General features: G+C 34.8%; 2 protein-coding genes across 3 annotated transcripts; one reads left to right on the top strand and one right to left on the bottom strand.

Annotated features, from left to right (window-relative positions):
- Positions 1-27,576: 27,576 nt before the first annotated feature.
- Positions 27,577-59,918, top strand: HEN2 (RNA helicase, ATP-dependent, SK12/DOB1 protein). 2 transcript variants are annotated; one of them, XM_082920877.1, is made up of 17 exons: positions 27,577-27,681; positions 27,810-28,803; positions 29,119-29,433; positions 29,629-29,733; positions 29,826-29,894; positions 30,242-30,409; positions 30,492-30,563; positions 30,643-30,759; positions 31,206-31,430; positions 31,572-31,730; positions 38,178-38,267; positions 38,383-38,475; positions 52,080-52,233; positions 52,865-53,013; positions 53,095-53,190; positions 56,958-57,050; positions 59,436-59,918. In XM_082920877.1, exons 2-17 carry the CDS (start codon positions 27,823-27,825, stop codon positions 59,544-59,546), a joined length of 2,997 nt encoding a protein of 998 aa, XP_082777003.1. In that variant the 5' UTR covers positions 27,577-27,681; positions 27,810-27,822; the 3' UTR covers positions 59,547-59,918. The 2 variants fall into 2 exon arrangements, with proteins under 2 accessions (XP_082777003.1, XP_082777004.1); XM_082920878.1 differs by having other exon boundaries at positions 27,602-27,667.
- On the bottom strand, positions 32,529-35,376 carry LOC145820820 (uncharacterized). Its single transcript, XM_082917364.1, has 4 exons — positions 34,416-35,376; positions 33,493-34,305; positions 33,277-33,395; positions 32,529-33,185 (listed from the first exon to the last, which is right to left on the bottom strand). Exons 1-4 carry the CDS (start codon positions 35,374-35,376, stop codon positions 32,721-32,723), a joined length of 2,358 nt encoding a protein of 785 aa, XP_082773490.1. The 3' UTR covers positions 32,529-32,720.
- Positions 59,919-72,089: the final 12,171 nt, after the last annotated feature.

The raw sequence follows: 72,089 nt of genomic DNA, 5'->3' as shown, positions 1-72,089 counted from the left end.
GAAATGAGAAATGAGAATTTTGATCACAATTGGAATATTGTGTGGAAGTATTTAAAGTGAAAGAAATATTGCATTGTATTATTAATCATTGCATTGGCTTATCAATTCATTTGATAATGATGAGTTTTGAAATTTGATTTGAAAACTTTGTATTGAGAAGGGAATGTTGGGAAACAAGTTTTCATGAAATGATTTTGGGGTATATACGGTGGTAAGTCTTGAAAGGTGGTGTAGATGATATGTGTCGATCCTTCCAGTTAATACTGGTAAAAATGACAGATTACAGGTGTCGAGCCTTTCAGTTAATACTGGTAAAAATGACAAATTGGTAATACTTGTATAGTCTACTTCCAGACACCAGCCTAGGGATTACCTGAGTCGTATTTACCATCTTGGAATTTTATTGAAATTGTTGGATTAATGTGTTTTTCAAAATGGCATTGTGCGTAAGATTTTCAAAAGATGAGAAAAATATTTTGAGCATGGCATGGCATATACATTCATCTCATAAGACCGTATAAAATGGATTTGATGAATTGTTTAATTATTTGATTCAATTGATAATGAGATAATTGAATGAATTGAAAAGGATGTCCTATTGCTATTGAAATATGTTTATTTATTTAAGTTAACTTATTGTGGTTAATTAAATAAATTGGATTTAAGAGATTATGCAATAAAATCATATGGTTTTGACATGATATGATTTCACATATTTGTATGAGTATTTTGGTACTCGCATATCTTCTAATGTTTTAATATGAGATTGCTTGATGAGCTAGTGATTGCTCACCCCCTGTCTGTACATGTGCACAGGGAATACTTTTCGGATTTGAAGATCAAACAATGGGTTTTACCATTTCATAAGTGTAATGTAGTGATGGATTGTACTACTTCATTTGTTGTTTGGCTGAGTGCCATTTTCTTTATAAAGAGTAATGTCCTCTCTTTTATTGTAAGCCTCAGGGCATTTCTTTTATTTGTATGTAAATGTCATTGTTGTATAACGAGAGGAAATATGTATATTTAATTATTCATCATTTCATCCAAGGATGAAATGTTATTGTAAATGGACTTAATTAACGAATATTGGTAATGTTATCCGAGTAATGAAAAATTGGGGCGTGAAGCAACTAAGCGATGATATGAGATACGAGGAATGGCCAGTATGGATCCTTGATCGGCAAGTGCAGCAACTAAGGAACAAATCTATCCCAATGGTGAAAGTAGAATGGAGGGAACATTACGGGAAAGAGGCTACATAGGAAAAAGAAGAAGAAATGCAACAACGATACTTATATCTTTTTTCGAATAGAGGTAACTTAAGTTTGGAGAACCAAACTTCTTAAGGGGGAAAAACTGTAACGACCCTGACCTTCGTACTATTTTTCTTTAATATTTTATTAAGCATATATACATGGTTATGTGTTTATTTGATGTTTATCTGTTTGTTGGTGAAATATCTGTTTAAATGTTAACGTGGAATGCGAAATTGCAAGCCTAAACAAGAGACACAGAAATTGATTAATTCAATAGACTAGTTGGAATTTTTAGAACCACATGGTAAGTTTAATTAAAATTTGATTCGGATCAGAATAATTAGAATAAATTAATTGTGTAATTGTTTAGAAGTAAGTTCAATTGATTAGTCTTAATCAAGATTAATTCCCTAAGCCTAATCACCCTATATATAAATGTTAAACATGTTTAAGCTTCATATTTTGACATCAAATTGTGCTAAAAAATGAGAGTTAGATAGGGAATTCAACATTGTAGAGAGAGAAGAGAAGAATTCAAGACAAGCCAAGAGAGATTGTAGAGAATAAGCTTAGTCAAGGGCAAATTCAAGCTCTAGGTAAGATTCTTATCCTTAATTCAAGAAGTTAATCCACGTAGGAAGATGAATTCACTACTTTGTAGGGCCAATTGCATGTAATGAAAGATATGAGCATCAATCATCAAGAGTTTAATGAATTCAAGTGGAATGTGTATATGCATGCATAATCTTTCATCTTTTGAACTTGATTTTGTCAAATTCACACATGCATAAGCCTCACTCAAGTTATTTCTCAAGATACTTCATGTTTTTGCAATGAACATGTCATTTATACATGTTTTAGAAAGAAGCGGGTTGACTTTAATACATGCATGTTTCAAACAAGATGTTTTGAGCTTTGTTTTGAAGAATTGAAAGAATATTTGAGATCATGGTTCCATAATTTCCAACAATTCATGTTTTGTAATGAGTTTCTAAGCTTTTGAGACCAACCATGCAAGTCTTAGACATGAAAACATTGTTTTTGGACTTCAAACTCAAATCTAGAAAACCCAAAATTTACATAGTTCGTTTGAGTGAAGAACTATGGCTCGAGCAAACTTTGAAGGCATCCAGTACTTTTTCAGACATTTGGTAGTTGGCTTGAGCGACCCAATGTGTGCTCAAGTGAACCCACTTTTGCTCAATATTTGGCTCGAGCGAGCATCGAGCAATCGTCAAGTGTAAAAAACGAGCATTCAATACTTTTGCAGTCTTTACAGATGGCTCAAGCAACCAAGTGTGCACTCGAGAGAACCCTTTGCATACTATTGGACCGCTCAAGCAACCAAGTGTGTGCTTGAGTGAATACCCTATTTTCAACAAAATTTGCCTAACACTTTTAAACGCATAGTTGCATCCTCATGCTTATTTAGGCATTCTTAAACCTCATTTAAACATCCATAATCAAGGAACAACCTAGAAATACGCGTAAAGGAAATGAATTAAGACATGTTACGTGTTTTGGATGTGTACTTCAATGTGTACTTGTGCTATGTGTTTGTATAGGTGGTTAACCGAGGTCTAGCGTTAATACCCATCCACTATGAGTAGTACTTTTGTAAAGATATGTTATTAAAATGTTTTGGTTTATCGCAAGTTCATTATTTTGAAATGCTATTTTGTTACAATGAATGATTGTCTCTTTCAAAATGTAATTCTGGCATCCTTAGTGTAGCCAATGCCTGAGGGTACCAATACCATGGCCTACGGCCCTTGCCGAGGGGAAACAATACCATGGCCTACGGCCCTCACCCGAGGGAAACAATACCGTGGCCTACATCCCTTGCCTGGGGGTAACAATACCATGGCTTATGCTATATGGCCCTCGCCTGGGGAAAATAATACCGTGGCCCATTGTTATAGAGATCTCTAATGTAGACCCAAGGGGTCCTATGTTTAGACCTATATGGTCCCATCGTGTACTATTGGATGTACCACATATGAATATGCTTTGTGAACTACAACATGACAAGTAATCATTTATGATATGATTCGAATTCATGTGATATGATTTTGTACAATGATAGACATCATTTATTTAACCTCTTTATACTTGTATTACTCACTGGGCTTTAGCTCACCCATTTCCTGTATATATATATATATATATATATGTAGGTGGGCAAAAGGAGCGTTAATCATAAGGCAACCTCGGGAGTCCACCCTTTTGTCAGCTGTTTTGGAAGTACCTCCATGATGGGGCAATCTTGGTCTCATGCGGAGCCAAGTGTGTCAACCTTGTAACCATGTTATTTTGTCTTATTTCTTTTGGTCTTTTATTTAGTACTTTGTTTTGGAACTTGAAATGGATGGACAATATGTATAAGAGTTAGATGCTATGATGTATTTTTGTATCTATATCTATGAAGGAGTTGGAGTTTTAGATTTGTTTGATTTTCATGTATGCACTGCTCGACGGACACGTTATATTTCATTTTTGCTTCCGCAGTGTCCTTTTATTATTATATATCAGATTTGTCTATGAGGCCGGAGGTAATCAAGGATTACTAGCCAGTCAAGGCCTAGACCATTAGGGGCAGGTTCGGGGCATGACACTTTGAATGTTACCTAGTGCTCTACATCTCACCTAAAATTCTCATGATCTTTAAACTTCAACAAAGAAAAAAAGACTTTAGTTTTACCAATAGTATTAGTAATAAATCTTCTAAAAAATTGATTTGGCCAAGAAATTTTTGTAAATCTTTCTCACTAGTAAGTGGTTTAGCTTAAATTATGGCTTTGGTTTTGATCTGTCGATCTGGATTTCTCTTCGATGGACCATATAGTCCAGAAAGTCACCGGCAAATACTTTGAAAGCACATTTCAGAGGGTTGAGCTTGAGTTGGTAATGTCAAATTCTCTTTGAATAACACTTCCAAATGAGCCAAATGATCTTTGAAGGACTAAGATTTGACTATAATGTGTACCATCGCCGGGGGATACCTGTGCGCGTTAAATAATTTGGACTCTCGACTTCTTTGATCTAGTCTCACAAGTGCAATATGAAACACAGATGAAAGTCCAGATTTGGAAACTTTTATGGAAATTCCGTTTTAATACAATCTTTGCCAAAAATGGACTACATCACCAGATCTTGGAGTTGTCACCTAATATTTTGGAAAAAAATAGAAAACCTGTGACTCATGCCAAGGTCACTATCCGTTGTAACCAAAGATGCTTGGCTTGAAACCTTAGGTACAAGAGGGGGAGGTCATTAATTGGGAATCCCTGCTCATCCAATCAAAGATCGACTTCTACTAAACCATGATATGAGTTTTGTTTTCTTTAGATATTCATATTCCGGTTATTAAATAAATCCTGCAATTTTACTATGTGAAACATACAAGTATAGACTATGCCACCCACTTTGGAACAACTTGATTTCATGTAGTTTGAAATAGTTTTGAAGATGTACAACTCAAAGAAATTGAGTTTTCAAACATGAAAATCAACATCACTCCAAATTAAGCGACACAACCTCCATCTACCGGCATTCATACAGTTATATCAAGTAAGCAAGTAGCCTCATGGTACAATGAAAAACATAGTAAGAACACACACAAACGGGATACTAAAGCATAAAAACTTACGTGTTTACTGACGTCCCGTGAACAACTAGAAAAGAAAGTCAGTGAAATATGCACAGTCTTATATACAAAATCCTAATATAATTCACATATGAGATGCAACTAAAGATTCGGCCTCTAAGATATGACATGTGAATCATCTCAAGAACATGAAGTAGCACATATAATCACATAAGAATTGATTAAATCCATATATGCAAACTTATCCAAATCACGATGCATAAAACATAGATGCAAAGCATGGATATGACGAAAAACAAAATATGATGCAAAAAAGGAAAGCAAGTAAAAGAATAGGATAGGAAGAAGCGGGGCGGCAAATTATTACAACACTTGAATAAATAATTACAAACCAAATGATAGAGGGAGAAAAAAATATTACAACAAAATAAAAACCTCACAAAACACTCAAATAAATAAATAAACAAAATAAAAGTTTCATGTGTCTTGAGGATTGTCAAAAACTGGAAAACTACTCGGTTTCATTCTAAAAAAGCTAACCGGCCGGCCGTATAGGCCGACCGGCCAACTAGGCCTAGCAATACCTGTCTTGTTGTAACACAGATAAAATGAACAAACAAGAAATATGTAGGTGACTCAACTAACCACTTCTGGTTAGATTACAACAAAACTAATATAAAACTAAAGTAAGAAAACAAATTTAAGATAGAAAGTGCAAGAAAATGAAGAATTGAAAACTAATTACTTTCGGTTAGATAACAACAAAATAATATGAAATGAAAGCAAGAAAACGAATACAAGATAGAAAATACAAAGAAAATGAAAGAATTGAAAATTCACCTTCCAAAGAAAGATTGAGCTTCTTGATTTCCAAACTTCTTCTTGATCACCCTCAAGGTTATGAATTGTGTTCTTAATTCTCAATTCAAAAATTTGAAACGTGAGCTAGAACAGTGGTTTTAAACAAGTGTAGGAAATAAGTGCTCAGTTCTTCAACTTGGCAAAGACAACCCTCTCTTTGATCAAAACTCTAGAATTTAACTATAATAACATGACTTGTATGACTTTTGTAATAAGGAGATAAGATATGGTGTATAGCTTGAGAAAATGGAAGTACACAACTAACACTTAATTTTGGTTAACTCTTGAATTCAATGCTTAGACTCTATTGTTCTCTATCTCTAGCCTTCTCTAATCAATCTATCCTCTTCCTCTCAACAATCTAATATATACATATAGGCAATGCAAGTAGAGAAATGGTAGAAGACAAGAATGGAGCATTAATGAAGACAATGGAGCAAATGGAGCATTAATGGAGCTAATAGAAGACAAAGGTGGAGCATTACCTTCAATGGATTAAGTATTAGGCAATGAAGGATGAGGATACATGCATTCAATGCATAATGGGTCAGAAAAATGGGTTGTGAAGTGCCCCAGTTGAACCAACACAAAAACTAGTGCAATTTGCCTCTGGGCAGTCGACCAACTGGTTGACCAGCTGAACGACCGGGTGGTCTGCTAGCCAAAGAGGAAAAAAAACCATTTTGCTCCATTTAGCCCAGTTTCGCTCTAGTTTGGTCCAACTTCACTCCAAGTGTCCAATGGGGCTCAAAAACTTAATGAAAATAGGCTTAGAGTTAGGAATAAAGCTCAAATTTTATCTTTCTTACTGAAGATTGTGTAAGAAACACATTCTTATTTTCATTATTGAGTAATCAAAAGAACCACCCAAGTTTTAGGGCCAGTCAAAATGGGGTGTCTACAGTTGCCCCTCTCTGACAGAACTTGAAGTCATTTCATGACATGAGTGAATGTCAAAACCCGAAGACAACCTTTTTGACAAGGTCGTAAGACTTTGACAAACAAACAAGATGTAGATGTAGTTAGTTGAACCCGAAGGTTGCCTACGTATCCCTTTACAAGGAATCAAACCAACATAGTTCAAGGGCAGAATGCAAATGACATGCTCAAAATACAATTTGAAAGTTAGACGTATACGCTTCGCATAGCCAGTTTTTTTTTTTCTGAAAATTCATTTTTATGCAATGTAATGAAATGGAATGATGATAAAGATATGAAGATGGAAACATGAGAGGCAAGCCTCGTGCAAATGATATGAAGCATAACAAGAGGTGCATTGCATATAAATGTGCCATAACACAAACGATAAAATAGAGTGCATCGCATACAAATGTGCCACAACACATATAATAGAGAGAAAAGGTGAACTTGAAATTCAAACACGTCTCACACGAGATGAGAAATAGTGAACCTGAGATCCAAATATGTCTCATGCGAGAGGAGAAAGAGTGAACCCAAAATCCAAACATGTTTTACACGAGAGGAGAAATAGTGAACTCAAAATCCAAACGTCTCATAAGAGAGGAGAAATAGTGATATAACCAACAGGGGTACCTAACCGTATTTCATATAGAGAGGGAGAAGGTTTTAATCGGGTAGACTTCAAATCCTAACACATTTCTCGTGAATGGAGGAAAGGCGGTATAACCAATAGACATACCTTACCGTATCTCATATGGAGAGGGGAAAGGTTTTAATCGAATAAATTGCAAATCCTAACACATTTCACGTGAAAGGAGAAAAGGTGGTGTAAACAATAGATGTACCTAATTATATCTCATACGGAAAAGGAGAAGGTGTTAACTGAGCAATCTGAAATCTTAACACGTTTCATGCGAAAGGAGAAAAATTGGTGTAACCAATAGGCGTATATAACCATATCTTATACAGAAATGGGAAAGGTTTTAACCGAATGAACTACAAATCCTAACACATTGTGAAAGGAGAAAAGGTGATGTAACTAACAAGCGAGACCTAGACCGTACCTTAATACGAAATAGGGGATGCTTTTAACCGAGTAAACTTCAAATCCTAACACGTTTCACGTAAAAGGAGAAAAAGTGGTGTAACCGACAAGCGCACCTAACCGTATCTCATACGGAAAGAGGGAAGGTTTTAACCGTATAGTGATGCACAAATACATCAGTATACATACAACATACATCAGTATATATACAATATACATCAGTATACACACACATACATTATATATATAGACATATATATACATACCAAATATATTCATACACATACATATATATAGATGTACATATAATAATACATATACATATATATATATAGACAGACATATAGATCACATATACATACATACCTATATACATATACATAAGATATATACAATAAACGACATACATATATAAATACACAATATATACATACGGTATATGTGGACTCGCTTTTCTCCGTTCCTTCGCCTTTTGGAAAGGGTTTGAAAAGAAGGCTTCACAATTCAGACTCCACCTGCGGTTCTGAATCTAGTCTCACAAGTGCAATGTGAAACTGATAAACACCAAAGAGTCCAATCAGGCAAATCATTTTAGAAAATCGATCTTAAATCAAATAATGCCAAAATTGGACTGCTTTGCCAAATTACAGAGTCACCACCTAAATGTTTTATTTTGGGAAAATTTAGGAAACCCTAACTCATGCCAAAGGCCACATGTCCGTTATCACCAAAGTTGCCTCGGCTCGAGAACTTAGGTACGAAGGGGGAAGGTCATGAAATGAGCACCCCCGCTCGCCCGATCAAAGGTCGGCCTCTACTAATCATGATATGTTGTTTTATAAACCTCATGTGTTTTTATTCCGATTATTAGACTAGATTCACTATGTGATGCGCACGCATACAAGTATAGACTAAAATTGCAAGAATTGGAACAACTCAACTCATGTTTGCTATGCGAAAATTGGTTTGAATTTGCCACCCTCAAGTGGGCTTAGAAATGCAGATTTGCCACCTCAAGTGGGCTTAAAACATGATTTGCCACAACAAAGCGGGCTTTAAAACTCACATTTGTTGAATTAAACAACAAAGCCTTCATCCACAGGCATTCATGCAGTTTAGCAGATAAGCACATAGCCTCATGGAAAGCATGCAAAACATGGCAATATTGCAATCACACTCGTGCAAGTATGCTAAAGCATAAAACTTACCGAGTACTCCAAGCCAAAACAAAAACCAATTAGAAAAATGCATGATCCTAACGATGTTAAGTGTCTAATGCAACACATGCAATATGCAATTAAATAGGCTCGACTACTAATATGGCATATGAAGCAATTTGAACAACATGCGATTAAACACGAATTCAAAGAAGGTATTGAAACAACAATGCAGTTTGAATGATATGCCAAGCCTCAATGCATGCAAGACAAATGAATGAATGCAAGCATAAGGTATGCTAATTGAAAATGTCCCTAATCTAACCATCGAAAGCGATTAAATAAAAGGGAGAAAGACGTGGGGTTGGAAGACATACACACACGCACGCACACTTATTACAACATTATGCCCTCGCGATGGAGGATCCGAATGAATAAGCTAACTAGCTACGCTAATTAAGCAAACTATTACAAACCAAAACTAATTAACTATTCTAGTTAATTATTACAGCAATTAAAATAAATTAACTAACTATTCTAAGCTAGCTAAATATTACAAACCGAAATTGAAGAATTAGTTACACTAACTAATTAAGTACAACATTCGAGTTAACTAGCTATTCTAAGCTAACTAAAGCGATTAAATGACCTCGAGTGCGAGGGACACATGTATGCTTGGTTGCTCCTACCCGAAAATGCCACTGCCTTGCCATTGGATGCCTCTATTTGCACATGTTTGATCACTAAAAATTGTGCCAACTCCCAGAATGCCTCTACTCCAACTCAGGAGCACACTTGTGCAAAAATTCATTGGTGGCCGGTCGGCTACAAAAAGTGGCTGTCAGCTACTCTAACTAGCCGGTCGGCTACTGCTAGTGGCCATCGGCCACTACTTCTGGCCGGTCGGCTACCCCTGCCCTGAACTTCTTTTTTGCTACAACAGAGAGCAAACAAAGGCAAAGCAATGTATTCTCAAGGAGTGTATGTACTGCTACCCTCCTTATCATCACACAAGCTCAAAGGAATGTAGCTCTTGGCTCTCAAGCCATCAACCAAGAAATTTTCATGCATGATGGCCAAAGAACCAAGCTTGTACAAGCTTAATGAGTGCAAAACAAGACTCAAGAAAATCACAACCCTATCATGCATGATAAAGGGTGATGGTGACCAAGAAAAGTGGCACGTTTCATCACTTTGAGTATGAAACGTCCCATTTTTCTCATGTTCAAATTAATGTCTAATCCGAACACATGCAATGCAACATGAAAGATGCTTATCTTGCCTCTTTTACTTGTCATGCTTTATTTACCCATTTTAGCTTACCAATACAATTTTTCATTGATTAATCCAAAAGGTGAGTGTCTTCTAATGGAAAAAGGACTTAAACCACAAGTACCTTGAGCATGAAAGAGACCTCATGTCATTGGCTAGTAGAAACCCTCAAAAGAGGATTAAAACCATTAAACACAAGTGTCTCAATTTCACACTTAAGCCAACAAGGGGTTCAAAGCCCCTTTCAAAATAAATGAAAGAGTGAAGAATAGAAGGAGATTGTAAAGATTTCAGTACTAAAATGGAGTGCAAAATGACACTAAAACATGCAAGCAACTCATGCAATTCATGTTTAGAAGCCTAAAACATTAAGCTAGTGAAGGAGATTGCACTACAACCACACAATACAAGCCTCAAAGGACCAAACCAGCTCAAAACAGAGCTGAAACTAGTCAAATTAGTGGCAAAAACATGCTAAGATTAAGGTATAAAATGCTAGAAAAACATGCTCACATGTTAAGCTATCTAGGCATGCAAACAAGACATAAGAAGGGGAGGCTACCCCCTCCAATTTTGGACTTCAAAATGAGATTTTTGTCACTGAAAAACCTATGAGATTTAGTGGTTAAAAGGCCCCAAAAAAATGGTTTAGAGGTGGTGAAAGATGGCACAAAAAGCTATACAAGCTAAGGAACAAAAGGGAGAGACAACCCCCTAACTCAAAAGGGCCTCAAACCACCATTTTTAGGTCATAAAAACAGAGATTTTTTTAGTTCAAAACCACCCTAAAAACAATACAAAGAGATGGCAAAAACAAGTATGAAAAAACAAGCTTAAAGGGGAAAGGTTATACCTCTTGAAGCCAGGCTCACTTTAGGCACAAATGAGGCACCAAATCAAGCTAAAATCACCTTCTAAAGCTAAAAAAAAGTCCCAAGGAATCTCAGCCCAAAGATAAGCAACTTTGATCAAGGATGTTTAGGCAAAGGAGAAGTGTATCTCTACTTGTATGCACAAAAGGGCAAGAGAGAGAGAATTGTAGAGAGAGAGGCTCTCAAAATTTTCTAACCTTGAAATATGAGAGATATGGCCTCTATAAATAGAAAAAAGAGAGCCTTGGTCAAACATATCAATTCAGAAATATCTGGAGCAGTGTGGAACTGCTAGAGGGGAAATATCTGCAAAATATCTGAGTTTTGGACACCAGTGGCCAACCGGTCACTAATTATGGCCGAGAAACCTCACTTCTGGCCGACCAGCCACTACTGGTGGCTGACAGGCCACATTTGTGGCCGACCACAAAAATCTATTTTTCGAGCCCGACTTCAAACAGGCATAACTCCTTCGTCTAGACTTCTTTACAAGTCATTCTTGTACCTAAATTGAATCCCCAGAAGTATTCTTTCCAATGGTGGAAGCTTCACATCAAAATTCCAAGTGTGCAAAAAGATATGCCTCTTTTAGTGAAGACTGCTCAGTTTCGGTCCTAACCAGATTGATGCCCAACTTCAACCAACCATGTCTCCCTCATCTGGATTCGGCTTTTGGAGGTTCTTGAGTGAAAAATGAAGCCCCGAAAGTCCACTTTCCAATGGTGGTGGCCCCATAGCTAAAATCCAAGTGTACAAATGGATAGGCCTAATTTAGCAAGGGCTACTCGACTCTCTTTTAACAGTTCATGCCCAACTTTTTCCCCAACTTGGTTTCTTCCCTCTCCTCCAATTTTCTTCAACTCCAAACCTCTAAACAAGATGTTTTGGAAGATTTTTCAAAAATTTCACCTCTCTTTCATGCATTTCCACTTTTTCCTTACTCAGTTTATTGAAAAGCGCAACATTTAACGAAATGTGAGCCTCGGAACATTGTAGAAACTTTTTTTTTTTCCAAAATATTTTGAAAGAGAGGGTTTTAAGGTCTAAAATCTTTTTGGTCCAAAAATGGGGTGTAAGGTTGGGATTTGACGCTCTCCTTGCCAAAAAAATTGAACCTTTGCACTGCACACCTTTCATCACCAAGTAGCGATTACTGGCGCCCAAGTCTTAAGGGCAATCCAAAATGGGGTGTCTACAGTATACATATACATATACAATATACACATTTCTCTTTCCCTTGTTCTAGTTTCTCTCTTTCTAAGTTGTCTTCTTCGACTGTTGCTTCTGGTGCATGATTTCAACAATCATGGCGCTTAAACGACAAAGCTAGACCTACTCTGATCTTTAACGATTGCCCCAATCTTTCCATTGTATTGTTCTTCACTTTCATCTTCTTCTTAACCCCAGCTTGCAAGGGAGAGAGAGTAGAAGGCTACTAAACAAAACTCTCTCTGCCATTACTCTGCCACCTCTCCCTTTGGCATTACTCCCCTCTAACATGGCATCTTCCTGCCGTACTCTTTCTCTTTTCCCAGACCTTAATGAATCCCCCATAGAGATTATTGATGCCAACTCCTCTAATCCTCAATAGAGTGCCCCTGCCCCTGCTCATGTTTTCAATTTTCCTGTGTTGTCAGTCAAACAATTGATGGTAGTACAATCTGACACTGATGCCAACTCTTATACATTAAAATCCTGTGTGGAGACCGTAACCGCGATCTCTAATTTGTCCCGTTGGCTGCACAGCTGAAAGCACAACTTTTTGTTTTCCACAGTATGTTTCAAGATGCTCGAAAGAAGATTAACCAACTGAAAAAATGAAATACAGAGCTAAAACACTAGGCAACCTCCGCAGCTCGATTCGAAGCTCCTTGGTGCTCCTCATTTGATAGATAGCAGAGAGTCATCTCTTTTGGAATCTCTGCAAATGCTGAAGTAGTTTGAAGCCTCTAAAAAATTTATTTTCTTAAAAGCCCCCTTACTTTTGGAATATTGTAATGAAGACCATTGATTTCCTAAATAATTTCAACTTTAACCCTTGAAGCGAAAACTCGCAAACCCTAATCAATTTTGGTACCTTAGGAATCATTTTTAGTACCCTAATATTGATTAAACGACTCCCTAAATGTGGAATTACCACTTGAAACCCCAAATTTTTCTAATTTTCATCATGTTCGTCGATTGATAGCCTTTTTACTTGAAACAAGAAATCTAAACTGAAATAGATTCTCTAACCCTAATTTTGTTTAATTCTACACTTAAATAAATGTTCCAATTCATAAATTAAATCCAAAGCCCTCACATTTTTATTAAATTACTAATTGACCCCAAATTAGTACTATTATATATATGTATATATACATACATGTACCTTTAAACCTATTTAAATAAATTATACACTTTATTTTGAAATTTCTATCAATTGTACACAAGAACGAAAATAAAATAATCCCCTCAAATCCACCCATATGGGCGGCCACCCTAGGGAAAAGAAATGAATACAACATTTTCAAACATAATCCATGAATTCATGGAAAAGTTTCCTAGTACACCCAAAACATGGAACTTTGTTTCCACCTCAAGTTCCATCCTAACTAAAGCCTAACTAGATCATAATTAATTCCATGATTAAGGCCTCTAATCATCCACTATTCCATTAAGTTCAAAGTAAATCCAAAATATCCAATCCATTTCCAACCAATGGGCCATTTGGACCTTTTGCACCAATTTTTGTATAAATAATACCTTTTGCACAGAAGAACACACACATAAAAAAAAAAAAAAACCCTATTTGGCTGAGAGGAAGAGAAAGAGTGAGCTTGGTGGAGGAAAGGAGAGAAAGAGAAGATTTTGTTAGCAAATCAATCAAGTCTCAAGTAAGCCATATCACCATCTCTCCTTCTATTTCTTTTTTCAAATACATGTTATTAGAAGTTAAAATCATATTTTTAGATGTGTTGTAATGGTGTTCACATGTTCAGAGTTGATGAATTGAGCATTGATCCTTCTTCTACTCATATTTCCTCTTAATAGATGCAAAACTATATTTTTCTTCCCATATCTCACATTATTTCCAAAGGCACACCATCACTTTAAAAATGTGAGTTATTGATACATTATTTAGTATGTTTTCATCACAAAAGAAGTGAAAATTTCCCATAGTTGGCCTCTTTTCTCACCAATCTTCTTATTTTGAGTATTATGCATAAAAAACCAATTTTACAGCCAATTTTTGAAAATTCTAGAAAAATGTAGAAACATCTTCTAGACCTCGTTTTTATGTCAAAAACTTCCTTAAAGATTTAGCTTTCAAGGAAAATTGGTTTAATTGAAAAAAAGGGGAGCGGTTTGTAACAAAATCCAATTTTCATAACGGTCGACAGATTTGGACAGCGTTGGAGTGTTTATTAAATAACTAAAAATATAGAAAAGCTATTCCATTTCTAAAAAATGTTCTAAAAATTAGATAAAATTCTCTATGAACTATGAAGGCCAGGCTCGTGAAAAATCTGAAATGGTCATTTTGATTTTAAATCTTTAAATGGTACTGAATCTAAAAATTTAGTTTTGCATTGGTGTTTTATGATCTTGTCATTAGTATATGATCATGTCTTTGTATGGCATAACATATGTCATGGTTATATTCCTTTATTTTAGTCTTTCAATGATGCTCATACATATGCAGATTTATTATTGTTTTTATTTGCTTGTGCTAACTAACTTAAAACATTAATCTAAATGAAAAACTTAATGGGAGTGGCTAATGGGGTTTCGATCACATGAGTGTTGTTATGAGATAAGGTTATGTTTAAATTCAATTACTTAGTGGGACGTGTTCCCCTTTGAAAGTTAAAGTCTTACACAAGTGGTTGTTTCGGAACCCTTGAACAGAGCGGCTGTATTCAGACCCTAGGTGGTTTGGAGTGAGGAGGAAATGGGCAAGGCCCTATTTTACCGTCTCTTTTGAGGTCCTCGGTTGGCACTACAAGGTATGTAACCGTTGATAGGCATCCAATGTAAGGTTTGCAAAGCAGCAAAAGAGGGGGCATACAGAATAATTCGTGTCTGATTCTTGTGGTTGGGAAGATGAAATCTTTTTGGGGGATTTCTGGACTACTAACAACTAACCTTGTATAACTCTTGCTATTAACTTCAATATCATGTATATTTCCCCTATTGTTGAAATCGCTAGTGTGTATTAGATTGTGAAAAATAAACGGGATGTGTGTGTGTTTACTGGGCATTCAAAGCTCATGGCGTTTCATGCCAAGTACCGAAGAGGATTTTGCAGCAGAAAAATGACGAGTCAGAAACTTTCGAAGACTTTTGATTGTCATAGAGAAGCTATAAATATTTTGTTGTTTTGTAAAGTTCATCTAAAATTTTATTTTAGGGTGTAATATCAATTGAACTATCTTTTGTAACTAAGGATATTTTATATCTATTCTCTTATTATTGTATGCTTGTGTTTTTTTTTAAAACCAACATATTTCCCCACGTTGCTTATGAGACCTTGCGTCAATACCTTTTAAGATCTGTCAAAAGGGTAGCTTGCTACCTAAGAAAACTAGACTTAGAAGGGAGACTAAATTGACTCCTCTAGTGATTTGAGATCTTACTTGGTCATTCATAGAACTCGTTAGTGACTTTCCTTGGCTACAAACCTTAGTGTAGATTTTGGGGCATCATAAGCAAAGTCTTCAAGAGCTTTCAAGGAGCGCAGATGTGGTGAGGCAACTGACGGAGAATCGAGCAACGAAGCCATCTACAAATGACATTAGTTTGTAATCGCCAGGCTACTACCAATGATCCAAGAACATTCCTACAGCTTTATTGTTTTCTCTATTTTTTTCTTTTCTTTTTGTTATTCTTATTTTTTTTGCTTGTATTTTTGCTTTAGAGTGGGTACTTATAGCTTCAACTCTCTCTTTTGTTTGATCCCTGACATTTAATAAAAGAGTTTTTTTTTTTTTTTTTTTTGCAAATCCGAATGGCATAAATGACATAACACTGAGCATGAAAACCATTTTGTTTTGAATTTTGAAATTGAAATTGAAAATGGCTGTGCTTCAATGAATTCTGAACTAAATGTCAAGCCTATCATTGACCAAAACATAAAATATAACTCAAGGAAAGGAAAACAAAGCAAAAAGAAGCATCTCAAATGCACCCCTTTAGGCTTGCCAGAATAAAATAGACATGAAACGAAACATCACCGGTCGACCACCCGACTAAAGGACATCACCGAAGACAACTACTATGCATTTGAAAAAGTACAAGTTAATGTGACCTTGGTAACGAGGACTTGAGAGTGGGGAAAAGACAGAAAACTTGACTTGAATGTGCCCTTAGTTCATCACTTTGACTTTTTCCCTTTTGGTTTTCTACTAAAAAGATTTTGATCAACATCAGAGTTTAATTACCATGTTTGTTCCACTTATCCATTTTTAAATCATGTGCGTCAGGCTGTGAGCACTGAAAATTTTCCTTTTTGGGTCCAATGAATGGTCTGGTTTTGCAAAAATAGAATAATTTTTGAGAAAATTAGTCAATTTCATTAAATGTCCTTAACATCTGTTTCCACAAATGGCCACTACTCGACCAACATGAAATCAACCCTAAAGATGCACAACTGAATCTGTCATGCAACTAAACCCGTCATGAAGGAGAAATAGGGCAACTGAATTGAACAAGACGAGCCAATCAAACATAGATAGGATAGCCGAGTCGAATAAAGATACACCAATCAAACATGGACAAGATGATTGAGTTCATAAATGATTAGGGTCGAACTTCAAAATGAGGCTGCCTACGTAGCCCAAAGATAAAAATCAGGCCATACGTAGTTTCGGCTAAGGTTCACTCAGGTATTAACACTCTCCTTTTGTGCTCTAAATTTTGCCAAAGCTGCCTTTCCGCGTTTTCGACCTTGTGAGCTCTTCTTTTGTTTTTTTCATTTTTATGCTCTAACTTTTTCTTGGGGCTGCCCTTTCGGGTTTCTAACTCAGTGAGCCTCTTAAGGATAGTACTTTTTCAGCTTGTTTATGTTGATTGGTTGAGAAACTCTAAACCATCCAAATCCATAAGAATGACTGCTCCTCCTGACTAGGATTAAACTTACCCCAAGGTCGTAAATAGAAGCTTGATTGTCCTTCATCACTATGTCCCCTTTCCTAAAATTCCTAGATCTGACATTTTTGTTGAATGCTCTGGCAATCTTATGTTAATACCCTTGAACGTGGTATAATGCCTTCAGTCTTTGCTCATCAAACAACATCAGCTCCTCAAATTGATTTTGTTGCCAATCAGCTTCTGCTATCTGACATTCAGCCATAATCCTCAACGAAGGCACTTCTATCTCAATCAGTAAAACAACCTTTATTCTATATACCACAAAGTATGGGTTGCCCCTGTTGACGTTCGGATTAATGTCCTATATCCCCAAAGTGCAAAAGATAGTTTGTCTGGCCAATCTCTGTAGGTTTCCACCATCTTACGCAGAATGGTCTTGATGTTCTTATTTGCAACTTCAACGGCTCTATTGGTTTATGGCCTGTAAGTTAATGACTTGTGAAAAGCCACGTTATATTTCTCAAGTAGAACTGCCACTTCTCATCTAAAGTGTGAGCCATTGGTTGAAATTACTTCATTTAGCACCCCATATATGCAAATGATGTTATTCTTGATGAATTTGGCCACGTGCAATACTTTTAACACTGAAAACAACTGTGTTTCAACCCACTTGGTAAAATAATCAATGACAATCAAGATAAACTGACACCCATTTGAACCCTTTGATGTGACTGCCCCGATAACATCTATGCCCCAGACTAAGAAAAGCCAAGGTGAAATCATGTTGTAGAGCTTTGATGGCAGGATATTCATGCGATTAGTGTAGATTTGACATTTGTGGTATCTCCTAACGAAGTCGATACAATCACCCTTCATGATTAACCAATAGTATCCCTATTTTAGGATCTTTCTAGCCAGCATTATACCATTCATATGGGCTCCACACTCTCCTCTATAGATGGCTTCCATGATACATTTTGTAGAGACCCAAATTTTTGGTAATTACACTCGATACCCTAAGCCTTAGGTTAATTACATTTTAATCCCAAATTTTATAAAATTTTACAAAATGGTCCAAGAAAGAATTATTTTTCTGTATTTTATTTTGTATTATAATTAAATCATAGAATGCCATTTTTATATTTGGAAATACCCTAACACTTGGCTTTTATTTATGTACCTCCTAGTTTCTAAATTAATTCATCAAATTTATTTTTAGCCTAATTGAATATTTATTAGTTCTTTGAATTTTTATTATTTTCTTTGAACCTTTATTATTCAATTGAGCAAATAAATATCTTTAAATAAATATCTACACATATCTTTAAATAAATAGTTTTATTATTTATTTTAATACTTATTTGAGCAATGGAAAAATATCTAGATTTTTATGCTTTTTCTTAGTCATTAAGCTAGCCCTATTTCATGGCTTATAAATTGAGAACTTTGTCTCAACTTTCACCACACATTTTCAACAGCCTAGGGAGAGGGTGAGAGGGTGAAAGTGTGATCAAAGGAAGTAGAGAAGAAGAAGAAAAAAATAATAATAATAAGGGTGACTCTCAAAAAGGTAAGAACATACCCCTCCTTTGTCTTCTCCAATTCTTTCACCATCTCCTTCTATTGTCTAATATGCCTATTGTGTTGCAAATTAATGGTAAATAGGGTTTTTGGTGTATGTTGAAGTGTGGATATGATCAATGGCCATTGTCTTACAAATTTGTGAAATTAGGCACTGCTGCAATTTTCCTAATTTAAAATAAATATCAAATCTATTTAATTCTCAAATCTGAATTTATGGTAGGATATTTGGTGTGTTTAGAGTTTGTTAAAATTTTATTAGCTCCAAATTGTTTGTTTTTAGGGCTTGGATAAATTGTTGAAAAATCTGGTCCTGAACCTCTGAAAAACAATCCACTTTTAGCAATTTTATAAAATTCTAGAAAAATCACCTCATGTTGGTTCTTCTATCAAAATTTAGAACTCTGAGTCCTCTTTCCAACAGATTTTATTTGAGTAAAAACCATCGGGTAGATTGAGAGAAAAGTTAGTTTCCCCAAAGGGTGACAAATCTGGACAAGTTTTCGAATATAGTTTGTAGATGAATTTGTGGAGGTGCTGTGCAACTTCTGAAAATTGGAACTGAAACTAGGCAGATTGAATATTGTTTCTGTGCAATTTCAGCCCCTAATTTGACTTATAAGTATTTTTACCAAAGCGTTCTTGTTAGCCCTGCAGTACCAAACAGTGCTGGAAATGGTGTTTTGTTGTGTTGTTTGTCTCTAAGTATTTTAAAGCATGCCTAATGTTATTTTCTTGCCTTACCATACCTATGTATGATTATCATGGGCTACATTTCATTTCTTATGTTTGTCTCATGCTCTTTTATATTACCGAATGTGACTAGCTTGCTTGGCAAAAGATCTAATAAATGGGAAATGGAAAGGGGTTGGTAGTGGGTGACGTTCACCCTTGTGCTTCAGAATGATTTATGTATTGAACATGTGAATGGAATTAAAACCAAATGAGTTAAGTCTTGCGCAAGCGGTCTAGACGAGCCCTTAGGTTGACACGGATGTATTCAGACTCTATGCGGTGGTTTCAGGGTGTAAGCGAGCCCTTTGGTATGATATGTGCAGGGTGTAAGCGAGCCCTAGGCACGATTTGATATGGTATGTGCAAGGTGTAAGCGAGCCCTAGGCACGATTTGGGTGTAAGCGAGCCCACTTGTTTGGCCGTCCCTTTTGAGGTTCATCAATGTCACTAACCGGTAAATAACCAGGAGGTGGGCATAGGTGGTAAGGTCTGCAAAGCAGCAAAAGGGAGAGTCTGAGTAATCCGGTGTTCAGCCTTGTGGTTGGGTAGAAGGATCTCTTTGGGGGATCCTAGATGTCTAGGCAAACTCCTAATTCATAGAATCCTTGTTGTAATTTTGCATGTTATGTTACCCAATTTGTCCTATGAATGGTTGATTGGTTGATAGAAGATATGGGGCTGTGTGTGTTTTTACTGGGCATTCCAAGCTCATGGCGTGTCATGCCAGGTGGTGAAGCAGTTATAATGATGAAAGTTATTACAAAGGCAAATACGATGAAGTGTTGGAGCGGTGGTTCATTTGAAGACTTAGACTAGTTGTTTTTGTTTTCAATGTTTTGTAATCCTGCAATGGAAAATAAACGAATGATCCGTGATACTAACTTTGGTTATATATGTATATTAAGATGTTTTGGTTATTTATCCTATTTGTGTGGTAATATTGTACTTAATTAACGGCCTGGAAGGTGGGGCGTTACAGAATGGTATCAGAGCTTAGGTTCAACCCTTATTGCGCATGTTGTGCTCGTTCTAAGGTTTCGGAGTTTTGGTTGAGGTCCTTACCCCCGGACCTCGGGACCCTTTTATGTTTTACCTCGGTTTGCGGACCAGGTGTTGCTTTCTCTTCCCGGAGGGAGGGAGAGGTCTTGTAGACCATCTCTCAGTGGCCGTGGGCTACTTTTCGTGGTCGCAGGCCACTGTTCCCGTGTGGAGACCAGTTTCTGATTTTCGGAGCCGCCGGGCGTGCGCCTCGGTTCGGGACCGCTTAACTTTCTCCGTTTGGCACGGTTTTTGGCACACACCTTGCTTTCTCTCTCTAGAGGGACACTGTGGCCCAAGAGACCACCTTTATGGTCACACGCCACTTTCGTTGCTTAACAGCCTGTTTTCGAGGCACTCGGCTGCGCGTTTTGACCGCCGAACCCCGTTTTGTATCCGTCTTGGTTCATTTTTGGCATGGACCTTGCTTTCATTGTTTGGGAGGTGGTACAAGGGTGGGAGACCACCTTTTCTCCTTGGAGACCACTTTTCTCCTGCCAGCCGATTTTCTTGTTAGGAAGCTGGTCTCCTTGATCTTTGAGCCACATTTACTGGTCTCCCACCATACCACTAGCTTGCATTCAATGTGGAGACCATCAAATGGGGCTGCCGACCACCTTTCATTGGGTTGAACCTTTTGTGGTCGGCCGACCACCTGAACCGGTCGGCCTACCTCCCCCAGTTTTGTCTCTATGAGTTGTTGCCAGCTGTGCCAGCTGGAAGACACAGACTAGATCCTCCATACACGTGTATGGAGGATCTTCAACCTTGGTTTTTAGCTTCTTAAAGAAGCTTTAGCCTTGTATCTCTATAAGAGAGGCCCTCCTCTTCCTTGGCACAGGTTCAGAGGTTTGTTGAAGGCATACAATACATCTCCCTCTATATCTCTCTATTTTGGCTCAAAAAGTGTATTGTTCTTGCATCTTTGCACACCACCTCATAGCCTAACCCTCCCACCATTGCTTGGAGCTTCTTGGAGGCCATTTTCAGATGTTAAGGAGTTGGGTTTTGGGTCCAGAAGTTGCTGTCTTGCTGAGCTTCAAGGGTAACACACTTTTTCCCTCTTTTAAGCTTTTTTTTGATCCATCTCTTAGCCTTATTTTCATGCATATTTGAGCTTTGTTGTCAACTAAAAAAAGTCTTGTTTTGAGGTCCTTTTTTTTTTTAAGGTCATTTTGTTGTTGGGGGTCATCTATCCCCTTGTATGCTTCATTTTACCTTGTTTTGAACCATGCCCTAAGGCCTTTGTGTTGACCTTTGCTTGGCTTTTTAACCACTGAAATCCAACGGACTTTCAGTGGTTAACATGTGTTTTTGAGAGCCAAAATCAGAGAGGGGTGACCCTCTCCCTCCTTGTCTTGTTCACTAGCATTTTTGGCCTTACAAAGGAGTCTTCATTTGCACACCTCCAAGCCTTGTTTCAGGCCCTTTTCAGTGACTTTTAGAGCCTGCCTAGGCTCTGTCCAGAGTTGGTTGTCACCTTGAGTGTGTCTCTTGCATGTGTAGAATAACTCCTCTTATAGCTTATCAAAAGAGCATGCCATTCTTGCATGCATTGATCATGTTTCAGTGGGTTTTTAGGCTTTATTTGGCAGGTAATGTCTCTAACTTTTGCTGGTTTAGTGGCCTCTTGAATGCTTCATATGCTTGTAGTGTAATCCATGTTCACTAGCTCACATTGCATGTTGTTTTGGCTCTTGATTCTAGCATATTTTGGCCATGTTCTAAACTGATTTTATTCATAATTTGAGCTTCCTTAGCTCTGTTTTAAGGTCCCATGATTGAATGATGCTTTCCATGCATGCTTGTAGTGTAATACCCTTGTTTAGCTTCGAGTTTTGAAGCCTCTTGCATGTTTAACTTGAGTTGTTTTCATGTTTTGGCATCATTGAACATGTTATTTTAGAGCTTATACTTGTGCCATATTCCCATATTTTCCACTCTTTAAATGCGTTTGAGAGTTGTGCTTGTATGTCTCATTTTTGGGCTATTGCATGAGTTTCATTTTTGTGCATTGCAAGCCATCATTTTAGTCCATCTTGCCACTGTTTTGGGTCTGCATAGGGACTGTTTGAGGTTGGTTTGGTCATTTGGGCATCGCTTTGCATGCCTCTAGTGTAATGCACTTCACTAATTTCGGTAATTATGCCATCCAACACGCATCGGGTGAGTTGTTTGCATGATTCGAGACCATCTTGTATGTCATTTCAGAGCTGGAACAGGTGTCATTGTATGCCATATTTCATCCTTGTCATGCTTTGGTAGAGTTGCACTTTGTTCCTTAGGTTTGGTCCCTCGTATTTGTACATGTTTGCATGTACCTTGTTGCCCCATTTTCATCATATTGGCCACTGATTTGGGTGCGGCTGAGGTTCATCCATCTTGGTTTAAGTCCATCTTGCATTGTGTATGCCATATAATCCATGTTATCGCATGTTCGATTATTGCATTGCATATGCCTCGTTCATAACATTGCGTATGTTAGTGCATTGTGTATGCATGCCATATAATCCACATGCATTAAGTATGCCCTTGATTAGTCCATAGCATTGTGTATGCTAGTTGCATGCTTGCATGTCATCCTTTGCATGTTTGCATCACTTAGTCGCATTACATTTAGGATTGCATACTAGAGTTACATTTGTACATGTCATGCCATTCTACTTGTTGTATTGTGTTTGAAATAGGAGCTAGTCTAAACACGGGAAACGAGGAATGTTTCATACTCCAAGTGATGAAACGTGCCTCGATTCCCGGTCGCCGACACTCTTGACCATCCATGATGGAGTTGTTGGTATTAGTTGTTTATATGTGCATTCATGTCCCATTGAGTCGTGCAATTCGGTTCCTCGGCCATCATGCATCGAGATGCGTGATTGGTGGCCCGAGGATCGAGAACTACACTCCCTAAAGCTTATGCAATGATGGGAAGAGTTGTCGTGCACACATGTGTTGCAAATTTCTTGCTTTCTCTCTCTCTTGTCTTTGTTGTAGAAAATTCAAAAATCGGAGGCAGAAACTGGTCAGCCAACCAGCTTTTCTGGTAGGCCGACCACCCCTTTTGGTTTCTCCCATAGAAGGTGGTCGGCAGGTGGTCTCCTATGCCCATAAACTGGTCGGCAGCCTTCCCACAGATTCCCAGGGTGGAGTTTCAGCCTTCTGGAGCTTTGTGCAAGTTTCTAAGATCAATTGCAAACAAAGGCGAGTTGGGACATCGCGATGGATTTCCCGACAAGGCGACTCGAGCATGCATGCATCCTTCGTCATTCAAAGCAGAGCTGAGGTAGCCCATTTTGCATAGTTTGCATGCTAGTTTAGTTAAATTGTTAATTAGCTAGTGTTGTGTAATAATTAGTTAATTCAATTCTGTATTATTTATTCAGACCCTCTAAGAGAGGGCAATGTTGTAATAAGTGTGCGTGTGTGTAATGTATGTCTTTCAACCCCACGTCTTTCTCCCTTTTATTTACCAGCTTTTGATGGTTAGTTTTAGGGCACATTTCAATTAGCATCCTTATGCTCGCATGTTCGCATCCATTCATCTGTCTTGCATGCACCGGGCTCGGCGCATCATACTAACTGCATTGTATTTCAATTCCAAGTCGAATACATGTTATCTGTAACATCTCATATGCCATTTTAGAATAGCCGAGCCTATTTTAGTTGCATCCTGCATGTGTTACATTAGGCATCTCAGCATAGTTAGGATTCATGCATGATTTCTAATTAGCTTCTTTCTTTGGCTCGGAGTACTCGGTGAGTGTTTATGCTTTAGCATCCTTGCATGTGTGTGAGTGACTGCCATGATAGCATGCTTGCCATGAGGCTAACTGCTTGTGTGATATACCTGCCTGAATGCCTGTGGGTGAAGGTTGGATTATTTAAATTAGAACAATTCATCGATTGCGAGTTTTAAGCCCACTTGAGAGTGGCAAACCACCATGTTTTCTAAGCCCACTTGAGGGTGGCAAAATTCGCATTTTAGCCTACTTGCGAGTAGCAAACCGCTTTAAAAAAAACAACACATGAGATGTTTTGTTCCAACTTAGATGATCCAGTCTATACTTGTTTGCTGTGCGCATCACATAGTAATTTTAGGCTAATAACCGGAATAAGAACGCATGTGTTTTCAAAAACTCGATATCATGTTTAGTAGTGGCCGATCTTTGATCGGGCGAACAGGGGTGCTCATTGCATGACCTTCCCCAATCGTACCCAAGTTCCCGAGCCGAGGCAACTTTGGTGATGACGGACACGTGGTCTTAGGCACGAGTCAGGGTTTCCTAAATTCCCCCAAAATAAAATATTTAGGTGGCGACTCTATATCTGGCGAAGCAGTCCATGTTTGGCACTTCTTTCTAAAAATCAGTTTTTCAAAACGATTTGCCAGATTTGGACTCTTTGCTGATTTATTGGCCTCGCATTGCACTTTGCGGGATTAGATTCAGAACCGTGACATTTGAGTCCGAACTGTAGTAAGCCCAATGAACAAAACGGGATTTTTTTCCCGGGACGTTCGAGGGCGTCTACACCCTCCGAGCTATAGGACCACATACCTCTCGCATCATATTTAGTAATGGTTCCTTAGGAATAACATTAGGAACAACAAGTTGAGCTACTAATTGATAAACCAACCGAGTTCTGGAATTACAAAGTTAATATACTTCTATGAAATGTAAGTGCAATGCATGAAAGTAAAGTGTTGAAATGTAAAGATAAATGAAATTAACAAAAACGTAGAGTCTAGATTTGTTTGAGGCTTTCTTACTTTTTGCTTCTATCTATTTATAGTCTTCATTTGGTGCCTTCAAAGTAGTTGAGTTGATTTTTCTCACCATGATCTCTTTCTCTTTAGCTACTTCTGAGGGCCACTCTTTTATTTGAGTGTAGATAATCGCTTGTAGCTGCTCCTTAGATAACTTCTCTTGTATGTGCCTTCCACGTGTGGTTTAAGAGATCAACTAGTTGAAATCTTGCACTCACGGCTCACGTGAGTAGCTTCGAAAGTAAGATCATTTCAATGATTTTTTATACTTATGTGTTGCCCTTTGCTTACCATGTGTCAGCCTCAAATGGGTAGGTTTAAATATGGTACCAACAATATCATATACAAGTTATGACATTTGTGAGATTGATTACCACAAATGTTATAAGTGAATCCTTTTAGGATAACTGTTTTTTTTTTTTTTTGAGTTATAATTAAAATAATATCATAACCATCATCACAATGAGTCAAAATTAACACCACAATGTGTATAACCAAGTCATAACTAATAGCATAATAAGTCATAACTAAAGACTACAAGTATTGTAACTGGAGACATACGGTACACACCCTAATAAGGGAGGTATATCATAGAATTTTATGTTTTTCAAAGGGTGTCGCTATTCCCACTCCACTTTACTCCAAATACGCGCCATTTTTTGTCCTTATTATATATAAAAGAGAATGTATTTGGCACAAAGTGAAGTGGGAATAGTAACAACATATAATAATGATAAAGAAGAGGGTGTATTTGGAGCAAAGTAAAGTAGGAATAGTATCTACGTATAATAAGGACAAAGAAGAGAGTGTATTTAGAGTAAAGTGGAATGAGAATAACAGCTCCATTTTGAAAAAGAGAAATTATAGATTAGTGGTAATAAAAAAATTATTTACAAAAAAGTGAAAAAGTTTATGATTTTAATTATGGGCAAATTACCTGGAAGTCTTTTTTGAAAGAGGAGAAGTCTATATAGTCCCACAACCTTTTTGATACTCTCAAAAGTTCACTATGTATTTTTCTTCTTCATTCTTCTCTGCACATTCGTTCTTCTCTGCCCATTTTTTTTCCTGATTTCCGGTGACCACACCTTGTTTCTTCTCTTTCTCTTTTTGATATATAGTTATCAGCAACTGACGACTACCATTGATTGGGATTCACGGGCAACCACCGACCACTAATTCCTTACTTTACACTCACTGACGGCGAATGAGACGAGTTTTTGGCAGAGAAGATGAGTAGATCTACTCAGATCTACATCAAATCTGAATAGATCTATATTATATCCGCCTAGATGTAAACCAAAAATAGTTATTAGAGTACAATCTTCTCTCTATATCTGTTTCTCTCATTTGATCACTTAATTTTCTACATTTTCTCTACTATACACTTCTATTTTCCTATTTTAATGGAGAAAATTTTTAAGTTCTGAATAAGTTGTTTTCGAATTTTAGTTATAAGCGATGAAAACTGTAAAATTTAATAGTTTCAATTTTTTTGGTACTGAAATGAATCATGCTTTAAAACTGTAAAATTTTGCAGCTTTATAACATTCTTTAGAATTGTAAAATTTTGTAGTTTCATAACATGTTTTTCATTTTGATTAATAAGGACAAATACTTAATAGAATCATATTTTGAAATTGCAATCTTTTACAGTTTTAAAATTTATTTTCAGTTTGATTAATATTGAAGATTGTTTGCTTAAACCTACAAAAATTGAAAAATAACATATATATTTTTTCTCATTATTGCTGTTTGATGTTGTTATATATATATTTTTCTTTTAGTTTATCAATATTTAGCACATTTTGTTATTTTTTTTGCTCTAATTTCTCCACTTATTCTTTTTCTTTTTTTCTAGCAATAATTTGGATATTCTGGTAAGTCTTCAATGATATTTTTAACTTCCAGCAAACATTTTGGATATTCCGACGACTTTCAGTGACATTCAGAACACTTCGGCGAACTTTCGGCGAACTTCTGGCGATACTCCTACGACCTCTAATGATGATGAACATTCTGATGAGTTTATAGTGGCTGTCTGACGAAAGTCCGACGGTGATGAGCTGTGATAGCATTTTTAAATTTATAAAAAAAAATATAAGATATTTTGGTAGTAAATAAAAAATATGTAGGACTAATTGGTATAAATATTTTATTTTAAAATTAGATGGATTTGAAAATTTGTATATGAAACTTATTAGTAAGGGGCCCTTTAATTATTAATATTTATAAGATTTGTCAATTTTGTGTGAAGTATTTTTTTGTGATTGATGTGTAGTTCTCCAATTTTAAAAACCATACTATGAGAACAAAATTGTGGAAATGCCAGGTAAATGGGCCAAGTTTATCATCCAAGCCCATGTTTGAGATAGGCCCATTTTACGATCGAAATATCGAATGTCGAGGCCAGGGCAATTATTAGGGTTTCGGTGGTGACGCTGCAGAGCAGAGGAGGGCCGTTGCTGCTTCGCCATTAAAGGTGAGCAGAGAAAGGTGTGTTTTCTTTATTTTTTGGACAAAATTTTCATTGCACTTGGAAGTTGTTATTGAAGTCCTGATAAGTAAGTTGAAGAAGAAGATTTTGAACATTTTGACGGAAACCCTAGGGAAGGGAAGGGAAGGGAAGGGAAGGGAATGGAGGAGGAGTCGCCAACAACAACAACAACTCTTGGGAAGCGGAAAGTAACAGAAAAGGAGGAGGAGGAGGATCGGGAATCTGCATCGAAACGTCGTAATTTGGCTCGAACATGTGTGCACGAGGTTGCTGTTCCAAGTGGGTACGCATCCACCAAAGACGAGTCTATTCACGGGACATTGTCAAATCCTGTTTATACTGGGGAGATGGCAAAAACCTACCCATTTGATCTAGACCCCTTTCAGCAAGTTTCAGTGGCATGTTTAGAACGAAATGAATCGGTTCTGGTTTCTGCCCACACTTCAGCCGGGAAAACTGCTGTTGCTGAGTACGCAATTGCAATGGCTTTTAGAGATAAACAAAGGGTTATATATACTTCGCCCTTGAAAGCTTTAAGCAACCAGAAGTATAGAGAGCTAAACCAGGAGTTCTCGGACGTTGGGTTGATGACCGGTGATGTTACACTATCTCCCAATGCAAGTTGTTTGGTCATGACCACAGAAATTCTCAGGGGAATGCTTTACAGAGGTTCTGAGGTGTTGAAGGAAGTTTCTTGGGTTATATTTGACGAAATACATTACATGAAGGATCGGGAAAGAGGGGTTGTTTGGGAAGAGAGTATCATATTCTTGCCTCCGGCTATTAAGATGGTTTTCCTTTCAGCAACAATGTCCAATGCTACCGAGTTTGTGGAATGGATATGTAATTTGCATAAACAGCCATGTCATGTGGTGTATACTGATTTTCGACCAACTCCTCTACAGCACTATGTGTTCCCTATGAGTGGCTCAGGGTTGTATCTTGTTGTGGATGAGAATGAGCAATTTAGGGAGGACAATTTTATGAAGTTGCAGGATACTTTCACGAAGCAGAAGCAGAAGCAGGGCGATGGGAACAAGAGTGCCAATGCCAAGGCCAGTGGCAGAATTTCGAGAGGCGGGAATGCCTCTGGTGGTTCTGACATATACAAAATTGTCAAGGTGCGCAATATGTTGGGAATTATTTCTGCTCTATGTTCAATTGTTATTCATGTCAAGTTCTAGTTATTTTTATCATTTCTTATTTCATTGCAATGTCATGCTTCAATTTATGCTCGTTAACTTGTAATTATTCCCCTTATTGTATGTTATGACTTCTATTGTTCTCTGGTCCTCTTTTTTGTTTGCTTTTTTATTTTGATTTTTCTTTTTGAGTTTTTGTTTATTTTCCTCGTCCTTTACTTTGTTTGTAGCACAGTTGTTATGGATCATGTATTGTTTTTTAACGCTGATAGCAAATATTGCTCCATATTTCAGATGATTATGGAAAGGAAATTTCAACCAGTCATAATTTTCAGCTTTAGTAGAAGAGAATGCGAACAACATGCAATGTCCATGTCTAAACTTGATTTTAATACCCCAGAGGAGAAGGATGTTGTTGAGCAGGTTTTCCAAAATGCAATACTATGCTTGAATGAGGAGGATAGAAACTTACCTGCTATCGAGCTGATGTTGCCATTGCTTCATCGAGGCATTGCTGTTCATCATTCTGGACTTCTCCCTATTATCAAGGAATTGGTGGAACTTCTCTTCCAGGAAGGCCTTGTAAAAGCACTTTTTGCCACAGAGACAGTAAGATTATTTCTGATAACAGCTTGTTTTCTATTATATGTGTGTATATATATATATATATATATTGGTGTGGATAATCTACAACAGTTCATTTTTTAAAAAAACAAATTTTGATACTTGAGCTATCGTTCTCACTCATATCTTATTCAATATTAGACTGCGGTAACAATTTGCTTTGGTTGTAATCTTTTACAGTTTGCTATGGGTTTAAACATGCCTGCAAAAACTGTTGTTTTTACCAGTGTTAAGAAATGGGATGGAGACAGTCATCGATACATTGGATCTGGTGAGTATATCCAGGTGAGTGAATATCACATCATTTCATGAAGCTTATATTGCAATGGATTTTTCTCAGTTTTTAATTGTCAATGCTGTTGTGTGATTTCATGCAGATGAGTGGAAGAGCCGGTCGCCGTGGCAAAGATGAGCGTGGTATTTGTATTATAATGATTGATGAGCAGGTAATGTAAAGGCTTATAGTCACTCCTTGTATTTATCACTAATTATATCGATCACTATCTTCAAGGTGAATATTCAACTTCATCGCACTCTTACACAAACCAATTAAAATAAAAGTAAATTCTATCATGATGTTTTCTATTCTGAAGTAGCCAGTAATGGCAGTTACAAGGAGTCTTTTAGTTCCTTTAGCATCCACTGCATTGTTATTTTGAATCAAGGATATACCCCGTTGTGCTTATGCTCTGAATCAAGCTTTGTTTTGCCGTAAGAAAATTATTCCTTGCCATAATGTACAGTGTACACATACAACAAACATATTTTCAATACTTGTTCTGTTTCATTTCAGATGGAGATGAATACCCTCAAGGACATGGTTTTGGGTAAACCAGCTCCATTGGTCAGTACTTTTAGACTGAGCTATTACTCAATTTTGAATTTAATGAGCCGTGCTGAAGGCCAATTTACTGCTGAGCATGTTATCAGGAATTCGTTTCACCAATTTCAGTATGAAAAGGTTTCCTCCGAAACACAAATTTTAATCTATCCCATTACTATGTATATAATGATGACAATCTCTGATTGTGCCTCCTCTTCAGGCTTTACCAGATATGGGGCAAAAGATTTCGAAGCTTGAAGAGGAAGCTGCCATGCTCGATGCCTCTGGAGAAGTAATATGGACCCCGTATTTTCTGGCATTGTTGTTTTGATTGAATTCCATTTTGCAACTTCTCTATTTCATAATTGTAGGTTGAGGTTGCTGAATATCATAAACTAAAGCTAGATATAGCCCAGCTTGAGAAGAAAATGATGGCAGAAATAACAAGGCCTGAAAGAGTTCTTTATTTTCTTCTCCCCGGTAGGCTGGTATGTTCTGAGAATGGTCATTTAACTGACTTTAAATTGCAATCTTTAATAAATCCTGCTTATTTCTGACTTCTGATGATAGTATTTATTAACTAACATGTTCTGGTCCATATCTGTGACTTCTGTAATGCATTAGAATTTCATTTAATTTCTGTTAGATGTCGACCTGTTTATTACATGAGCTAGGCAATGTTTTCAGTCAAAGTAATGATTTAATAATTTAATTTACCAAAAGAGATACTGTTTGTTGATATATTTGCACGATATTCACCTGCCCATGCTCATATTAAAGGTTGTTTCCCCTTCTGCCTTTTTATGTATTAGACATCTTTTTTTTGCACTCCTTTCTTTCTTTATGAAATGAATTGGTGGTATTATTGGTGTTGGGACTGTTGTTTTTGCTGCTTCTACGTCGAATCTGGCTGAAATCACTTCCTATATCACAGGTTAAGGTATGGGAAGCTGGAACAGATTGGGGTTGGGGAGTTGTAATTAATGTGGTTAAAAAGCCCCCAGCAGCATTAGGCACTTTGCCCCCTGCATTATCTTCTTCACGTGGTATTAGCTATATTGTGGATACTTTGCTTCATTGCTCTATTGGTTCAAGTGAAAATGGTTCTCGTCCAAAGCCATGTCCACCCCGTCCCGGAGAGAAGGGTGAAATGCATGTGGTGAGTTGAATCTCCTGCTAGAAAAAATTAGTAATAGTCTGTTCATTATGCTTATTATGAGGTAGTTCAACTGGGAGTTTTGCAAATAAATATTTAGAAACATTATCTGGAGGAAATGATGTCTGTTGTTCCATTCTTTAGGTTCCTGTACAGTTGCCCTTAATTTCTGCCCTTAGCAAAATCAGAATATCGATCCCTTCTGATCTCCGGCCAGTGGAAGCAAGGCAAAGTATACTTCTTGCTATACAGGAGCTTGAAAAACGTTTCCCTCAAGGTCTTCCAAAGCTGAATCCTGTTAAGGTATATGCAAAATAGTTTTGGATGCACCATTTTTATTTTATTTTATTTAATCATGGATACTTGTGACACAGCTTAGCAGTAAATTAAATGTAAATTGAACCGTTAAATTGGTAGTTAGGGATGGCAATTAAATCCGACCTGAGCCTCCTCCGATCCGTCCCCGCCCCGTTGGTGGTAGAATTCTTTCATTTTATCGGGTTTGGGGCAGATATGGGGAATTATTTTTCAAAACCTGATCGAGGTGAGGGCGGGTTATGGATACCCGACTCCATCCCAATCCCCATCCCCGTTTTGTTTTTGTAAAATAAAATGTATCTCTCTCTCTCTCTATTAATTTCACTCCGAACCTCTGCGTTACCCTACCCAATAAAAGAAAATCCTCTCTTTTACTTTTTGTCATCATTCTTCACTTCTTGTCTTTTTACTCTCTCTCTCTCTCTCTCTCGCAGAGAGACACGTGCTTTTTCTGCTCTATTTTTATGCCTGAATCTTATCATAGAGGTGCTCTTTTTTTCTTTTCAATCATTTTTTTTTCTTCCCTTTACGTCTTGTTTTCTTTTGATTTTATTGGAAAGAAGGATCCATGTAGCTGACCAGTGTTTTTAAAGGCTCAAGGCGCACTAAGGCGCCGAAGGTCTCTTGGAGCCTAGGCGCAAGGCGAGGCGCGGGCTTTATTGAAGTAAGGCGCACAGTATTCGTAAAAAATAGAAAAATTAATATAGACTAATCATTCATAGTAGTAAGACAATTTTTTAAAAAATGAAAAGAAATCAAGATTCAAGACAAAATATAGAATAATTCTCAAAGCCATGAAAGTGCATATTACATAACATTCCAATTTTCAAAGATCAAATAATCCACATTCAATAAAATAAAAACATAAACACTAAACATCCAAAACATAAATATCCAACAAATATTAATATATGTCTTCACTTAACACTTAAAAACATCAATATCAAAAGCAAGGGTAGGTTAGGTCGGTGTCAGTCAATCATCATCCTCAACATCAATGGCAAGCAAACTATCATCTTCTTCTCCGTCAGTTGATTTGTATCCCTCAACATCTTCCTCCTCTGTGTCATCTGAGCCCGCTTCCTCTTCATCTATTAATTGAAGTGGAGTCAATGTTGATGGTTTAGATATCCTCGGTTGTGCCTTTGAGCGTGAACTTGTTGCTCTACTTGCATGGCTACTTTCTTCTACTCCAGAAGCTCTAGCAACAGTAGCCCACGTCAAGCCATCATCATCATCAAACACAGGCTCATTATCTTCATCTGATTCTCCATCCATCCTCCCAAGCAACCACTCATTGCTTTCATTAATATTTTGCAAAGATATGGGATCAAGAGTGTTGCGCATGTCATACCTAAATCTCAATGTTCTATTGTATTTGACATACACTAAATCATTGAGACGTTGTTGTTCCAATCTATTTCTTTTCTTGCTATGAAGCTGCAAGTATTAAAAAGATATTAAATTCTATATAATGAGAGAAAAAAAATTTGAATTCAACAAAAAATTAGTTAGAATGTTAAATACTCACATGTTCGAATACACTCCAATTTCGTTCACAACCCGATGAACTACATGTTAGGCTAAGGACTTTTATAGCAAAAGTTTGCAAGTTTGGAGTATAAGAACCATATGATGCCCACCAATCAGCTGCGATAATCCACTAGTTAGAAATAATTGTTACCAAGTATTAAGTTTTACTAAAAGTATTACTCAAAATAAACTCTATGAGTCTATAATATATTACCTGGTGCTCTTGTATTTCTTTGCCTAATTGCAACAGCCTTGCCAAAAAGACTCTCAGCCTTCATATAAATACTCATCTCATTAGTGATCAAATCTTGAACAGTGACATCCGGGACCAACCTTTGCATGCATTCATAAAACCCATTCATCACTTCATGATCTCTTTGCACCTCTAACGCTTTTGGGTAAAAGAATTCTGGGTTAAGAAAATGCGCAGCTGCATGTAAAGGTCGATGCAATTGGACATCCCATCTTTTGTCAATGATTTCGAAGATTTCATTATACTTCTCTTCTTTATGATCAAATGAACTTGCAATGCATTCTTTTGCCCTATCCATTGCCTCATAAATGTATCCCATGGGAGGTTTCTTCTCAGTATCAACCAATCTAAGCACTTTGACAAGAGGACCCGAGACCTTAAGGGCAAACACAACAGTATTCCAAAATGAAGGCATCAACAAAGTTTGTGCCATTCTTTTACCTTGTGGCTCCTTTGCCCATTTGCTTGAGGTCCAGTCTTCGGAGGTGACCATCTTTCTCAAATTGTTTTTTTGTTGATGCATCCTAGACAAAGTAAAAAAAGCGGTTGCAAATCTAGTTTTTGCAGGCTTGATCAAATTCTTCAAATTTGTATAGCGCCTCATCATGTTTAGCAACGTAGGCCGATTGTAAATGTAGCCATGTACTGCAATACCCCTTTCAAATGTCTTTTTCAGTCTAGGTATCTTGAAAATGTCTTCCAACATCAAGTCCAAACAATGAGCAGCACATGGTGTCCAATACAACTGTTCATACTTAGCTTCCAAAAACCTCCCTATAATGTAACAATAATGAAGAATTATTATTTTCAAGTTTTTAAATTTTAAATACAAAACAAATTATGAGTAAACAATTTTGATGTAAGGAATGAGGAAATATTCTTACCCGCCAACACATTAGCTGCAGCGCTATCAGTGATAACTTGCACGACATTCTCTTTTCCAACTTTCTCCACAAACTTGTCTAGTAATTCAAATAACTTTTGCCCATCCTTGGAATAGCTAGAAGCATCAACCGACTCAACAAACATAGTTCCTCTTGGACAATTAACTAAAAAATTAATCAATGTCCTTCCTCTCTTATCAGTCCAACCATCAGCCATTATGGAACACCCGTATTTTGCACAATCCTCTTTATGATACTTCATCAAATCTTCAGTATGTTTCACTTCTTTTTTGAGTTGGGTAACCCGCACTTCATGGTAAGTCGGTGGCTTCATACCAGGATCATATTGGCCAATGGCTTCAATCATTGGTCCAAAACTCTCATAATTTACTGCATTGAAAGGGATACCAGCATCATACATCCACCTTGCAAATCTTTGCAGTGCCCGAGCTCTCATTTCTTTTTTGTAAGGGTCATTTGCATCAATTTTTGTTTGTTTCCCTTTTGCTTGGTCTCTTCGATTTTTCACCACTGATTCAGGATTGGGTGTGAAGTAAACATCCATAGGCCCTTTTCTCTTTGGCATTTTTGATTTGGATTTGGATTTGGATGAACCTTGGCTACTACTTGTCAACTTGCGGTGTTGATTGACATTGATCTCAACAACATCTTCATCTTCATCTTCCATGTCCATGTCATCAAAATCAGGCAACATGTTCATTTCTTCTTTTTGTGTCTTTTTTTTGGACATGAACTCTCTAATCTCTTCTCTTACATGAGAAGGACACTTCGGGCAAACAGTAACATTCCTATAACCTCCCGCAAGGTGTTGTTTGACCCGATAAACACCTCCATTTGATACTTTACCACAAAAATTACACTCAAACTTGTTTAAATTATTCTCCTCCACCAAATGGGCATATTGCCACGCCGGATCTTTTCTATTACTTTCCGATGTCATTTTCTACTTAGTAATAGTACTCACTACACAACACAAAAAATAAATAACAGAAAAACAATTTCAGTATAATGAATGTAATGTATGTTATGTGATGAATTTATTAATGTATGAATCAATTTTCTATTTTTTTAATTAATGATGAATAATGAATTAATTAATTAATGTACATTACATTCCATTACATTCATTCCTATGTTACATTATTTTTTCAAGAAAAACTTTGATTTGACCAATTTATTAATTCATCACATTAATAAATTGATTAACTTATGAATCAATTTATCAATTAATTAATCAACCAATTTTCTATTTTTTTAATCACAACACATTAATCACAATAAATTGATTAATTGATAAATTGATTAATCTTTATTAATTAATTAAATTCTTATTAAATTCTTATTAATCACATTAATCACAACACATACAACACATTAAATTCTTATTAATCACAACACATTAATCTTTTCTAATTAATTAATCAATTTTCTATTTTTTTAATTAACTTATGAATCAATTTATAAATTAATTAATGTTATGATTCAATGTATGTACTGTAATGAATGTATGAATTAATTAACTCATGAATCAATTTTCTATTTTTTTAATTAATGATCAATTAATTAATTAATGAACATTACATTCCATTACATTAATTCCTATGTTACATTATTTTTTCAAGAAAAACTTTGACCAATTTATTAATTCATCACATTAATAAATTGATTAGCTTATGAATCAATTTATCAATTAATTAATCAACCAATTTTCTATTTTTTTAATCACAACACATTAATCACAACACAATAAATTGATAAATTGATAAATTGATTAATCTTTATTAATCAATTAAATTCTTATTAATCACATTAATCACAACACATACAACACATTAAATTCTTATTAATTAATCACAACACATTAATCTTTTCTAATTAATTAATCAATTTTTTATTTTTTTAATTAACTTATGAATCAATTTATGAATTAATTAATGTTATGATTCAATGTATGTACTGTAATGAATGTATGAATTAATTAACTCATGAATCAATTTTCTTTTTTTTTTTTAATTAATGATCAATTAATTAATTTCAGTATAATGATGAATCAATTTTAATATAATCATAATGAATGTAATGTAATGTATCTATTTTTTTATTTATGTATGTATGAATTAATTTATTTATTTATGTAATAATCATAATTTATTTATTTATTTATTTAATATAACTCAAATAATTGAAAAAAAAAGAAAAGGAAAAAAAAAGAAAAAAAGAAAAAGAAAAAGAAGAGACGACTGAACCTGCGAAGCCGAAGGAGAAAGAAGAAAAGGGAAAAAAAAAAAAAATATGAATGTCGAAGTCGAAGACGACCTGTCGAAGACGAAGAAGAAGGAGAAGGGGATCAGTGTCGAAGACGAAGAAGAAGGAGTCGAACCTGCTCAGCCGAAGTCGATCAGTGTCGCAGTCGAAGTCCAGCTCGTGTCGCAGCTCGTGTCGCAGTCGTAGCTCCAGCAGCTCGAAAGAGGGAGAGAGACGACTTCGATTAGGGTTAATCTGAGTCGTATTCGGCTGATATGGTACATGAGTTCTGATCCTCTGTGATTTTATGCCATTCGAAAGCTTAATCTGAGTCGAATATGAGTCGTTCGATCTGATCTACAGATTAAACGCTTAGTCGCGCCTAGGCGAGGGCCTTGCGCCTCTCTCGCCTGGCTCAAGGCGCGGCTAAGGCGCTCGCCTGGCTCAAGCCGCCTCGCCTGGCACCTGTACAGGCGCAGATGGTGCGCCTCGACTCGCCTTGCGCCTAGGCGTGCGCCTAGGCGCGACTTTGACAACACTGTAGCTGACCCTATTTGATGGGACTTAAGGGTTGGTTTGGTTTGGTTTGGTTGTATAGTTTTGGAGACGTGGACGAGGCAGAGAACATACAATCCATTAGGGGGTACCCCCCCAACAAAAATTGCCACGACCATACTTAGTGCCCATCATAGGGAATTATTTAAGCTAGTCATTGGGGGTGTCAAAGGGTTTTATTAGTAGTTTCTCTAGTGTTTTGCCTATGTGGGCATCTCGATTCTGGATATCTGTGCAAATTGAATGGCTCTTTTATTCCTAGCATTTAAAGGTGAAAATATATGGTCCAAAACTAGGGTCATTGAGGAAATAGGAGTCACTATTAAAATTTAATGGCATGGTGTCGATTTTTCTTGAAATGACATTGTTTAATTTTCTAGCATTTTTTATGATGTCTAGTAGGATATGTTGTGGCTTCACACAATCATGGGTTACCTAATTGGATGGTTATGTGTAACACATGGAGCCATTTTTGTATTTGATTGGTATTTTACAGTAACTGTGAGGTGCACTGTTGACAGATTTTGATTATAGCTACATTTAGTTGTTCTCTTTGACTGTCTCAGTAACCTGTTAAACCCTTCCTACGTCCCTTTAATACAAAACTTTCCTTGCTACCATTGTCACAATTCTGTCTGCATATTAAAGTGTGGTTGCCACTTAAACCCCAACCCCCCCCCCCCCCCCCCCAAAAAAAAAAAAAAAAAAGGAAAAAAGAAAAAGAACGAGGAAAAAGAAATAGTATTTTGGTTCTCTTATATGCATTTTATCCTTTTTTGTGCCTTATAATAATTTTTCTAGTATTTCAAAGAAAATTTCTTAGTGATATTCTAGTGTTGCTTATTTGCTTTGAGATAAATATGAGAGAAGTTAGAGTTTTGTGAAATTATTGATCATGATTGGTGGTGTTATTTTTCTTTAACATTTATGCTTCCTTGGTAGGACATGGGCATTGAAGAGCCAGAATTTGTTGAGTTGGTCAATCAAATTGAGGAGCTTGAGCAAAAAATATTTGCACATCCTCTTCACAAGGTTAGGCAAAATAAATTCTGTTAGATGTTGACCTTATTTCTGTTATTTCTTCCTAATTGGCAATTTTGTTGGCTGTTCACTCTGCTACTCTGTAATCATATTTTTCATTTTGCAGTCTCAAGATGAACATCAGATCAGATGTTTCCAGAGGAAAGCGGAAGTCAATCATGAAATTCAACAACTAAAAGCAAAAATGCGTGATTCCCAGGTTTTTATTCCATTGCTTAATGCACTTGAGCTTCAAACACGACTCCAGGGCTCCATATTCATGCATGACTCACTCAAACATGCAAGAACACTCCCAAACACTTGTATTTGAAGTTAGATTCAACCCATTGTTCAAAATTCCATGAATTCATCAAAATTCAAACCACAAACTTCTTGTATGTAAAATTCATGTTTTATATCTCGCATGTACAAGCTTCAAGACTCAAAATTGGGCTTCAAAACATGGCAATTCATGCATGCATGTGTCAAACAACTCTCAATTCAATATGATCATCATGGTTTATGCTCAAATATGAGAAATCACAATAAATTCATGCATGCATGCCTAAATTGATCTTCAATTCAACACATTTAGCTCAATTCTTATACTTAACTACACATTCTTCTTGAATTCACAATTAAATGACTTAAATCCATGAATTATAGTTCAAACACTTACCTATAAACTTCAATAAGGCTAAGTTTGACAAATTCTTGTGTCTAGCTTTCAAAATCTTCAGTCACCAAGTCAAGTCTTCAAGAATTTGGTCCTCTCTCTAAATTGATCTCTCTCTCTCTCTCTCTCCCCCCCCATCTCTTGGCAGTTTTTTGAGTTCAAAATGAGCTTAAACACTTGAATTAATATATATATATATATATATATGCTTAACTAATCTTATTGGCTAATCAAGGCTTAGGCTTAATCAAATAGGCTTAGTTAAATCAAATTAATCTAATTAATTCGATCTTAACTTTCACCGAAGGCTCTAAAAATTATGCTAATCATAATGATGCGGTCAATTTCGGTTTTTATCGCCTCTATGGCCTTCAATTTATGTTTATTACCGAATACCGAATAAATTTTCTTATGATGAACAGATATGAATTCAAAAACATACATAATCACATGATTAGCATCTAAATTCACATTAAGTACATAATAACAAGTATAATTACGACTTAATAGTATAATATAGAACAGAGTTGTCACAACCACCCTACTATCGCCACCCTATCACGATACCACCACCTACAACTGGTGCCACCACAACTATCACCATACCATTGTCACCTATTGCCTCCGCAACCCTACCATCATCGCCACCACCTACCACAACCACCTATAATAATCGCCTGCCATTGTTGCCGTTATCACAACCACCACCCTACCACCTACTATCGTCATCACCACCACCGTCGTCACAACCGCCACCCTACCACCACTACCTATTACCATCGTTTATCGCCACCCACGTTGCTGCCACTGCAACAACCACAACCCTATCATAACCACCTATTACGATCGTTTACCACTGTTGCTGCTGCGATAACCACCACTACTTTTTACCACTGCCTACCACCGCCTACCACAACCACTCTATTGTTGCCACCACCACTACCTGTTACCGCCACCTACCGCCAGGTCAACCCAATGGCCACCACCTTACCACCGCACATATCACCACCGCCGCCACAAGCCAAACCTTACCACCACCACCATACCATATGAAACTACAACCATTGTTGATTCCACCACCATCGCCATCACCATCACCATCACCATCACCATCACCATCACCACTCACACCACCATTTCCACAACTATTATGATTTGCACATTTAGATTGGTTGTTACTAGTGTGAGAAAATATAATTAAATTTTTTTATTCCATTCCATTCCATTAGTCTGATGAGTATTTTGAAACATGAGTTTGAGAATTGCCATTCCATTCTTATGCCATTCCATGTTAACAACCAAATGGTGGAATGGGAATGAACATTTCATTCCATTCAACTTTCTGTTTTATTCTCTCTCTCATTCCATTCCCATTTCATTTGATTCCATCGCACCAAACATGCTCTAAGATCCATCATATGCAAAGTTAAAAAATTTAAAATTTAAAATCACTAAAGTGAGATATATTTAACACCACGTGTTCATATACGATGTTATACTCACCACAAGATTTCCAACTCCACGAGATCCAGTTATGCCATCTGTTTTTGGTAACAAAGCTAAGGTCTATATGTACCCCTATATCATAAAGAAATCAACTTCACCTGTCTGTATAATCAACTTCATTCGTATGTAATTGCGACTTTGGACCTACTTTGGCATGGTTTTTGAGCTTCAAATAATTTTGACCATAAATACCTCACGTCTACTGTAACCCCCTAAAATTTTATAAGATTTGGGTGTATAGTTTATTATAATGAATTTCTTAAGATGACACTATTTTTTGGAAAAAAAGTTGTGCATGAATCACAAGTTTGTACGTACATTTGACATGATTTTTTAGCTTCAAATACTCTGAAATTTGGATCACAAGACCTCTTATATTTCTAATGTAATGCTGTAAAATTTCATGAGCTTTGGATTCATATCTTATATTTAATGAATTTTCACTGTTGGAAATTGGGTAGATTGCCCAAACTGTTACATTTTCGTATTAATCATGACCTTAGTTGCAGAAATCGTGCAACCAGTTGGCGATTCTGAGTAAGAATCGCGATTCCGCGGAGAGAGAGAGAGACCTGGACGCGCCGTCGACTTCGACCTTCGCTCTAGCTCTAGCCCTAGTCCTAGTCCTAGCCTTTGACGTCGACATGTGCTCTAGCCCTAGCCTTCCCCTTAGCCGTCGACGTCGACCTTTGCTCTCGCCTTCGATCTACCCGCGATTGCCTTCGTCTTTGCCTTCTCTCTCCCTCACTCGCGCTCTCTCTCAGTGTTATCAGAGGTGAGCCTAAGTGCTAAGCGAGGCGAGGCGAGCCTTCAGCGCTTCATGCGTCCTGAGGCAAGGCGAAATGGTGAGGCGACTCAGAAGCGAGGCTTAGGCGATGAAGCGTGAGGCGGAAAGAAGCGGCGCTTCATCGTATTTTTGCCTGATTTAAGTTCGAAACATCTGGGCCCTTGATCGACTTCGTTCGAATCATCTGGGCCCTTGATCGACAAAGTTAATTACGAAATAAGAAGCCAAACCCTAGATCGACTTGGTGGAGTGCATCGTCTGCCGAAGTCGAATCGAAGCATCTGGTCTTCTTCTGCCGAAGTCGAAGCGCCTGGGTCTGCTTCTTCCTTCTTTGGACGTGGTGAGTTGCTTCTTCTACTTTCTTCTTCCTTTCTTCTTCTTCCTTTCTCCTTTGTTCACTGTCGGACCTGTTTGACTTCACCTGTTCTTTGTTCGACTTTGACTTGAAGAAGAAGAGCACTGTCGAACACTGTTCGACTTTGAATTAATTCATTTTTTTTAAAATTAATTTTTAATTCGCAAAAATTAATTTTTAAAATTAATTCAATTATTTTAAAATTAAATTTTTTTCAATTAATTCAATTATTTTTTTTCTTCTATGTTAAAATTTCAATTAATTCAATTAATTTCCTGATTATTTTAATTTCTTGTTATTCAATTAATTATTTTAATTCAATTAATTTCCTGATTATTCAATTAATTATTTTAATTCAATTAATTTGTTTAATTCAATTAATTCAATTAATTTGTTTATTTTAATTCAATTAATTTAATTCAATTAATTTCCTAGTTATTTTAATTTTCTGGTTATTCAATTAATTATTTTAATTCAATTAATTGTTTAATTCAATTAATTCAATTAATTTGTTTATTTTAATATAATTAATTTAATTCAATTAATTTGTTGGTTATTTTAATTTCCTGGTTATTCAATTAATTATTTTGATTCAATTAATTTCAACTATTTTAATTTCTTTACGTTCTTTAATGTTGTTAAAATATTTATATTTTTGTCTATACTATTTATTTTAAAAAAATATCATTTCTGGTCGCCTCGCTTCGATGAAGCCCTTGCTTCGCCTCGTCTCCTCACGCTTAGGCGTTAGGTGACCTTGTCGCCTCGGTTCGCTTTTCGCATTAAAAAACACTGCTCTCTCTCTCTTTGGCCTACTCACGATCTATATAATATATAAGAAAAAACATATATAAGATTATATATATATATATTATACATATTAATAAAAAAACACAAACACATATATGTACAATAAAAAAAAAATTAACAATAACACATTATTAAAAAAATATAATAAATAAATAAAATAATTAATGTGTATTAAAATAAAAATATTTATAAAACAACTTCTAATGTGCATTAAAAAATATATATATATATATATTACCGCTCCCTGAGGCACTCCCAACCTAAAAAATTTCTATTGGCTCACGCTTCCTCGCACGAAGCAGGAAGCGGGGGTCCTGCTTCGTGCAACTAAGATCATGACTATAATTGTGAGGGAAGATGATGGAGTTAGGAGAGGTGCTGTGATATGCTCTGGTTGCGAGAGGGTTTGGGCATAGGTGCTTAGGGGTGATGGGTCTGAGGGATGTTACTCTTGAACATCGTGATTCTGCATAGGGTTGTTGGGCAATTCTATTTCCACACTGCACTTTATCTTAATACATACCATTTGTGCCGTTGGATATCAACTTTTGAACATAAAACAAATGTTCGGATATCAACTTCCGAACAAAAATCATTTGTTCGGATGAACATGGTTTTTGTTCGAATGATTAAGTTTTGTTTAGAAGTTAATATATGAATAATTTATTTTTGTTTGGAAGTTGATATCTGGACAACAAGAATGGAGTGTATTTAGATTAAGTGTGGTGTGCGCGAATATAATAAATCAGTTGTGTTGTATACATGTTGCAATAACTTTATGATGAGTGCGAGTTAATAGGAAGAGGCATTGTGTTTAATTTTCAAATTTAATCTGGCAGGAGGTACTAATGTTTGCATTAAATCTTTAACATATGTTTTCTCGTCATAAAAGTAATGATACTTGAGTATTGTTCTATACTGCTGAAATTGTTGCAATGATGGCATAGTTCTAAATGTGTTTTTGCACAACATGATAATTATATATATATGTGCATATGAAATTTATTTTTATTTAATGTGTTAGACTGTTTCAAATTGATGGACCTTTGGGAAATTTAAGAAGGAACAAAATAGTAGAGAAATCTGTATTTTCTGAATAGAGGGCTTCTGCCCAGCACCTTCTGGACATGGCATTGCTGTCCCAAAGTGACCTTGATTCATTGTGGTCTAGCCCATGTTCATACAATGCATCCTAATGATCATTCAGCTCATTCGGGCTTGTATTTGACCTTGGAAATAATCATTCCATCCAGTTTCATATTATTTTGTACTAATATTGACTCTAGAGTACTGATTTAGATTGGGTAAATAAAAAGGAACCTAGGTGATCATTTCCTTGAAGTATCAACTCAAAACTTTATTCGATTATTATGAAATTTTAGTATGTTTATTATTAACTCATGCGTTGTGAAGTGCATAGATGTATACCTGTGTTGGCAAAATTGTATTTCCAAAAAAATTATGAAATTGTATTATTCATTGTTCAGGAACTTGTATTCGAATTATGTTGATGAGTGTATTCTAGTCTCTTCATTATATTAGTAGCCATGCTTAGGTCATCATTCTAAAGTTTTAGGAAGCATGCTCTATGATTCCTATTTCTTGAAAGTGTTGTTCAAGCATGTGATTCTATTTTGAAAGCTTGCGCTTGAGTACAAAATTCATTCTTAGATTTTCCTCAAGAAATGTTAGTATATTGTTAGTATGGTAGGCAATGTTTTATATACTAAGTTGGCAAGTCTTGAATACATGATTGATGACATGCCTAGTTTGTTTGAATGTTGATTAATGCATAATTTGTTAAATGCCTTGAGTTGGTTATTTTTGTGTAGTATAAAAATGGGGTTAAAGCTTAGTAGCAGGAATTGTTCATGCTACTCACGATTCTTCCTCAGAAGCGCGATTCTGCGCTTTTGACTCAAATTCGTTGAAGAATCGCGATTTTGATGCAAAAGAAACGCGAATCTGATCACGAATCTGTCTTCTTCTCAGTCGGAGCTCCATCGCCGGCCATCGCAAGACCTACATAGGCCATCGCAGACTTCTCCCTTCCTCCTCGCTGGGTTTCGCGAGTCGCACACAGGCCATCACGACTTCTCTCTCCTCTTCGCTGGTCTTCGCGACGTCTCTCTCTTCGCTGGTCTTTGCGAGTCACACACAGGCCATCGCGACTTCTCTCTCCTCTTCGCTGGTCCTCGCACAACGTCTCTCTCTCTCATTTTTTCTTCTCAGATTAAAGATATATATATATATATATATATAAAATACGTATTATTTATATATATATTTTTGTTTTTATAAATATATGTTTTTATTTATATATTATATATTATCTTTATAAATTTATCTGTATTTATTTGTATATTATATTTATTGAATTAATGTTATTATGCTATTTTTTTAAGAAAATAACATAAAATAAATAATTTTTAACAAAAATATTTAAGAATAAATAGATAAAAAAGTAATAAAAGTATTTTAGAATAAATTAAAAAAATTCTAATAAAAGTATATAATTAGAATATTTTAACATATAATTCTTTATACTTCTTATTTATTATAACATGTATAGTTCCATAAAAAAATATAATCTTACAATATATTTTTATATATTATTAAAATATATACAAACGTTCCCAACTAACGATTCTTGAAATGCCTACGATTCCACACTCTCACTCTCGCTCCCGCTCCCGCTCCCGCTTCCGCTTCCGTTTCGTACAACTAAGGGTTAAAGTGTATTGGTAAGTTTATGTATATTGAGTATGTTAATATTAAACGTGTGATGTTGATAAGAATGTGAAATTTTGGCACTCTTTCGTGATTTGAGGATGATATTTGTAAGAGTGTGAATTCTAATTTTTTTACGAGTTTCATTCAACTATTTCTAGGAGTAGTTTGTTGTCATGAAGGCCTCTTGAAATTTAAAGTATAGTATGGTATTGGCTAAAAAGTGAGTTATTATGATAATGAATGGCTTTGGAATATAAATAAGCATCTTGAGTAAAATTGAAATTGTAGTTATGTTTATGAAACTTGAAAGTAGAGTTTTCTTGTGAAAATATTCACTTTGGTGAAATTAGTAAATGGTTTAAGTGTAGGAATGATTTCAAAGAAAATGAGAAATTTGGCCGAGGTTGAGACACTTTGGCCTTGTTTGGTTTGTATTTGAGAAACATGTTTTGAGATAAAAAGTACGAAAATTTGTTTGGTTTAGTTTTTTTTCAAAAGATGTTTTGAAAAATTATTTTGAGAGAGGGTTTTGGAAAAAGTGATTGATTTGATGTGTATGAGAGAGATTTGTTTGAAAAATTTGTAAACCAAACAAGTTTTGAAAAATTTTTTTGGAAAAATTTGTTTGGTTTGATTAACTTTAAAAACTTATTTGTAGAGAATTTTTCCCAAAATTTTTTCCGAAACACAAACCAAACAATGCCTTTAATTTTGAGTTTTGCATTTTCTTGAAATTAAAGTTTGAGGTTGGAGCCTTGTGTTTGAATTTGAGCTAATATTAGTAGCTTAGGCTCGAGAGCCATACATTGGGTTTGTTTGGTGTAGTTTATTGTAAGCTAAAAGTTGTTAATTAGAAAGTAGAAGACAAAAGCACCCCTCTCCCATCTTCTAGATAATCAGCTTTTTTCAACTTATTTAAGCTATTTCTATCTACTAAGATGTAAGTAGAAATTGCATCAAACAGTCTAGCACATACTCCTAAATTAAAAAAAGCTATAAGTAGATCAGATAAGTTGTTCCAAATAGCCTCATTATGGGTGTGGTTTGGCCACTTGAGTTGTGTATCTGGAAGCATATGGTCAATGAGTTTTTTCGTTAGTGTAAGCTTGTAAACCCTCGTGGGGTTGGTAACCATAGTTCTTTGGATTAGTATCCCATAAATTTGGATAGATTAGGGACTCATGAGAATCGCTAGGCTATTGGTGCACAACTTGAGATGTGAGACTTGGCAAAGTCTGATTTTTATTCTTGAATTTGGGAAATTCAGTGTGTTTGGTTTGAGTTTTTTGAATTAAGTTTTTTGAAAACTGAGTTTTTTGATTTTCGTGTTTTTTTTTGTTTTTAGTGAATATTTTTAAAATTTTAAACATTTTTTTTACGTTTTTAGATGCACCTTACTTAGATGTATCTAAAAAGTAAAAAATTTATGAAAAAATATTTTTAAAAATTAATAAATACATAAAAATACAAAAAATGTACTGAATTCTCGTATTTTTTTTTTTTATATTTTTGGTATTTAGTGAATTTTTAGAAAGTTTTTTTCAATTTTTTTTTTTTACTTTTTTGGTATATTTATGTTAAGTATGTCTAAAAATTAAAAAAATTGCTCAAAATATTAAAAAAATTCAGTAAAAACAAAAAAACACGGAAAATAAGAAAGTAGAATTTCCTGAAAAGTTTTTTGAAAAATGATAACTAAGCATAGTGAATCTTGAATTTCAATTGAAGAATTTAACTATGATAATTTGTGAAGTCTTGAGGACTTTATTGATTTTGGAGTATTTTGATTACTTAGAAAGTTTGATGTGAAAGAAGTACGGACATAGACACATGACAGAATACAATACGGACACGCAGACACGCAAATTTTTAAAAAATAGGGGACACGACACGCGGGAGTCACACTCAAAACATATAATTTTATTTATTTATTATATGTTATAAAAAAAAAGCATTGAAAAGTAATAAAAAATGAAAAATAACATTAACAAATATGTAAAAATATATATATTCATTGTACCTGCCAGCCATCATCTATTCATCAATTTCAACACGTTACCTAATAAAATAAATTTAGCATTTCAACAAATTTTTTTTTTTTTTTTCAAACAAAATTAATTTGTTCTATGCATGTTCAGGAAAAGAGGGCCAAAGATGAATATTGAAAAATAGCGGGGTTATCAAATTTTTGTTCAAAGTGGCTAACCTCATAAAAGGGGGGGAAAAAAAAAATCAAATTCAGCAAATATATAATTAAAGAGAAATGAGAGGAAAAAAAACAAAGAAAAAAAAAACAAAGAAACGGAGGAGAGAGAGATGCAAAAACACAAAGAGAGAGAAAAGGGAAAAAAAGAAAAGAGAAACTAAGAAAAAAAGAAGAAAGTGAAGTAGAGGATGAAAAGAAGAGAACGACAAAGAAAAGAACGAAGAGGATGAGAAGAAGAGAAAAAGATAGATGAAGAAAAGAAGAGAAATAGAGCTTCAGTAGGGGCCTTCAAATGCTTTGACAGCTTCACCTAGGGTCTACAAAGTGAGCAACTTCTGCTCCCTTCTCTCTCTCTCTCTCTCTCTCTCTCTCTCTTTGTGCAGTGTCCCAAACATACTGCAAACATGTCCCTCAGGTGTCTGAGCGTGTCCGCAAAGTGTCCGGCTAGAAAAAAAAAAAAAAAAAATTTCCGAACACCTTAGAGATAGTGTTCGACATATGTTCATCGTGTGTCTGTGTTTGACACATGGTAGACACCCATACGTTGCCTCCGGAGGTGTCTGTGCTTCATTGGATGTGAGTTCAATTTTTTAGAGAATGAAAATGGTCAAGTTTAATTCACAAGATAAGGAGTGAAAGGGAAAGTATGTGTTTTGTTAGTGATGCGATTATGCGTTGAAATCTAATTTTGTGAGGTTTTCCGTGCTATTTTGTGTAGTGTATATATTGCTATTGTCTTGTACACTCACACATGCCATTGTGTTGGTATGATTTTGACTTGGCAACATGGAAATCAATTAACCAATCCAAATCAAGCCTAACCTTAAGTCCTATCAAATGGGATCGGCTACATGAATCCTTCTTCTCCACTCGACTCTATCAAAGGCCATTTGGTTAGACAAATTAAGGAGATTCATCTTTCTATTTACTACACTAGCCCACGTCAATTTAGGTTTGTCCCTTCGCCTAACACTTTCCTCTGCCGTCACTGTATTGTATCTCTTCACTACTGCCTCTGTTGATCTTCGTTGTATATGACCAAACCATCTCAATCTATTATTTCTCAGCTTATCTTTTATCGGTGCTATTCCTGCCCATTTACGAATATACTTACTCTAATTCTGTTTTTTCTAGTCTTGTCATACATCCACCTTAGCATCTCATCTCAGCAAAACACTCATCTTATTTACATGTTATTTCTTAGTTGCCCAACATTCCGTTCCATACAACATTGCTAGTCTAATAGCCGTTCTATAGAACTTTCCTTTTAATTTAGTGGGTACTCGTATATCACATAATACTTTAGACACAATCTTCCACTTAAGCCACTTCATCTTAATTCTATGGACCACATCTATTCCAACCTCCCCAGTTGTTGTGATAATTGATCCTAAATAACGAAAAGTTTACTCTTAAATAGTTTTTGGTTTTCAATCTTCACTTCTTCTCTGTTTCCATTGTTACTATTACTAAAATTACACTCTATGTATTCTGTCTTATTTTTGCTTATCCTAAATGCTTTAGATTCAAGTTCTTCTCTCAAAGTCTCCAACTTAATGTTAACTTATTCTCTAGTCTCATCCACTAATATGATATTATCCGCAAAAAGCATATACCATGACACATCATCCTGAATATTTCTTTTCAACTCATTCATAACTAAAGCAAAAAGATAAGGACTTAAGGTTGATCTTTGGTGTAACCCCACAGTAATTGAAAATTCACTTGTCTTTTCAGCAGGCGATCCAATAGTGGTCACCACACCTTCGTATGTGTCCCTAATCACATCAATGTAGCCTTTTGTCACCCTTTGCTTCTCTAACATCCACCAGATTATATCTGGAGGCATTCTATCATATCCTTTCACAAGATCGCTAAAAATTATATGAATGTCTCTTTTCTTCTGTTTATACTTTTTTATTACTCTCCTCGAAAGATAGATCGCTTCCATTGTTGACTTACCGGACATAAATCCAAATTGATTTTTTGACACATCTGTTATATCTTGCACTCAACGTTCCATCACTCTCTCCTACACTTTCATTATATGACACATTAGCTTGATTCCTCTTTAGTTGTTGCAATTCTAGACATCTCCTTTATTCTTATAGATTGACACTAAAATACTCTTCCTCCACTCTTTTGGCATTTTCCTAGTCAACAAAATCTTGCTAATTAACCTAGTCAACTAAGCAACCCCCTTCTTATCCAAACAGCTTCAATAGGGATATCCTAAAGTCTTATTCAATCTCTACTTCAAAGTTCCTAATCTTGCGATAGAACTTGTAGTCTTGGTTTTCCTTATTATTGGCTATTTTCTCCCCTTTTGACCTTCCTTCATGTTTTTCATTTAACAGTTTCGCAAAATAGTTCTTCCATCTCTCCATAATCTCTTAATCCTTCATCAACACCTTAGAGTCTTCACTCTTAACCTAATTAAAATCTCTTATTTTCCTCTCTTATCTTAGCAAGTTTGCATATTCTCTTCTCTCCCTCCTTCCTTACTATTTAGTTTAGTGTGTAGGTCACCATATGCTTTTGACTTAGCCTCTCTCACTACTTTTTGATCTCTTTATTAGCCAATATGTAGCTCTGAAGGTTTTCCTTAGTTCTATCATTCTACCACTTTTTAAAGCACTCATTTTTCGTCTTTACTACCTCTTGAACCTCATCCCTCCACCACCAAGTTTCCTTAGAGTTGGGTCTCTTTCCTTTTGACTCTTCAAGGACTTCCCTTGAGATTCTTCTCATACAATTGGCCATCAAATTTCGCATAGTGCTAGCATCATCTTCCAAGTCCGAAATACTTTCTTCATCCATTCTATTCTTAAATATTTATAGTTTATCTCTTTTTAGGTCCCACTATCTCCTCCTATGGTGCCCACTATCCTTCCTAGCTTGGTGTTTCCCTTTAAAGCATAAATCTAGTATCTAAATCTTATGTTGAGACGTCAGGCTCTATCTAGGAATCACCTTACAGTCGCTGCATTTTTAAACAGTCTACTTTTCTTACTAGAAAGTAATTTATTTGGCTTTTAATTGACCCACTCTTAAAGGTTATCAAATGGTCTCTCTCTCTCTCTCTCTCTTCCTCTCTCCCTCTCTCTTTTTCTCTCTCTGTCTCTCTCGCATTTTATACATAATATTGGCCACCACCAGGTTAGAAGCCAATGCAAAATCTAAAATACTCTCTCCAGCCTCATTTCTATTATCAAAACCATACCCACCATGCACCCTCTCATAATCTAGTTTATCTATTCCTATATGGCCATTGAAATCTCCACCTATAATAAGGTTCTCTCTTACGAGTATCTCGTGTAATACCTCATTCATTTGGTCCCAAAAAGCTCTTAGTCTGATTATCTAATCCTACTTGGGGGGTGTGTTTACTATATTCTCTCCAATAACTAGTTTAACTAACATTATCCTATCACCTTTCCTAATGACCACAACTACATTTTCTACAAGACCTTTGGAAATCAAGTATGATAAGAAAAATGAAATGAGGAAAAAAATAGGATTACAAAGAGATCAAATTGGGATAAAAATGATGTTCCATCAATATGTACATATTCTTGATACATTGTTGGTAATTATTATGCGTCCGCCTATATTTGGTTTATTCCGTCTATATTTGGTTTATTTGGCGGCACTTGGAATCGTACAAATTGTATCTGATAAATTGCAGACATTAATTGAATGTGATATATATACTCTGTTGTGCATATTTTATTTTACTTGTGATAGAATTGTTAATCAATGAGTTGCTAGTATGCTTATGATTCTATGTCATGCTTTGTGTTGCTTCTCTTGTACTGTACACTGCACTTTACATCTATGCAAACACTTGGTTAGAAACTGAGATTGAGTTAGACAGAGACACTTGGTGTTTATCTCTCTTTTTGTGACGCTTTGATTTGTGATGTAAACTTTATTTATTTATTTATTTTTGAAGATTCTTGATTTTTATTGTGAATGAGGTGTAGATGTTTTGACGTGTCCATTGGTCTGTACCAAATTTGGTTCCCTTTATCATTGAACATTGGAATTTACATTTTAATCTGGTACTGAACAAAAAAAAAAAGAAAAAGAGAATATTTTTCTTGACCTCATTTTGGGTTGTTGGACCTAGGAAACATGAATGTGGATACGATATCATATGATACCAATACGGCAATATGAGAAAACCTAAAAAAATAGGATAGGGTACATGGGGATACATTTGTAAACGAATATATATATTTTTATAATTTTTTATCATGTAGTATGCATAAAAATAAAACTAAAATGAGAGTTCATTTATTTATTTCATATCAAATATTGATTCGGTACATGCCAAATCCAAAAGCAAGTTAAAAAAAAAATTATATTAAGCTAAGAATATTGAATATCAACTCCTGCTTGTTAATCTTCTTCAGAGAGAGGTAGATATATAAGGTTATTGGGAGGGGTAAGAGTGGATACAGACCTAATCTTTTCATTATTATGCAAAGTACCTTCTCTCAGACTCAAACCTGCATTCTCACGTTCGTCAACCCAAGCTTTTATGATTGCACCAAGCAATGCCACTTGCAGATGAATTTTACATATTTTAGAAAGTTAAAAAGAGAGAAAAATACAGAGTTATATTTATAGTATTTTCTTCAATTACTGAAGATAATCTGTTGTCATTATAAATTGTTAAGTATGATTTGTGTTATGCTTTTACTTATTTGCTTTGTGCTTTAATTACATTATTGTTAATTTTGCAGCTTAAAAAGTTTCGTGATGAACTCAAGAACCGTTCACGGGTTCTGAAAAAGCTTGGCCATATTGATACTGACGGTGTTGTCCAGTTGAAAGGACGGGCAGCCTGCTTGATAGACACAGGAGATGAACTCCTTGTTACGGAATTGATGTTCAATGGTGAATTTTTTAACATTAATGGCTTTGTGTTGCAAATATAATGTCAATTATGGGGGAAATCTGCATAACTAAAGATAGTATTATGAGATGATCAACCCTGACTGGGCCAACCCCATCCTGTGAAGAGTTTGGTGTGCCATTGAATGTTCATTAAACAATTCAAAAATTACTTTTACATGCTAGTTATAAAATTTGTACTTCATGTTTTTCAGCATAATCTAGTGTTATATTTATACAAGTTAAATGTGCCATTGAATGTTAATTAAACAATTCAAAAATTACTTTTACATGCTAGTCATAAAATTTGTACTTCATGTTTTTCAGCATAATCTAGCGTTATATTTATACAAGTTAAACACTTTATGCAAGCGTGCTATAAAATTGAATGTTGTATTAAGCTATTGCTAATTAAACCTTTGGGTCCTTTAGATAATTGTTGGCGCTGGATTGGACTTAAAAGGCATGTGCTTTTTGAGCTGAGTTTTTTTAGCTCCATTTCTGCCTGTTGGTCACATTAGCGTAACAGTCCAGTTGTATGACAGGCTGACTTCAGGCAACTTTAGTTATTATAAAACAAAAAAATTAGGTCATCTTTCCTTTATGTACAGATTCTGACTGATTTTATGATTAGGTACCTTCAATGATCTTGATCATCATCAAATTGCAGCCCTTGTAAGTTGCTTCATTCCGGGAGACAGATCAAGTGAGCAGATACAGTTACGAGCAGAACTTGCTAAACCATTGCAACAACTGCAAGACAGTGCCAGAAGAATAGCAGATGTATGTTAAATTTTTGCCATCTTTGTTCATATTTGGAGATAACCATAAATAACTATTAAATTGATCCTAATGTTGTCGCAGATACAACATGAATGCAAATTGGAAATAAATGTGGATGAGTATGTGGAGGCAGCCGTTAGACCATTCTTGATGGATGTCATTTACTGTTGGTCAAAGGTCAATTTGTTTTTTCACTCTTTACCTCAGTGATATCTTGAATTTTTTTAATTTAATTCAATTTTTTATTGTAATTTCACTTAGTAGCTAATCAGTAATGGAGCCAAATTTTTACTATTGACTGGGTCAATTGACAACTAATTAATCTTGTCAACCCTCAATTTAATGGAAACTGTAATAAATCAATTTAATTCTATCAATAAACAACTAATAATAATTACGATAAAAGAAAATTTTCAAATATTTGAATCTAAAACTAGAAATCTTTTAATTCACCAAACAAGCTTTGTGTCCTGAACAAGTGGGATCGGCTCGGCTTGGCTCGGCTATATGAATATTTTTTCTTCATTATACTCTTTCAAAGGTTATATACTTAGTTAAATTAAATGAATTTGTATAATTTTTTTACTACCGCATCCTATGTCAATTTAGGCCTTCTCCTCCCCCTAACATTTTCATTTATGGTGATCATATAACTTTTCTTTATTGGCAAATCTATAAGTCTTCGTTGTACATAACCTACCACATCCCATTTTAGGTTAGGCCTTCTCCCCTTAACATTTTCATTTATGTTTATCATATCACTTTTCTTTATTGTTGAATCTATAAGTGTTCGTTGTACATGCCCTAACCATCTTAGCTAGTTCTTTATCAACTTATCTTCAATTAGGGCAACTTCTACCATTTCACTATTATATTCTTGGGTAAACTACACTTTGTATCCCTGCACTTTGCACCAAATCTCATTTTGGTCAATACACATGAAATCGTGCAGTCAATTGTGTACTTCTGATCAAATCCCACTTTGGTCCCTACACATGAAATGGTGACAATCAACTCTCTGTACTTTTGGTCAAATCCCACTTTTGTCTTTACACAAGTGTCATTGTCCCCCTTTTGCTACTCCATTGTTTAAATTTTTAGTAGAATCCAGCCATGTGGCAACAATGTGATTACAAAATAAGGGTAATAGAGGAAAATCATCCTCATTTCCCACCAACAAACACTTTGTTCTACGTGATAAGCACATGAGAGTTATATAATACGTTATATATATGTTTGTATGCTGAAAGGTTGAGTTGTTTAAATCTTGAAAATCGATTCTTAATTAATTCAAATAAAAAGTGTAGTTCTTTTCAATCTAAATTTATTGAAAGCATTATAAAATGGAAAAAAAAAAAAAAAAACTAACTTTGACGTTCAAGTAAAAAAGAGCTTCAGGTTTTGATTCCACTGCTAACCTTATAACATGGGTTTTGTATCACTTTTGGATATTAATTAATTATCATGACCATGACCCATTGGTGGCTACAAGCCTTATGGAATCATTAAAAGAATTCATGTATTGAAAACCAGCCACGACCCATCTTTGATTTGCAAGTATCGTCTATGTTAAATCTACGGTCATAGACACAACTGGTCTTCTCTAGGCATGAATCGTCTCAACAATCAAAACATGTACAAATATTACTATTGGATAACCGTATTGGATAACCATTGTTTTTAAGATCATAGAAATTAAGCACAACTATTAAATGAAAACATTGAAAACTAATTTGGTAAAACAAATTTCAAGGTTATACAATTGTCGTGACTAAATAATCAATCCCAAATATACAATACAAAATTCTCGATGTTACTTGAGTAAGGTTTCATCTAAATCCCAAGCAGGAAGATTAACTGCTCACGGTTCATGTGGAATCCTCTATCTTCGATGAGAACTCTAGGGATTTGCCTTGAATAGCTATCCTCTTTGCCTCTTGAGCCGCTTTCTTGGGTTGAAGACCCCTTATTTAAAGTTTGGAATCTTTATTAAGTAAAAAAATGCGCTTTTCGAGGTGATTCTGCATGTGTGGCCCACTTCCTCAGTGCATGCGAATTTTGGCAGCAATGAATTATTGTAGGTCATTTTTGATCTAGCAAACGTTTGAATTAGAAACTTTGTAATTTTACACAAAGTTGTAACCCTTTGTCTTCTTCTAACGCCGCTTGAATCACCTCAATCCGATATAGGATGAGATAGATACGTCGAAATTACTAAAGGTCGTGCAGAGTGGCTGCTATAGCAGTGTTGCATCAAATCCAGTAGTTTCTTCTCCAAACCTTATGGATTTGTGTGTTCTTTGTTCTATTCACTTCTAGTCTATAAGGCTTAGCTCCTGGGCTCAAATTGAACTCTTCCAAGTATCTATTTAAGCTTGCAAAATCTTCCTAATTACGCCATGTTAGTGTAGGGGCTCGATCTTCTTGAAAACACATGAAACAACACAAACCATCAACTAACCTTGAGTTATGAACTGTAAAGTGTAGTTTGGAGGGCCTAAATGTGTAACATTTCGGTTCCTATCATGGATGTGTTGTTTCATAGTTGTCTAACATTCTGTCCCGTGAAGCATCGCTGCCTTGTAGTTCTGTAAAAAATTTCTTTCAATTTCATTGGTATTCATAAAATTTGTGGCTTTCCTCTCTTGCTGCCATTTTCTGCTCACACATTTGATCCATCCTACTTTTGGTGATATGAATCTCAAGATCTGGAATGTGTGTTACAATTCTAAAATGTAACTGTTTGATAAATCTTTTTGGACATTTAATTTAATTTGATCTTTTCTTTTTGTGTCAATGTGTCAATAATGATGGGTTGAATTTTGACAATGCCATATTACATCTGGATGACTTTGCAAGGTAGGAATATCTGGTGGATTATTTTCTCTGGCATGGCTATTAATGTTTAAATGGTGTGAAAATGCAACTGAGAACCTAGATGTAGTGATTGTATCTTGTCAATCCGTTTCGATTTGGTTGAGAGAAAATTAGAACTGTCTAATTATGCTCCATACAAGTGACCTAAATAGCCATATAGTCCCTGTACCTATACGCATTGCACCACAATTAACCGCGAAGTCATCCATAATTTATGTTTCTTTTTAATTTGTATATTTTCTTTAAGTTAAAAGTTGGAAATAGTTTTGGATCTCATTGAGATGCCTGCTGTTTAGCTGATCTGGTTAATTTATTGACAATGGGTGGGTGTTTTTTTTAGATCATCAATGACGAAAATTTAATTACTAAAAGTGAAAAAATACAGTTAGGGGGAGAACCAGAGATTAAAAAAAATGAAAAAAAATTCAAAGTCACATTTCACATACCACTCTCCAATCTTCACAAATCAGAAACAAAGGAGGGAAACTGAAATTCAGAAGGAAGTTAAGTAAAAATTCTCGCATTTCGCTTTGATCAAAACACTCAAAATTGCACAAATAACACAATTCCATAGAGCTCGAGTCTCTGAATTGGAATCAAAACCCTTGAACCCAATCCATCATGCCCACAACCCGAAATAGACTGCACCATAAAAACATAGCCTCAGGACAATGTAAAAATAGGTGGTAAATACTCTAATTCCTTCTACCACTGGACATTGTAATACCTTCTACACATGATAAACCATTGAGGCAACATGATGCAGTTAGGTCTCCTTATGGGCCAAAGACCATGCAATTACTTTAATCTTGAGAGGCACATATTTGTATTGCAAATTATATTTTGAGCATCAAAGGATGGCACATTAGGTTTATTAATAAGCTTATCAAAGAAAGACTTACAAGAGAGTACATCAGAAGAATAAATGGGTGAGTCAGTTGGTTTCAACTCCATAGTGTTTAATTGGAATTCTCATTTTTCTTTTTTGTTTTGTTGGTTAGTCCAAATTAACCATCCCATTTCATCATAATATCATCTTGTTTTTCTTTCCTTTTATGTCATTCCAGGGAGCATCTTTTGCAGAGGTAATACAAATGACTGATATCTTTGAGGGGAGTGTTATACGGCTCGCTAGAAGGCTGGATGAATTTCTGAACCAGGTTAGTAGGTCAAATTTGAAGAAGTTTTTTTTTCTTGTTATTTCTCAAAAAAGTAGAAAAGAAAAGAAGGGTTGACGCCTAATTCAATTCTCTTGTTCTTTTGACCGAAATTTAGTATGGAATGCATGACTGCCTATTATTCCATAGACAATATCATTGATTTGGTTTACTTTCTATTTGGTCTCTTCTCTGAAGACCAGAAGCTTTATTTTTCAAACCTTACACAAAGTAGAGCATTGGAGTCAAGGAAATTGCTAAATCTACAGTCATTGTCATTGCCATTGTCATTGTATCTAATAGCAGTGTAGGAAAGAAGGGTATATTGTCTGTCAGAACACACAAACTCATTACATAGTTATGCTAAATAAAATAAAATAAACCCTAATTAGCCTAATGACTAAACTACCCTCACTACTAAAATGACAAACAATACATTTCACGCCCCCTCAAACTCATTTATGCGAATCTGATGAGTAATGCCAATTTGCCAATTAAGAACTGAAAGTGAGCAGAAGTGTGAGGCTTGGTGAAGAAATTGGCAAGCTGTAAGTAGGGGCAGAGTTGGGATTTATGTTAAGTGGGGGAAAACCTCACCTAGGACCACATGAGTTTTTAATTTTTTTTTTTCCTATTTGAATATTAAAAATAAATAATCTTCAAATGGGGGCAAAACTAAAATTTTAGAACAGACAAGACTATCATTATAAATTTTCAAACTACAAATAAAAATTAAAATGTTTCTCAAAATTTGTGTAGGCAAATTAAATATTTTTTAAGAGCAATTAACTGACAATTTTGGGAAGACTTTTGAAAGCCGTACAATATATATATATATATATCTTGGTAATTCAGATTTTATTAAAACAAAGATACCGTACAAGCAAACTGAGGAATACCCCAATAAGACCCAACTTAGCTATTGACAGATGCCAAGCAACTTATTAGGCAATCTCCACTCTAGCAACAGACTCTAGGGTAAAGGAACTTTGTAAACCTAAATGCACAATGTACATCATAAAAGAAGAGGATTAAGAATAGAGGACTTGCTTCTTGTTTTATGCACACATGCACATGCGTGTGTGCACACGCGTGCACACACACACACACACATATATTATATTTTAAATTTAATTAGAGCACTGCTTATAAACCAAGCTACTTGAAAAGAAAAAAAAAATGACTTGAAAAGCATGAACCAGTAGAATTATGAGACCTTTAATGAAGCAATCATGGTCCAGAGAAGAACTTTAATAAGGTGTTCGAACTATTTGGATGATGGCGGTTGGTGAGTGTCCAGTTGATACCATGATTCCAAGCATCTATGTAGAATGGGATATCGGTATGGATATTGGTACGGGCACACCAATATGACAAAACCTTAAAGAAAATGACATAGATATGGCGATGATATAAGTAAAAAAATATAATTTATAATTTGAAGTAGTGAATTATATATATACAATTAGAAAACCAAATGCAAAAATTAATTAACTTAGTTGATTGAAGATCGTACCTAGAAAACAAAGCTTAATGCCAGAAACAAGGTTGAAGCCAAATTTTAATGTCATTATGTTAGAGAACTTACGAACAAAAATTTAATTTTAAAAGCATGCTAAGCAACAAAGAATGGTTGGTTGAGTTTTCAGAATTTATATTTTGAAAAACTTCAAAATTAGTTTGGTAAAACAAATGAAAAGTTCACTCATTATTTTCATATGATTATCTATTTTGGGCTGGAAATAATTTTTAAAATTTTTAAATCTCTTTTTTGGTGTTTATTTTTATCAAACTAGTTTCTAATTTTCAAAAACAAAAATAAAAAATAAAAAATAAAAATAAATTCCGGAAAACAGTTCAGAAAACTCAACCAAACAAAGCCAATCTCCGAATACAAGAATATTTTATTTTGGTAGTCATACTTCAAAACAAGTTTGTAGTTGGAACTTGCTGTACTCCAGAGATACCTACTAATACATACCCAATATGTAAAAAAAGGGATACATGTTTCTGTATTGTAGGCTACCATGCGAAATACTAGTACCCAATACATGTATAAAATCTATTTTAAAGTACCCATGCTTCATAGGCAAGCATAGTGTAAAAAAAAATCTTATATTGTCTGTAAGAAAACACAAACTCATTACATAGTTAAGTAAAATAAAACAAACCCTAATAAGCCTAATGACCAAAATACCCTCACGACTAAAATACCATAAACTACATTTCAGATTTCACAGTATCCACAGAAGTCCCTTGTTTGTTTATACAGCCTCTAAGGTGTTGACATAGCTGTTTCCTTTGCATACTGTCAACTTCTTGAAAAGGAAATACGACATTATGACAGTTTGTTAAATTGTTAGTACATTTAATATCCGGGCTTTACAGTTGTGTGCTGCTGCTCATGCTGTGGGGGAAGCTGATTTGGAGAAGAAGTTTGCAGCGGCTAGTGAAAGCCTTCGTCGAGGTATTATGTTTGCCAATTCCTTGTATTTGTAGAGTGTCTTGTGCAGATCGTGCTGTTATGTTTTGCGGCAGTCACGTTTCTGCCAACGGTGTTGTCATTCGCAGTTGCAAATGTGCGGTTAGTTTCTTAGACATGTTAGATGTGATGAGTTGATATAGCAGTTGTTTCTTCTTATTTATTTGTTGACAGCTAGAGTTTTTTTAGTTAATTTTTTTAAATATATTCCTCAACATGGTTATTGCTACTTATCTAAGTTAGCTTGTTGATCAATGCTGTACAAGTGCGAACTTACAAAACATTTTGATACAACAAGAATAAAAAAAAAAAAAAAAAAGGAATGGAAGCAAAGAGTCAGCACAGAAGTGGTTGAACTCCTCAACTTCATTTTCCTTGCTACTTTCACCTTTTGTATTGTATCTTTTTGATTAGTTGCTGTGAATGTGAAGCATTTTCATTTGTAGGCAGTTGGATTCTCCCATATGCATTGTTTAGATTTAGCAAAGGAATTGGGATATTTTTAGGGCTTACTTCGCTAAAAAAACTGGTGCAGAGTTGATTTGAGGAAACTGTATTGTATCTTCTTAAATCATTCAAAGGATTGGTTGCATGATTTAATCAGGCTTCTGGGATGAACGTAGTTTCCTTGAGTCTAAATTTCTGTAGTGCCAAATTAATTCTCTACAGTGGCCTATTTATGTTGCTTTATGTTTGCACTTTTGGCAAAAATTTCAATGCTAAGTGGGGGGGGGTTTAGGATTGAGTTTGTGAGGTTGCTGGTAGGAGCATTACCTCAAATTTTAATAAGTTGTGCAAATTAGCTGTCTGAGTTTCGCTCCACATTTCATCGAACTTTAGACCCTCATGAGTTCTTGGTCAATTTTAGAATTCCAGAGTAGAAGACTTTGTAGAACTACAGCACTTTTTTTTTTTTTTTTTTCCCTGTATTTATATTTTAGAAATCTTGAAGGTTTTGCACTGCATTTATTTTTTCAAACAGAGGATTGATGAGAAAAAGGCTTCCTATAGTATTTTATATATATATTTTTTCATTTTAACTTTTTGAGATACTTGGCTTCTTAGGACTAATGAAGTGAATTTTGTACCTGATGACAATCTATTATAATTTATTTTTATTTGTCTTTTGGATGGTGCACACTACGACAATTACATTGTTTGGTAGATGTGATTAAATTACATTTGCTCATTTAGCTTCCAATATCGAGGCTTTTTCCAAACTAGGCATACCTACTAATTTATTTATCAAACTAAGCTTAGTTTGGCCGAATTTTTCAGAATAAGCTGAAGCGTGTTTACAAAACACGCTTTCAGCATGTTTCTGGCTCAGGCGGACAAAATAAGCAATATTTAAAAACGTGGTTACTAAACACGACTTTAATTATGAAAGCGCTTTTGCTATTAGCGTTTTCAGGCTTAAAAGTGTTTTCAATAGAAGCGTGATTTGGAAATACGTTTTCTGTTGAAAGCATGATTTAAATAGAAGCGTGATTTGTAATCACGCTTTCAAAGAAATATTGGTTAGTCCAGCATCTGAAATTAGTAAAAATTTATTTATTTATTTATTTTTTTATTATTATTATTATTATTATTATTATTATTATTATTATTATTATTATTTTGATTGATTTCTCTTCAATCCACATTCTATAATTAACTCAGTTATCTTTTATATAAATTATTTATATAAAATATCATATTGATCAACAATCTCAGCTATCAAAATTTATTATTTTAATTTTAAAATTATATTTCTCATCCATTATATATATATATTTTTAAAATGATAAAATTATATATACGATTATCAGATCAATTTGATAATTTATATAAGAGGGGGAGCAGAGATCAACAGAGAGAGGGAGAACTGGTTCTGCCTTTCGGGGAAAAGAAAGAAGTGTTTAAAAATGTGGTTGCAAATGATGGGGGGGTGGGCCATTTTATATGGCTTTCTGTTAAAAGCGTGGTTATTAATCACGCTTTCTTTTAAAGCAAATATTTTTTTAAAAGCGTGGTTACGAACCACACTTTCTTTAAAAGCGTGATTAGAAATTGCGCTTTCTTAATTAAAGTTGTGTTTTGTAATCACGTTTTAGGATTTTAGTTATTTTGTCTGCCTGGGCCAGAAACATGTTGAAAGCGTGTTTTGTAAATACGCTTCAGCTTATTTTGGGAAATTCGGCCAAACTAGGTTTAGTTTGAGAAATAAATTAATACATAGGCCTAGTTTGGGAAAAGCCTCCCCAATATCAATTCAATTTCATTTACTTTGCGCTGCTGTGGACGTCAATTGTGGAGTGTAGTGGTGTACATGATTGATTGTTTAAAATCCAAATACTTAATAATGCAAAAATGGTAGTATAGTAGCATATATATGGGCGTTGTACCTCCGAGACTAAATTATGAACTGCTAATCATAGGCGTAGATTCTCAATTACATTGGGAGAAAAGAATTATGTGATTTGATTCAATGAGCCAGAACTAAAGTAAATAATGTAAAGCAAAATCAAATTGATGTGAAATTCAATGTTAGGAATCGTTTACGGTATCTAAATCACCGAGCTATGACCTTTTCTTTTTTGAACATGAAAAAATGGGTGCTCCTTGGACAATTCCTAGGTCATGGTATTATGGCCAGATTTATCCTATAACTTTAAAGGAGGGGATCCAATCACTGAGATAAGCGGGGGTTGCACTAATTCTTAACACAGGAGACAGAGTCACGAGCGCAGTATAATATGGTCAGTTTCACCAAATAAATGGGACGTTAGTTGAGCCCTCCAAGAATTGAGTCATGTTCACCAGTGTGGAAGGCTATTTTCTTTACATGCCATCACCACCTCTGTTGGTCCAAACTATGACTGACAATTGAATCCACCAAATTATGACTTGCACACTATCGGGATTTGATTAATTAACACAATCTTGGTGTGTTAACGATGTCAAAAAGTTTCATGTAGTTGACGATATTGTGTCACTTGTTTTAGATGAGAACAAAATGGTTTTCAAGAAAATTTAAACACGACTCATCCTGTCTAGGCATGGGTTATCTCAATTCTTAATTGTATGTGCAATCAAGACCCTTGTATAATAATTTATTTACAAGAATCAAATACATCAAACATAGTAGGAATAATTGATTTCATTATGTAAAAATATTGAACCAATGTTATATAATCTTTGTATTAATCATCAAACCCAAAACTCAATGATGAACCTCTTTGGAATCTCTTTTGGTTTCTTTGGAGTTGTCTCTACCAGTCTCTGGAAGTATTATTCAAAAATCGAAATCAATTTGCTTTATAAAAAGAAAATATCAATAAGACGGTTTTACGAGATTTTAGCAAATTGTCGGGATCGTGGAATATGACTGAGAAATAATACTAGAGAAGCTTTCAATTATGAATCGGGGCAATGGGTGATGCTTGGTTACAAGTCTTTGAAGAATAAATTTATGATCATTCAAGTTTCCGTTGGGTTTGATTTTTGTCTTTGAGGGTTTGTTAATATTTGCGTTTTTCCATTTTACCCTTTGGTTTGTTCTATTTATTAATGATGGCTTGTACTTTAGTTTTTCTATTTTGCCCTTTTCTTTTGTATTATTTATCAATGTTGGTGAGATTAGTTTGGATGAAGGGTTTTTCATAAATATGTAAAGAATCTCGGTCAGTTATGAAACATGAATATTTGATTTTGGGATAAATTATAAATACACCCTTACGCTTCGTTTGTTTGGTCAAAAAATATTTTCTAATGCAAAACATTTTCTATGAAATTTTTTTTTTCTAGAAAATATTAATTTTCTAAGTTGAAAAATAAAAATATTAATAAAAATTGTAGATAATGTAATATATTATGAATAATAATTTATATTTAATGAGAATTATATTATATAAGATAGAAAATAAATGAATAAAAATTAATATTAAATATAATATTTTAGTGTTTTAACTTTATTATAATAAAAAATAGATATATATATATATATATATTATACATATAAACATATTTAATAAATATAATCGAGGCGGGGTTCGAGTAGAATGGATAGGGGAAGCAAAACCTGTCCCCGCCCCACTTCTTAATCGGGGTGGGAAAAATCCGTGCAGGTGGGATGCGGGTGTGGAGTAGAGGCTGGAGAAAATGACTTATCCCTAGGTGCAACGAAAGTAAAAATCCATGCAAGTAGGATGCGGGTGCGGAGTAGAGGCGGGAGAAAATGATTTATCCCTAGGTGCAACGAAAGTAAAAATCCGTGCAGGTAGGATGCGGGTGCGGAGTAGAGGCGGGAGAAAATGACTATCCCTAGGTGGAATGAAAGTAAATGTGGAGATAGTGACATGAAGGTGGAGATGGTGGGGGGATGGTGGCGATAGTTACGGTGATGGTGGTAGTGGCCGTGGTGGTGATAGTATGGTGACATTATTGCCTATAGAAAATATTTTCCATTGACTTTCGTTTTCTGTTACACCAAACATTAGAAAATATGGACAACATTTTTCAGAAAAATAGTTTTCGTCCAACACAAATTGAGCATTCATGTTTGTTTAAAATACGAATTATCTCTATAATTCGAGAAATTCTAATTACCTTTTTTAGATTTTTTTAATTTAGCAGAATAAACAAGAAATATATATTTTCTAACTCCTCTTCTATGTAATAATAAAATTATCCAAATTATTTATTAAAAGATTTTTCTCATATCATTAAAAACTATTAACTGATTTAAGGATTTATTTATTAATAATATGGATCATTTGTTATGCGTTCATGATTTATTTATTAGTACAATAGATCAATTTTTTTTTCATATTCTATTCTTTTTTTTTTAAAAGAATAAAAATAAATTTGTATGCATCAAAATTAGATACATTTCAAAAGTACCCACAAAAAAAAGAAGCTTAAATATAAAAAGATTCAATAAAAATAAATGAAAATTCAAATAAAAATGCACACAGGTTATTGTTCAGATTTTCATTTATTTTTAATGAATTTTGTAAATAGCTAAGTCAATTAATTTTACTGTTTTACATGTATATGGATTTAAAAAAGTAAAAAAATAAAAATAAAAAGAAGAATAAAATATGAAAAAAAAATCATTAAAACAAACGAAAATTTGTCTAAGAATAATTATAAAGAAAATTAGAAAATTTATATTTTAGAAATTTAAATTTATCATAATAATAGTCCATGTTTTGTAATGGTCTAAAATTAACTTTTAAAAAATCAAACCAAGCAAAAAATTCATTAAAAGATTTATATTTTTAAAATTTAAATTTCTAACAATAATAACGCATGTCTTGCACATATTTTTTTAAACTAGTATATATATATATATATATATATATATATAAGAATTGCTTTGCAGTAAAAAACGTATATTTTAGCATTTTGTACAAGAATTGTCCTTTTTGCTGTTTCATTACAAACATAAGGCCCATTTCTGGAATTTGGCTGGTAAGCACCTGACGTTGATCCTTTCACCGGTTGAGCCGATGGTTATTGTTTTTACAAGCTTTGGCGCCTCGATGGTGGTTTGTCCCGAGCTTTTTCTGATAATCCAGACTGTTCAAGTTATAAAGTTTTTTTTTTGAGTAAATCATCTATGCAAAGAATCAAATTAATTGGACATTTATAACTCCGCAACAAGAACATATTTAAAACAGAAAAAACAAAAAAATGATTAATATAATTTTGATAATTTGTTAAAACAATTAAAACCTGATCATGGGATTACACATTTTCGATTAACTCGATTTTTTATATAAATAATACAATTGATAAACCTTACAATATCAACTATTCAAATTATAAAATAAAATTAAAAAAAAAAAAGATTTGACACGAGCCACGGAAATGCAACAAGCATTGCAGGAACCTTGCTTCGCCTAAATGGGGCCCTTTAATTCCCTTAGTTAAATAAATTATTAATTTATTGATTAGATTAATTATATTTTTATTCTTGAATTTTGTATTATTTTGATCCTCAATATTTAAATTAAGGACAATATTAAAGAAGAAAAAAAAACAAGTAATTCAGTCTGTACTCAATATACAAAAATCTTTAAAATATCATTTTATATTGAGCTTAATAACTAAAACATCCTTTTTATCTATCGATTTTACTTAACGAAAATAGATAAATAGTTTAAATTAAAAATAAATCAAAATATTGGGGTTTAAATTGACAAAATAACAAATTTAGAGTTTGTGTCACAATTTAATTTTTCCTCAAAAATTTTATGAAAAATGTAAGACTTATCTGATATTTTTCTTTAAAAAGAAAATTCATAATCCTCTATAATCAAAGAAAATTCATAATCCTCTATAATCAAAGCCTAGTTCACTTGGTACTGCTCATGCTATATATAATAAAGTTTTTTTGGCGCCTTATATTTATTTATTTATTTTTTTGTGTGCGCGCGCATGTGAGGATTAATCCAATGAAAAATGATTTGCATGGAAAAGGTTTAAAAAAAAAAAAAAAACATTGGGAATAATGTGTCAATAGTATTTTTGAAATTACGAAAATGATGGGTGTTTTGATTAGAAATGAATGAATCACATTAGTTAGGTTCTCTTAAAATTTTAATTTACATAACATTTAACTCTCTTCTTATCAATAATCCGAAATTCCTACCATAAAAGCAATAAAAAATAACCTAAGGATTTGGAAAACTTGGACTATAATAAGAAGTTGAGGGAGGTTTGCAAGTAAGAAAACTTGAGTTTTCTTGTACCTTTCTTTGCATGCTCTTCGGTTCTAGAAAACCAGAGGGTAATCTCTATTCCCTCTTTAATTTCAATATATCTTTTCATACTTTTCAACATGTGAACATGTAGGATAGTTCATATGGCATGATTATCATGTAATTCACATATTTCATCAAATATCTCGCCTTTTTCGCATGCTTTTCTTATTCTATTCAAACCAGCATGTTTGGGGTAAAATAATCATGTAATATACATGCATTAAGCCCGGTTTGAATCATATAAATATTCTGCGTATTTTTCGTTTTTACTTGTTAAATGTCTTTTTGTGCATAACCATCGTTTAGTAGCGTCAAATGGGCTTAGGATCATATCTTGCATGTGGTAGTGGTATATTAGGCCATGCTTAATTTAAGTATTGCATATAACACGCTGAAAGTGGGCATCCGGGTAAGTCCTCCATTCCTCATAGCATTTGCTTGTTCTATGCATTGTTTTTGAATAAATTAAGTTGAGTGCTTTTCTTTGCAAAATTGAATATTTTGAATGCTTTTATAAATATTGTTAGCCTTAGATTAAGTTTATGGTCATGGATTATGAAAAGCCTTCTTTTAATAAAAATTATCTTCTTTTGGAAATATATGGCTATATTCTTTTAATCTAAAGTTAATGGTGCTTATTTTTTTAATCAAATCACGTAGTTTTAGGTTAGGTAAAGATTTTAGGCTTAAAATGATATATATGAATAATTTAACCACTAAAATCATAAAATAGAGAATTAGTAGAGGTCAATCTTCAAATTGGGTAAAAGGGGATGCTTTCATTTAATAACCTTTCCCTTAGCTCCTGACCCTAAAATTCTTTGGTTATAATGGATCAGATCTTTAACTTAATTTTCATTGTTAAGTGGCGATTCTATGTTGGTTAAAGCAAGTTGGCACAACATTAGTGTGGAAACGGGCCTAATAACCAAAAAAGGCATGGCGTACACAGTTGGCGACTCTATTGAGTAATTAAGTTAGCTTGACTTGAAAATTTCTATTTTATGAGATTGGTGTGTTAATTATTAAAATTGCATTGCATTATTGTTGGTTTGGAAAATTGCTTTGTTGCTTAATATCTCGGATGGCTTTCCACTCGTAGGCTATGTTAATGTCAACAAGCAAGTGTTAGATTTTGCTATTAGTACAATTTGATCATCCCCTTACAATCCAAGGTGGCATGAGAGTTATATTGATAGTCATAGCTGATGTACCCTTTTGACTAAACCTACCCTTGCATATGGAAAGCTATAGCACCTTTCAAATTAGGACAAAAAACTTCCCTTTTCAGGATTACATTCGTTCCTTCTTTGTATGATTTAGTGAATCCATAGAACTTTCCAAGTTAGGAACCAGCCACTCTACCCCAAATAGGCATGAATGCGAATTATGTGCTTATATGATATCTTGTCTTGAATGGAAATGATGCGATTGGATTCCAGAATTAGTGATAAAAAAGACAATGATTTGATTATGGGAATCTAGGGTCCAACTAGGCAATGATTTGATTCTGGGAAATCCAAGACTATTATGAGCAGTGATTTGATTATGGGAATCTGGGGTCCATTTAGGTAGTGATGTGATTTTGATTATGATTCTGGCAATCAGTGGTGAATTAGGAGATGGTTTCCCAATTTAAAGGATTTGAGTTTTGAATTTGAAATTTTACCTTAGTAATTAATTAATAAATGATTGCCTTTCCAACATGGAATTTAAAGTAGAATACCTATTCTATAAGAAAATATGCGACGAAGGTACAACTTCTAAAAAAAAAATAACATAAAATAAAAATCTATCTCAAGTAAATTATGGAAAGTGTCTAATTGAATGAAAATCATTGAGTTATTGACTTTGGGGGAATTATGATTTATAGAAAAATGGTAGACGAGGAAGTGATGATCAAGTCTTCAATTTTGAATGAAATTTCAGTTCCCTCAAAAGGTATTTGACTATGAGATGAGTATTTGATTGACTGCTTGGAATAAAATTCAAAATTTCTTGGGTAGATTTTAAAAGAAAAATTTGAGTAGAGTTCTGGAAATTATGGAAAGTGTTTTAATTGAACAAAAATCTTTGTGTCACTGACTTTGGATAAATATCAATTTTATGAAAAAATATTACATAAGGAAGTGGGGACCAAGTCTTCCATTTTGAATAAAATTGAAATTCCTCTAAAAGGCATTTGGCCATGAGATGATTGTTTTTCATTACTTAGAATAAAATTCGAAACTCCTTAAAAAATTTTAAAGAAGAATTTGAGTAGAGTTCTGGAAATTATGGAAAGTGTTTAATTGAATAAAACTCTTTGAGCCACTGACATTGGAGGAATCTCAATTTTATTGAAAAAAAAATGTTAGACAAGGAAGTGGTGACTAAGTCTTCCATTTTGAATAAAATTTTGATTCCTCTATGAGATATTTGTCTAAGAGGTGATTGTTTGATTGATTTTTGGGAATAAAATTTGAATTCCTTAATAAAAATATTTTGAAAAACGAAAAAGGAAAGTTTTTAAAGGATTCGGAAAAAAATGGAAACTGTAATTTGATCATATACTTTTGAATAGAATCGAGATTCTTGAACTAAAACGAATGGGAAGGCAATTTTTTGATTGATAATTAAGTACCATCAAAATTCCCAAAATTTATTGGTTGGGAAACTATCACGTAATTGGTTATGAAGATGATTTTGAAATCCTATGGTAAGTTTTGAACAAAATTTGACTGGGGCCCATCTGCCTATTCTCATATTTGTTTGCAACCATTGCTCCTAGAAAGGAAGTTTCTCAAGCTAAGTGGGCCAGACTCAGTCAATTGTCTCGTACTTAAGATATAGTTGACGGAAAGCTCGTGTTAGTCTCACTCAAGTTGCCAGAAAAGAAAATCCGCAAGCAGAAGCCCAACTCAAAGTTAGTTGATATAGAATAGGGTGGTCCACTTTTGTCAGCTACTCCTAGCCTAGTGCATTTCAGGTTTTCGAGCCCAGAACCAAGAATCTCCATGGCCCAAACCAAGGAAATAATTGATCTGATCCATGCGCTCCGAAAATCTATGGATACCCTCTTCGTGGTAGTGGATATTCAAGCCCAAACCCTGAATCAACTGCGAGCTCAAACAACCGCACTGCCACCACCACCAGAATTACAACAAGAACAAAAAAAGAGCTTCAGTGATCCTGTCACAAGATGGAGAGCCAAGGCCATGCAAATGCTCTTTGCGCGATCTTGTCAAAGGCCATGCGAAGACCCCACCCAAAGAACCTTTCACCTACTCCACATGTCCCTGCCTAAAGCTATGCAAATCCTAATGCAAATGCAAATCCTATTTGAAACCCCTTGGCCCAGAACCTTTGTGACAATCCCGTCCTATCCCGTAATATGCTCTTAATCATTAATTTTGGGTGTTAATTAAGTGCTTAGTGTGAACTTGAATGCTAATTATGTGTTTAATATGATTTGGTTCATATTTGTTAGTCGTTTATAATTTAAAATTGAAGGCCTTAATGGCATCAGAAACTGAAATTAGTTAGTTTATTGTGAATGACATAATTTTTAGAGCCTACTGAGGAGTTTGATTAAAATTTGATTCAGAATAAATTAATTAAATTAAGCCTAGATTAATTAGTCTTAAGCTCTAATTAACTAATTTGATCCCTAATTAAGGCCCTAATCTACTCTAGTATATATATATATGTTGAGAATGTTAGTTAAGCTCATTTAAACACAAAAATCTATTGAGAACGAAGTTTTGAGAGGGAAGGAACCAAATTTTAGAGAGAGGAGCTAGAACTTGAAGAAATTGCTAGGAGGCTTGTGAATTGTGAAGTGAAGCTCAAGATTCTTGCTAATTCAAGCTTAATGAAGACCTTAGGTAAGCTTTGTGAACCTTAATTCATGAGTTTAAGTTGACAAATATGTGTATTCAAGAATTTATGAGATTAATCACAAGAGAATGGTCTAAAAATAATGAATTTGAAGCTAGATCACACATGTATGCATGATTTTGTCATGATTCTTCATTTTTTTATCATGAACATGTTGTCTATGTTGAATTTTGAAACTGTATTATACATGCAACCATGATTTAGGGAGTTTTGAAGTTCAATCTCATGTTTTGAAAGCTAAGAAAAGGGATTTGGAAAAGATTTCTACATGTATGAAAGTTTGAGTTGCAATTTGTTTTAGTTATGAAGTTTCAAGCTTTAATTTATTTAAATTCGTAGAATTTTGAGTTTAAGGTTTGTAATTGATCATGGGTTCATGTTTTCAGAAGTGTTTTTGTACATTAGAACATGTTACGCGTGAGTTTTGGGGTTTGAATTAGAGTTTGGAACATTGTTCTTTAATCTGGAAAACCTAGAATTCAACCATACCACTTGAGCGATGAACTCTTTGCTCGAGCGCACTTCGTATGCATCCAGTATTTTTGCAAGCAATTGCAATTAGCTTAAGCGATTGAGTTACCGCTCGAGTGACTACCTTTTATTTTGTATCTTGGATAGAGCGACCATCGAGCCTAGATGTGAACCTTCCGGTAGTTTTGCAGACCGAGTGGACCGCTCGAGCGACCAATGTTGCGCTCGGGCGAAATTCCCTGTTTTAACATATTTTGAAAAGTCATATTTTGTCCATAATTTTGTTCTCATTCCTTTCTCAGCATTCTTAGGCATGAAACGAGCATTCTAAATGAATTAACGAGTTAGAATGAAGCCTGGGACAATTCAATCAAGTAGAGAACGATTCGAATGAACAACGTGATTCAATATGTGTATGTTTTTGAATTATGTAGGATCATCCGCGAGGACGTGTCAACAACTAAATCATAGTGAGTTATCTTAGTAAAGATATTTTGTTGTATGCTATTTTCTCAAATGCTTTTATGGTAAGTCTCGGAACTTATGATTTTTGAAATATGAATGAGACTTCGAATGTTTCAAATGTGACTTTTGAATTTGATTTGATAAAGATTAAAGTATGATGGACCCAAGGTCGTTTTGCATATAATGGTTTCAAGGTCGTTTTGCAAATGATGGACCCAAGGTCGTTTTATATATAATGGACCCAAGGTTGTTTTGTAGATGAGTTGGACCTGATGTCGTTTTGTATATTTGTCTCAATGGACCTAAGGTCATTTTGTATATGGATATATTAGACCTAAGGTTCCCAAGGTCGTTTTGTCCCTTTGATATGTTTAAAGCATAATGGATTAGACTCGAGGTCGTTTTGCTTCGTTATGATCTGCCTAAGTCTATTATGAATGAGTATAGTATTCCACTTGTAATAAGTATAAGTATGATTTATCTATTTACGAATCTCATTCATTAGCCTCTTTACTTCAATGTTATTCACTAGGCTCCCGCTCACTCTTTATATATATGTATATAGGTGAGCAACTGATTGCCTAGCCTTAGAGTCGACCCAGGAAAAGCTTGTGGTTTTGAGATATCAACCTTGGAGTGCCTCTTCTTAGAGGCTTTTGTTTCTTTTCTTTTGATCTTTTACTTTCTTTTGTTGGTCATGTTTGACCATGTCTGTATATAAGTTTTGGTTTTTGTATTGTTTAGATATATGTATGATCTTGGACATGTGAGATCTCTTATATATGTGTGGGTGTGAGTTATTATTGTATAAAAAGTTTTTGTTCATGCCATTTATGTACAAGCTCATTGGACAAATTTTATATTTCTGCTTCTGCTTCTGGCTCCATATAATTAAATATGATTTGATTTTTGTCTAAGGCCGTAGGTAATCTCATAATTATTGGCCGGTTATAATCCAAACCTCTAGTGGCGGGTTCAAGTCATCACAACCTT

Source organism: Camellia sinensis, chromosome 3, assembly GCF_055761805.1.
Source record: "Camellia sinensis isolate YWXY chromosome 3, ASM5576180v1, whole genome shotgun sequence".
NCBI lineage: Eukaryota > Viridiplantae > Streptophyta > Magnoliopsida > Ericales > Theaceae > Camellia > Camellia sinensis.
The sequence above is the reverse complement of the archived record's forward strand: the minus strand, read 5'-3'. Positions and strand labels throughout refer to the sequence as shown.

Excerpts from the sequence above, each read along its gene's own strand:
- HEN2 (XM_082920877.1), top strand. The coding sequence starts at position 27,823 with ATGGAGGAGGAGTCGCCAACAACAACAACAACTCTTGGGAAGCGGAAA. Across the intron at positions 31,431-31,571 it reads AGAAGGGTGAAATGCATGTG|GTTCCTGTACAGTTGCCCTT; the intron begins GTGAGTTGAATC and ends TCCATTCTTTAG. Across the intron at positions 52,234-52,864 it reads TACGGAATTGATGTTCAATG|GTACCTTCAATGATCTTGAT; the intron begins GTGAATTTTTTA and ends TTTTATGATTAG.
- LOC145820820 (XM_082917364.1), bottom strand. The coding sequence starts at position 35,376 with ATGACATCGGAAAGTAATAGAAAAGATCCGGCGTGGCAATATGCCCAT. Across the intron at positions 34,306-34,415 it reads TGCAGCTAATGTGTTGGCGG|GGAGGTTTTTGGAAGCTAAG; the intron begins GTAAGAATATTT and ends GTTACATTATAG. Across the intron at positions 33,396-33,492 it reads AAGAAATACAAGAGCACCAG|CTGATTGGTGGGCATCATAT; the intron begins GTAATATATTAT and ends GGATTATCGCAG.